The 72089-nt window shown below is 36.4% G+C and overlaps 3 protein-coding genes across 10 annotated transcripts; all 3 read right to left on the bottom strand.

Moving 5' to 3' along the window:
* Window positions 1–3249: 3249 nt before the first annotated feature.
* Window positions 3250–4999, bottom strand: FLA1 (FASCICLIN-like arabinogalactan 1). Its single transcript, XM_088955822.1, has one exon. It carries the CDS (start codon window positions 4709–4711, stop codon window positions 3485–3487), a length of 1227 nt encoding a protein of 408 aa, XP_088811948.1. The 5' UTR covers window positions 4712–4999; the 3' UTR covers window positions 3250–3484.
* A 13671-nt stretch (window positions 5000–18670) lies between these two features.
* Window positions 18671–19618, bottom strand: TIC20-V (TIC 20-v-like protein). Its single transcript, XM_088955808.1, has one exon. The coding sequence runs from the start codon at window positions 19488–19490 to the stop codon at window positions 18849–18851; it is 642 nt and encodes a 213-aa protein (XP_088811934.1). The 5' UTR covers window positions 19491–19618; the 3' UTR covers window positions 18671–18848.
* A 19530-nt stretch (window positions 19619–39148) lies between these two features.
* BAM4 (beta-amylase 4) lies at window positions 39149–63618 on the bottom strand. Of its 8 annotated transcripts, none has more exons than XR_016102508.1 (12): window positions 63229–63616; window positions 61045–61173; window positions 60534–60780; window positions 58581–58801; window positions 58428–58505; window positions 58181–58340; window positions 56698–56951; window positions 56379–56546; window positions 55367–55436; window positions 41253–41321; window positions 40179–40374; window positions 39149–40055 (listed from the first exon to the last, which is right to left on the bottom strand). XR_016102508.1 is itself a non-coding variant. In XM_088955776.1 (11 exons), exons 1-10 carry the CDS (start codon window positions 63408–63410, stop codon window positions 40222–40224), a joined length of 1563 nt encoding a protein of 520 aa, XP_088811902.1. In that variant the 5' UTR covers window positions 63411–63618; the 3' UTR covers window positions 39149–40055; window positions 40179–40221. The 8 variants fall into 8 exon arrangements, 2 of the variants coding, with proteins under 2 accessions (XP_088811902.1, XP_088811908.1); XR_016102499.1 differs by lacking the exon at window positions 56379–56546 and adding an exon at window positions 43900–44028; XR_016102502.1 differs by lacking the exon at window positions 56379–56546 and adding an exon at window positions 43900–44028 and having other exon boundaries at window positions 40179–40279.
* Between the last annotated feature and the right edge of the window lie 8471 nt (window positions 63619–72089).

Genomic DNA, 72089 nt, shown 5'->3' with positions numbered 1-72089 from the left:
AAGTTACTTACCACCATACAGTAGCTGGCTGCCCTCCCTCCGAGCTGACTTGTTGGCATGTCAGCCCACTCCACGACCTCCGCAAGAAACACGACATCTTTGCTCTTAAGAAGCCCGAGCCTTGGAGTCATTATGCTCTCCTTTGCTAAGGGGGGCTGAGGCTCAGGCACTGAAGTACCTTCGGGCTCGCGAGGTGGGGTCCCCTCATCCTGATCCTCGTCCAAGTCAACAACCAGAGGTTGGGGGTGAACCTCTTCCCCTGGGAGCTCGAAAGAAGGTGGCTCTGGTGCTGCGACCTCGGGTTTGGCAAGAACCGAAGAGGTGACCTCCTCTAGATGGGACCTCTTCGAGGCCTTTCTCTTCTTCCCCTTCTGGACACTCCTTAAAAGGTTAGCGGCATCAACACCCGTCATAGCTTCTGCAAGAGAGAAGAAAAAGAGTTAGTTGCGAACTGAAGTAAGTGCGAAAAGGAAAAATGAGAAGTAATGTGTGCGTCGAGGTGGAGTCCTACTAGGATGACTTAGCCTAACTCATACAAGCTTCTCCTCGGCCAAGAAGTCTTCCATCTCAAGGCTGAGGTCCCTTCAAGAGTGGATGACCACCCTAGTCTCTGCATCCAGCCTCACCCTGGGGTCCTTAATGGCCACTCGCTAGTGAGTCGGGAATTACCATTCTTCAGGGTTCCGAACAAAGAAATTCCTCCTCTTCCAGGCCAATACCTTGTTCGGGTTACCGAACATGACCTTGAACTCGGGGCGAGGTGAGATATAGTAGCTCTATCGGGTGTCCTCGTGCATGCAAGAAGAGTTCTTCTTAATGGAATAAATCAAGCTAAAGATGTCTAGGGTAAGAGGTTGGTTATACTCGTGGAAGAGTGAGATCGTACCAACAATGGTACGGATGAAGTTTGGGTGTAGCTGGAAAATAGTGACGTTAAAGAACTTAATGATTTCTACGATGAAGGGTGGAGCGGGAAGCGTATCCCCGCTATGAGCTGCTCCTAAAAAACCGCGAGTTCGTATTGATCGTGAACCCAAGGGAATTGACCCAAAGGAATGCTAAAGACAAGAGTGTCGGGGAGACGATAATGAGCTATCAAGGACAACAACCTATTCAAGGTCATCGTGGAAGGGTTGAAGTTGTTTGCATCCCGACCTCGAGTAGAAGACGAGACCCCCTCTCTGGAGGTTGGCCGTTCTACCTGAGGTTCGGGTTCCTCAAGCCGAGATGGCCCGACGTCACGTAAAGACATTTCTCCTAAAAGGTTTAAAGAGGAGCTCTCTAGCGAAGAGCTGGCCTCACCGACGGGAGCTGAGGACCGCACCTTGGCACTCCCGGGCTCCCTAGAATCACTAAGTAACCTATTTATGCTAGCACTAGACATATTGGACAGGAAAAGGAAAATGGAACAACTAATGAAAGAAGACGAGTTCACCCTCCAAGTTGCCTAGACTTTGTGCGAAATCCACATGGACTCGTCATGAACTTCCCGCACCGGATCAGAACCCTTGGCACGAGGAGTGGGGGACAATTAATGAAGGGTGATTTGGCATGACCTAGTAAGAAGGGGACACGTAGACGCGATCTGCTCGAGGGGTCACAACTTAGCCAAACGAACTCAATTCGCAACATTCAGAGATCGAGTATTCAGCCACCTCGGCCCGAAAACCACCTTGGCGTAGGGACACCTCGACACCCAATCTAGTTCGGGACTAAAGAACCGAAGTGCCAGTTCAGAGCTAAAGAGCCGAAACACCATGTAATCGACTCTAAAGGCCTCTCCAACGGACTCCGAATTTCTTGGGATCACAACGAGACTCATCCTAGCTCCTTCTGAACCGAAGGTAAACAATAAACCTTATCAACACATTGCTCTCCTTCAAAAACAAAACCGATCTTATCCGCACAGCCCGAAGATCCCGAAGCTCTTTCGTAAGGCCCATGACTACTCCATTATATAAGGATATGAAACCCCAAAACAAAGGTACACGTGATTATTTAGTCACTATCATTTAAGCATTCAATTATTCAGCTCACGTATAGTACTGACTTAAGCATTCCTGATCTTCCAACTAGGATTATGTAAATCGCGTACTATCAGAAGCCCAACCGGATGCAACCCATCAAAATGGGTTCGTCCCCACACCACACGTCCAACCCTTTCGGTTTTGTTGTATTATTAATACTACCTTGTAATTATCTTGGGTTTGTTGGACTACTCAAATTTCTGCTGTTATCTAATTGTATACGAAAATATAAAATAATTGTAGAATGGTTGCAGGCCAGATCAGAATTAGGGTGAGGGATTATGATCCCCAGACACAACTCAGACCGGGCTAGCCAATTGTCATCCCCAAGGAGGCAATGACCAGGATCCGGGGAAAGTAGTGCGCTTGGGCCAGAAGTCCAGAACAACGGTGCATTTATGAGAAAGCAACTAGCGTAGCGTTCCCTCCCTCTTTCTCAGAGACAGACACTACAGGATAATAGGAAGTGACTAATTAGAAAAAGGAAAAACGTCTCAAACAAACAAAAACCCTAAAAAGCAGACAGCTTTGCTTTAGAGACCAAACACTTGAATTACTCAACTCAGCCAATCGTGGTTATGGTTATTCAATATATATCTCTATCAATCAGCCAATCCTGGTCAACAACCAGGCCCTGTCTTATCGGCCCATAAAATAAAGCATTCATGAAGAACCAAACCAAACCCAAACACCGCACAACTCCATAATCACCAATTCACCACCATACCCCTTTGTTTATTGGGTTCCATCCATGGGGGCTACAGAAGGGGGTAGCCGTATCCCATTTCGATCTTTTCGCTAAACCAGCCAGAGACCTTATAAGTTATAACCAGCAGCTGAGTCAGTTGGCACTTGGCACCTTCCCATTATCAGGCAGCACAGCACGGTCGAATGATTACACCCCTTTGCTTTTCACTTTTTCAGAGGTGGGATAAAGATTCAAGTTTCATAGAGACTGGAATTCAACCCATTTACACAGCGAAGTAAATGCCGCCATTATATATCCTCGCTCGCCGACACTGCAGACCGGTGGTGCCGGCCCGCGAACGGAGGTAAAAGTAAAACCAGCTGCCTAGCATTCCACAACAAACTTTTCCGTTCACGGACCCCGAAGCTACTACTGAGGTTAGGTCATGGGACTCATCACTCATGGTAGAGAGTCTAGAGACCAGAGAGGAGTGGGAGGTAAGGTAATTAGGTAATAAAGTACAATAAGAGGATATTTTTGTAATTTTATTATTCACATTCGTATAAAAATTAAAAATGTAATAAATAAAAGAAGACAAAAAAAAAAAAAAAAATCAACCACACACTAGAAGACAATAGATACAAACAATGATAAACAAAAATAAATAAAAAAACGAACACCACGTATGGGCATCGCTTATTTGTAAGGAAAAAAACGAAAACAAAAATGAAAGGCAGGAAAAAAAATCCACACAAATGACAATACAGTCCTACAGCAGCAACAACAGTCCTAATAACCCCACACTCAAAGCTGCTGCAACCAATCTCCCACCGTCAAATCTGACTCCGGCATTCTGATCAGCGGCCACCTGATCAGCAGGTTCCCCATCCGGTGACAATGGCTCCGGCGGAGACGCCGCGTGGTGCTTGGTCTTCTTCTTCGATGCCTTGGGCGACTCCGCTTCGGGTGCGGGCGCTGGTGCCGGCGTCAGTGCAGCCTTGAATAACTCTTTGGGCAACAAGACCTTGTCGATGGTGTAAACCGCTAGGGGCTGCTCGTCCAGTAACGTCCCCGTTATCTTGGCCGTCACGATCTTCGTCTTCAAAGTAACGTCCTCCCCATCGTTCTGCACTGTGAAGTCGTATTTGTTGGCTCCGTCCGTAGCTAACGTGTTCATAAGTCCATTGTTGGACTTCAGCATCGGCATGGAGTTATAGACGGGGACGCCGTGGAACAGAAGTAACGCTGCCTTCCCTTCCTTTGTCAAGTTCTTATACTTTGGCAAGAAGTTCTTGAAAGCATCGTCGGTGGGACAGAACACTGTTAGCCCTCCGTCGACGTTATCGTAGAAGGTTTGCCCGGCTCCGGAAGCCGCTAATGTGTCGGCGAAGACCTTGCAGCCTTTCTTGGACATCAAGGACGTGAGATTCAACTCGCTGGGGCCCGGAGTGGGGGCTTCGGCCTCGCTGGACGGCAGGATCTTGCTGATCTGAATGATGGAGATGTTGTAGGGAATCTCCTGGATGGACTTGACAAAGGTGGAATCGATTTTGCCGTCGTTGGCCTCGGCGCCAAAGCCGACCTTGCCGCCCTTGAGATCGGTGATATTGACGAAGCCGGTCGATCCGGGAGCGGAACCTGTAGCTTGGAACATGGTGGCGGCCAATGCCGTACCGTTGGTGATTTGATGGAGCTTCTTGGCGCCGAAGTAGTCTAGGAGGATGTGGAGGGAGAGGACGTTCTTGATGGCGTAGATGGAGAGGTGCTTCGACAGGAGCTCTGACATGCCGGCATTGTCGACCGCGCAGACAGTGATGGTCTCACGGCGGTTGATCTCGGCGGCAAGGTGAGTGACAGTGAGGTAGTGGTTGAAGGTCGAGAATTCGGGGTGTTTTGCTAGGATACGCGTGATATTATGCGCACCTGTGGTGCAGGACAAGAGGAAGAGGAGGAAGAGAGAGAGGACCGTCCCGGTAGTCGACGGGAAGAGCTGCATATTTTCAGAGAGATACTTGGGCAGTAGGGGGAGGACGGGTTGGCTTCGCTCTGCGTGGGAGCTCTCTACCAGGCCTACACTCTACAACAGAGACGAGACAGTGGAGAGAGTGGAAGACAGTAAGTAGTGGAGATCTAGAGTGGGCGTCGACATAAATGACCAAGACATTTGGACAGAATTACGGGTGAGACCATTGTTTAGCGTGTCTGCAGGAGTGGGACCACCTTCCGTGGACATGGCAGATAGCTGTAATTAAGCAAAGTTTGGTAATCGAAGTTCAGGGTGCTTTTCGTAATTATATGCATATAATAACGACTAACGAGATGTCGTCGTGGTAAAGACGAGTTCGGCTTCGGTCAGGGCATAGCCCGTTCGAGCACCCTTTACAGCCTTGCATTGAGAATATCTCATGGGAGATATTCCCACTGGCACGGGCTTGCCCTGAATAGGAGAATTGTATGGGAAGTCGGGAACCTCTACCAGATTCCAATCTATTTTTTTAAAACAACGAACCCAGAGGGTCTGTCCGGAAACATGTGGTTGGACCAGTTTGTTATCTCTGGACTCCGGTGATGGTTATAACCTTATAATCGGTGTACTTGAAAACTGGATCCAACATAAGAATTAATTAACGAGGGACAAGGAGTCATTGGTAATTAATGGCAGCACGAGGAACAATAACGAGTAATGACGGAAGTGTCCTTTTTGCCTTGTTTTTGGTTCACGAAACCCCCACCCTACCCCACCCGGAGGACGGATCACGTGGTTCAGCATCTCTTGATGCAGTTAAAAAAAAAAAAAAAAACAGAACTCCCGAGAACGGAGGGATTTCGTTATCTTATTACTACAATCAACTGTTGCTTTTATTTACCTTTTCAAATTATGATGAAACAGGTATGGTAGATGGACTGGGCCCAACCTCAAATGTGGGTCCAACCACGATTAAGGGCCCCCCACATTTCCTTTGTTCTTGATTTTTCTCTTATTACGAGTCTATGGAATGCAATCGTAAACTTACTAGATCTTGATTGCGGGTGAAATTTAAAAGGAAGCTCTGAGCCGTTGTTAACGATGACAACGTAGAAGAGAGGATCGCGTCACGTGCATCAAGTTGAGGGGTATTTTGGTAGTTTCTTCAAACTACAAGGGTGAATAGCTGAATATGGTGGTGATCTGTGACTGAGTTAGCAAACTAGGGGTGGAAAGTAACCATGGTTAAGGGTTATGTGCGTGGGTCTGGGATGCAATCTATCCAGCTCGAGCTACGTGCTCCAAGGATCGCCAGGCTGGTGAGGAGCAATCGTATTCGATTGCCGACACGTGGGTGGCCATCGCAGTGTTACGTCAGCATATGCTTCCACCGACAAAATGCTCCTTTGGCTTTCAGGTTTTATTGGTTGGAAGCACCAATTATCATTCGACGGCTTAGATTCTTCCCCTCTTTCCAATTCCAACCCTGGCCCAAGGGGAGGAAAAAGAAAAGAAAAGAATATATAAACAAATCGGTCAAGATCAACACTCGAGTTTTATATTAATAACATACAAAAAATGATAATTTCAGATGATTTAAGCCCCAAAATCACAGGTTCAGTCACTCGACTGAACGACTCACTCCCTTTTTGTGATATTGCCACCCCTATTGAACACCGTAAGATCCGAAGTTATGTGGGCCCAAACTCGTATACCGTATTAGGTCCTTGTGCTCCCAGATCCAGCTTTAGCTTTTAATCGAATGATAAAAGATGCCTCGCCACCGCAATGGGCCCAAGCTACAGAGTGGCATCGATACTTAACTCCCAAATATGGACGAAGTATCAGAGTCATCCCAACCCACCACCATTTGGTTTATCTGCATTGCTTAAAAGTTGTTATACAAACGTCCTATGTTATACTACCCACTTCAACATTTTTCTACACCGACGTTGCCTTTCCTGCACGGTCCCCACCTCTCAGCGAGTCTTTACTGTATTCCAGTACTGGTTGTGGTTTGGACTAGTCCTGGCCAGGTCATCCGGCATTTGTTGTTGTTGATGGTTTACGATCTACAGTTGTCTGCCACGAATTTACCCATCTAGTTTGATTCAAGTAATCGGCTGGCCTCGTGCAGAAAACGTAGTAGATGTGACAAGAAATCTTCAAGTAGGGTTGTTTACGGGTTGGGTTGGGTTGGTTTATTGCTGTTTTTTCAATCGATCCAATTTGGTTGGGTTACTTGAAATCGAAACTGAAATCGATTCTGTATTAAATAAAATCGACCTGATTAGTTTGAATCGATTTTGATCAGTTTGGATCAATTTTGGCTCTACTTAGTGGTGACTTAATTGTTGTACAACCTAACTAACTAGAATAAAGACAACTTAGTTAAGAAAAAACTAAATAGATTGTAACTATTAAATCAATTCGGTTCGGATTATTTTCAATTTTCGCACATGAAAACCAAAACCGAAATAAATCATCAATTTATGATTTTTTATAATCCAAAACCAACCGATGCTAAAAAAACCAACCAACTTAAATTGGGTCTTGAACAACCCTAGCTTCAAGTGTGGGAGTCGATCTTTTCTTTTTTTTAGGAGTGGGAGTCCATCAACCATAGAACGAAAAGATGGATGTCATTTATTTACTTGTATATATAATTTCTTCCTAACTTTTCTATTTTATTTATACAGACAATTTGTCTTTGCTCATCGACCAACTGATTTATTTATTTATTATGTAATTGGGTTTGATATGAAGTGCAAGCAGTGGCAAGCTAATATTCTATATGTATAATATACATCTGTCAATAAAAGCATGTGAAATGGGTGATTTTCGGGTTTAATTTCGAGGGTATAGATAATTTGAGTGGGCGGTCCAGGAATAACCCGGACCCGGTCGACGCATTTCTTTTCTGTAATTTGCACGGCTAGTGGTACCGCTTCTTCTTCTTCTTTTTTAAGTTTATTTTATTTGTGGTCTGCAACTGCAACTTCTAGAGTTTCGAAGTCACAAGGAAAACGGAGCTGGACAGTCCGACTGTCGGCAAGATTTTGTTTAGCGTATTAAATGGTCACCTCAGATAGTCTATCTCTAATCCCAGCTGGACTCCCAATCGGTGCTGGATTTATTGACTACAATCACACTGTTAACACTTTTCATTTTCTGACTTGGGGCCGCTGACGTGTTTGTTTTTGGTTGGACGTATAGCCCGTGTACACGTCTTCGTTTCCACTAACCCGGAATTAATACTTCATTTCTTTTTAGATTATTCATTTATTCTGGTTAGAACTTAGAAGAAGAATTCGAAATCCCCAAGCATCTCTTTCTTTCTTCCTGCATTTTTGTCTTCTCCCTCCCTATCGAAAAGTAGTTGGTGACTCATGTCATGCCAGATATGACCCCCACCAATTAGATTCAATTATAAATTTATTTATTCGTTTTTTCTTTTTATTGTGGCAAATAATTCGATTATCAGTGGAACTTGAATCCGTGGGCATTGTGCATTTGATAGCCCGTTTTGTCAAGTAACCCTAGTCATCGTACAACTGAACAACTCGATACAATCAGAGCTCTGTGGGGCCAATCTGAGCTGGTCGTATGGCATCGCCAGCCCTTTTCATATGATATTGCCATGTTTGGATGCTTGTAGAAGCATTTGATAATGTGATAATCATTCTGCTAATTATTCATCGTTACATAATGTTTCTCATGAATAAGCTAAATCTTCATTATTTATTTGGTTTGGGTTGATGACCCAATTGATTGGTTTTAGGGTTTTTTTTTTGCTAGAATATATTTTATATGGTAAAATCTATGATACCGATTAATTGGTTGTAGGTTTTTCTTGATATCATACCCATTTTATTAAAAAAAAATATTACTTGTGTACATTTTTTATGGAGAATATCTATATTTTTAGATATATCGGTGTTCAGATGGCTTTGAGATAAAATCACACCAGGAGATGAATATTCACCGTTGGATTGATTGACTCACTCAAATAAAAAATAAAAAATATTTTAGACATAACAAATGATTCCAAATTATCTTTTAATACATTTTAAAGAGACTGACACCGACTAATGCATATATAAATATATTAGGGGCAACTTTTTCCTTTCACAGTAAAAATTTCTAACAAGTACAAACTTGGCATCCCAAAAATTATTTTGGCCGTCGGTTTTCAATCTGAACCATCTGGTCCCGTCCAAAAATCAAATTGTACAACTTCATTTAAATGGATTGTGGAGAAAATTCTTCTCATAGTAGAAAAGTAATTATACAAATATTGACTTTTATGATAGTATAAATATACAGAAGTAACTTCATGTGTATTCATGGGAAAAGGGAAGTGCCCAGTTCATTTCTATTCTACTTCTCATGGATTCCAGATTCCTGCCAAGTGAGATGGTACTTGGTAGTTTGTATTACAAAGGAAGTGTTGTTAGACAATATAATAGACCAAATTGGGAGGCACAACTAAGAGCCTGGAACCCATTATAGATTTAAAAACAAGGTCTTTGCATGTTGGGGTTGGGATCTTTGCCAATAAAACACGTCCCAACCCCTTACGAATTTGATCTAACACCGTATATCTCACTATAAGACTGGGATCCACCTCAGATGATTTTGATAGGTTGTTAGAATGTATTTTGTTGGCAGATGATTCAAACTCTGATGAATGCAAAGGTCACTAACATCCGGAATAACTTAAAATACTACTGACATTGGAGTTTTATTTCTGTCAGGGCAACGCCCATTTAAGCAACTTTTACAGTCTTGCATTGGGAATATCTCCCTATTCATATGTTTTATTTCAGAGGGAGATATTTTTGATGTAAGATTGCAAGAGGCTGTTGGGACGGTGTGAGCACGGGTTGCCCTAATTGAAGCCGATCTCCAGACATTATGGGATCTGTGACTGTGCTTGTTTGGTTATGACTCTATGAGCAGAGGGAGCAGCCTACCCTTTTGGCTTTTGCACTGTAAAATTATTCCTGCGGGCTACAGTTCCTTTGGAACATTGACGGAGCCATAGCCCATAGAAAATTAAAAGGGGTTCCGTCTGGTCTGTTACCGTGATAGGACGGGACAGTAAAAGTCCAAGCCTCCGAAGGTATTGTGTTGCCAACTGCCCATTGCCGACGGGCTCTACTTGATTTGGGCTGAAGGCAGCCCAATCTCGGCTTATTGGGCTCCGAGAAAATTTAAATTTGAAGTATTAAACTTTCAACCGGAAAGAACCATTTAATATTTGATGTGGACGCATGGATGATGGGCCCGATGCCTAAGAGAAAAGAGGAGACAAAATGACAGCAAAGGCGATGGGCCCATGTGATGTGAGGAGCCAGCACTTCCAACTCTAACATCTTTATTGCCTCATTTTTTTTTTCAAGCAGAAACTGCCAAAAAGATATAATATTTTTTTTTTCTTCTTTCAGTATATTGATCGGTACTCACACTGACAATTGACCCAATAGATTCATTCTGTACATGCATTTGTTAACTCAGTATATCTATTCTTTGGCTCAATTCTATACTAGCTCATTGGAGGTTGTGATCCAAGATGTTGTAACTCAATTCTGACATTTAAGGGAAAATCGCAGTTGAGCTTAGTCTCACTTTGATTCCTAAACTTTAAAATATGCTAATTTAATGTCTGAATTTTTAAAATGTGTCAATTTTAAACAATAGATTTATAATTTTAAAATATCAAAACTACCCTTAAAAAACACAGTTGATCATCTTCTATTTTGAGATTGGAATCGCACATGTCATCATGTGGGCCGTAACATGTACAAATTTTTATAAGACTGAAGAATGTAGATTTCGTTGGGTGAATCGTTGTCTTCCCAAAAACCGGCGTATGTGGTCCAAACCCGGCATCTAGTTACATTGTCATACAATGTGGCATAAACGACACTAGGGGTGCTCACGGTTCTTGGACCGAACCGATACTACTAGTTTTTGTAAAATCGGTAACTGAAACCAATCCAAAACCAGTCGGTTAATCAGTTGACCAGTTTGGTTAACCATCGATTTGGTTCATTGATTTTTTAGTTTTTAATTTTTATAATATATATTATAAAAATATTTATAAAAAATATAAATATATATATATTTATTTATATATATAATACATATTTATTAATTTATAGTATATAAAAAATATATATAATATATAGAAATATATGTATACTGATCGGTTCAGTTAACTACCGATTTTCCATATTGGTTAACCAAAACTAAACCAGTACCTAAAAACACCGATTAACCGATATTTTTTAGTTCGGTTTCGGTCAGTTCGATTTTTCGGTTTTTTTTCTCACCCCTAAGCGACACAAGTACAGTTGCACCAAGATAGCTCGTCACAGTCAACCAGTCCCATACTCGTATTTTCCACGTATCGGTATGGTGTACCGCTCACATACCCCCTCTTCCGATCGATTTGCCGCTTCTGCACTCCACCACCGTCTGGTTCACACACCCCATCAGTTTAACCTTGTTGCCGGAGGAGTTATGGGGTGGACTCTGAATTCTTAAGCTGAGATACTTATCATCCGATTCGTAGAGTTGGAATTCGCCAACTCCTTGTTACAATAGCTTACAAGGAGTTGAGAGACGAGACTATAATTAGTGGAAGCTCCACAATGCACTGCCGGAGAATTTCAATCGGTTCCGGTTTTAGTTCTTGTTTGGTTTTAGTGTGATGGATTCGTTGGACAGATCGAAGAGGAGAGTTCAGTTATGGAAGAAGGCCGTCTTCCATTTCTTCTTGTGTTTCGTTATGGGTTTTGCTCCCATTGGCAGGAATTCCAACTCCTGGGGTCGCACTGCGTCGAATTTGCAGTCACGGGAGATCAGAGAATTTTCGCCTCAGCCTGTAGAAACGTTACACCAACTGTCAAAGGTAGCGAATTTAAATAGGAGTCGCAGAAACTCCGGTGGCAGTTCTGCTGGTTCTTCTGGTGATTCACAGGGAACATCTCTACTGGAAGAAGATGAAGCAGAGTTGATCCCTAGAAAGCAATTGATCCTAATAACCTCCACTCGATCAAACGATCCTACTCAAGGCGTCTTCTAGATGAAAATGGCCAACACATTGAAACTGGTTCCTCCACCCCTTCTATGGGGATGCGTCGGTTAGCAACCCAAACCACGGTTAGGTTCTGTGGTTGATAGTAGGAAATGCCCAAGTAGCGATTGGAGGAAGAGCCCGGGCTGAAGAACCCCAACCTGAAAATTCCATTTGCGGATACCAATTGCTCCCAGTCCCTGAGCAACTGGTTCTGTGGGAGGGTGTCTATTACTGCAGCGGCAACACAGAAACAGAAGAAGACGAGAAACAAAGGTATTCCACCGTCGGTGCAGCTGCCACCGGCGCAGATGCTGGTTTTGCTGATTACAGACATTAAGCAACAACAGTGGCATAGGAATCTTAGACTGTTTATTGGATATAACAAGGGAGCTGTAACTTTATGGACAAGGTGGAGAAAGTTCAGGTGAACCAGTCCTCTCTGGATTCTTCCTTTTCCGTCAGTGTTTGAGAACGGGTGTGCCAAGGTGGGGACAAGTCATGGTCTGGGTTAGCAGAGTTCGATGGCTTTAGTTCATTCTCAGGTAATGGCGTTTGGTAATGCCACTTTGGTTCATTCTCAGGTGGATGGTTGATAAAGAAAATTGTCTCTCTATAGGCTTTTAAAATATTTGAATATTTGGATGGTTGATAAAGAAAATTAGATGCCATTCAAAGGGCATTTGCATCCTTTCACATGCCACTTAACGGCGATTATCGATTTTATACTAAATTGACACGCTTTGGAAGTTTAGATACTAGATTGGCACATTCTGACATTCAAGAATCAAAGTAAGACCAGACCCAAATATAGGATACTAATATACAATTTTCCATACAGTCAATTCCGAAAGTGTTAATTAATAGAATAAAGCCAGTCCTACATGAAAAAAATCATATAATCAGGGTGACCTCCTCCCTTTGCAGAATGATGTGGGATAACATATTGGCTGCTTATGGGATTGATTATCCACCACATAAATAAAACACATAAGAGTTGCATATATACTAGCTGAATGCTTATAAGGCTGAGAAAATCAACAAGCAACAAATGTTTTAGAACCTAAACTTTCTAAATTACTAAGGGTCTGGTTCGTAGTTGAAATCGGTATGAAAATCCTTTAGAATCGAAATCGAAATGATCTATTCTCAGTCTGTTTGTTTGAAACAAGAACGGGAATAAAAATTAGAATAAATTGAAATACAATTCATTCCCAAGGGAGAGAGAAAGAATGACCATTCCCTCAAATGAGAGAATGCTATTCTAACAGGAATGAAAATGGAATTCCAATTCTACCCAACCAAACAGTTGAAACCGAGATAACCCATTCCAATTTCGATTCCAAACCCCTTATTCCTGCAAACCAAACAGAACCTAAAATGATTCTATTTAGATTGTCCTTTTTTTAATGTTACTCTTCTGCCACCTACCAGTGCAATCTAGTGGCAGTACAAAAGAAACATCAATTCAAATCATAATAAAGCAACTAAAGCCTGCACTAAATAAAAACATCCCAAAATAAGCGAGAATATTTGAGATATCTAATGAAGCCTCTGGTATTTGTACCCATATGCCCACCAAAATCTTTTGCCTCCAGGCCCACCACTATTTGTGTCCCAAGGTAAAAGGTAAAAGAAGATGAAAAAGAGAAACTAAACTCTAAATATGAGCATTTTCATAATTTTATTCTTATCTAAACGTCAGTTCAAACGGAATTAGACTTCCGTGGTTGAAGGCTTAGGCCTTCAAGTGTCACTACCCCAGAGCAAGGTTCAAAAAATCGTTTTCCACCATGCATTATACTTGCCATCTATAATGCTTCAATTTCTACAGTCCATCCCATTCCTCAAAACACTGCATTTCTTCCTAATTGTAGATGGACATGTTCTGACAAAAAACAAAAAAATCCCCAACATAAGTAGAAATACATACATAAGAGGAATTAAAGGAAGATAATTGTTGGACAGTGGATGCATACTCAAGTCTCACTTTTATCTTGATTGCGGAACCATGCATTGTTCCAAATTCAAGGTGGAAACATAACCATTTTCGCAAATTTTATCGTTTTTTTTTTTTTTTTTTTTTTGTGGGGGGGGGGGGGGAGTAAATTTCTGAAACCTCTCGAGTTTTTGGTTGTTGCTGAAACTTTTCCCGTAGTTTGGTAATTACAATCACCTCCCCTGAACTTTCTGACATTGTTGCAAGTAGACCCCCTCCGGTGGAATTTTCTAAATAGAAGTATAAAAATATCTAAAATGCCCATGCAATTACTTTTAAGAAAAATGTTTGTTTTCCCAATTTTCTCTTCATATGAATCACTACTCCAAACCCTTCCAATCTCTTTTGTAACTGCATGGGTATTTTGGGCATTTTAATGCCTTTTTTAGAAGATTCTACCAGAGGGGGTCTACTAGCAGCTGTATCATAAAGTTCAGGGGAGGTGATTGCAATCATTAAACCTCTCCTGAAGTTTCTGGTTGTTGCTGAAACTTCCCCTGTAGTTTGGTAATTGCAATCACCTCCCCTGAATTTTCCGCCCAGTAGAATTTTCTAAATAGAGATATGAAAATATCTAAAATGCCCATGCAATTACTTTTAACAAAAATGTTTGTTTTCCAAATTTTCTCTTCATATGAATCACTATTACAAAAAAAAAAAAAAAAGAAAGAATCACTACTCCAAACTCTTCCAATCTCTTTTCTGAAATTGATTTACTTTTCAAATTTGCCTTCATATCAATCACTCAAAGGTAAAACTGCAACTTTATATTTTCCTTGTTTTTGTTGTTCATAAAGTTTGTATTGTTTTTTTTTTTTTTTTATAGAAAACAACCTCAATAGTAACTGCATGGGTATTTTGGGCACTTTCATGCCATTTTTTAGAAGATTCTACTAGAGGGGGTCTACTTGCAACTGTATCATAAAGTTCAGGGGAGGTGATTGCAATCACTAAACTTCTGGGGAGGTTTCAGCAATGGTCAGAAACTTCAGGGAAGGATTCAGCAATTTACCCTTTTTTGTCTATACTTCAGGTAAAAAAAATGCTAGGTTAAAGTCGGGTTTAAATAAGACTTACATAACAAGCTCAGAGGTGCAAGGTCAGTTTTCAGTCACTGAAAAAGCAATCAATTTATTGAGTCATAAAGAAAAGAAAAGAAAAGAAAAACTAACCATTTATTGAAGATAAAATGGTTGCAGAAGCAAGATTGGAAGCATGGCAAACAATATCTGATTTCTTAGTCAAAATTATCCCAGATTCTTAAGCGAGTAAGTGATGTTTGGCATCGATGCTGTTTCCTTAAAATTGGTGCCACGTCGCATCCACATCAGAAATTGAAGAATCAGTGATTTTTTCCTTGTTTGGTTGGTCGATTATGCAAAAAATCGATCCCTGAAATTGGCTTGGGCGAGGGATTACCACATTCAGTGATTCCCCAATTTTCAGGCGATTCTGATTTTTGTTGGGTGAGGTGACATCCTATGTGGCAAGGGCGAGGTGTTCCAGTGCTTCAATGAAAAACAATCACTCTTGAAAATCAATACCGAACAATCTCAAAAGTGATTTCTAAAAAATCGGCTGACATGGAGGAAATGATACTAAATAACAAAAAAAGAGTCATGTAATCACCAATTTTCAAATCATCACCGTTAACAAACATCACCTCTAAATCACCAACTGTGAAGTATTCTTGCTTTCAGATTCAAATTCATGATTTTGGCATCAAATCCAGATAAGAATGTCTATGGTAACCAATTATAGATGTGCATCCTATGGTAGAATGCTGATTAACTGATTTACAAGGAAATAGGAAACAGCATCTTTATTGAATCAAATTTTATTCATAAAAAAAAAGGAAATAGGAAACAGCATGGAACTTTTCCAGAGATAGAATCCCGATTTCCTACTCAGAATGCTCCTCACACTCACCTCTCAGCGCTTAGGAACAAATTTTCATAGTAAAAGGAAAAAATAAATTATTAAAACAAGAATATAAAGCTGGATACAACCACAACGCAGGTGCTAAGACAGCACCACCCGAAAAAGGAGAAACACTCCTTACAACAGAAAATGAAAACATCTCCTCATGAATGAAAACATACAAGTATGTGAGATGTTTCTGATGTGCAGCTGCAATGTGCTGTGAGGTGGGTGAGAAGAGCATTCTGTGAGGAGGAAATTCAGACTCCAGAAATACAATTCCACTGTATAACTATCTCACTTGCATGACCCACCCTTTAAGTCTGCTCATCAAATTGACTGCCACTATTTGAATTTTGTTTTTCTCTGTCCGTGACCATTCACCATTATACATAGAAATCTGATTTTTTATCCGGACAAGAAAAAAAGAATGAGCATATAGTCCAATTGAATGTTATCATCCATTGACTGGAATGTACAGATAAGTGTTTTCAGACATGGAGGCATGTCATAACCGGACTACCAGAGAAGGTATTTCAGTTGCCTAAGGTGTGATGTGCAAGCCTTAAGGTGTGGATTGTAAGCTTCATAAAGTATGCATATTTTTCTATAAATAATTCAAAAAAAATATTAATTTTTCAATAGTTTCATTACAAAGAGGAATTGTTCCCTAGGAGTCATATATTTGATCAAGTACATATAATTTTAATTTATAATTCATACTTCTTTTTAATCACTTCCTAATTATTTAATTTATTTTTAATATCTTTTTTATACCAACACTAAACTTTTACATGAATAAGTTTTATTTCTACTTCATGTTTCATTGATTTTCTATTGCTATAAGGGTAAAAATCAAAATTTTTGACAATTCTATAATATAAATATATAACTATGACAATCCCCAGGGGTACACATCTAAGGATTAACACATATGGTACGTGATGAGGGGTGATTTGGCCCGACCTATTGATACATGAACACGTAGAGGCGACCTACTGATTGGACATTGACTCAACACTTTCTGCCACCTTAGCAGGACAGGTCACCTCGGCCAAGACCAAGGTTCGAGCAGCTCGTGGTGCCCTGAACTGCCAAAGTGAAATGTAGCCAACTTCTAGAAGCTAGCCAGCTGCCTCCGAGCTTCACGGGATCACGCTACACGTCCTTGGGTCTTATACTCTCATCCCACCCGGATCGGATGGGCATAATAAGCCTTATCGGCTAGCATGAAGTCCACCTCCTGGTGCGGAATGGACTCCTAACAGCGCGGGCCGAGGATCTCGAAGGTGTTTCGTGAGACCCACAGTAGTTCATCTATATAAGGGGACCTACCCAGTGACACAAGGTACGCGTGATTTAGTGCATTCTAACTATTTTATTCTCAAGCTTTCAGCTCGCATATGATAAGATACTAACTTAAGCATCGGAGTGCCCATGACGGGTTAGCCACCCCGGGTTCTCTGAGCTCTATTTCCTTGCAATTCAACCGGCCAACTAAGCAACTGACGTCTGTGCTGCCACCTAGCTAGAAGCAATTAGATCGCGCACCATACCTGTGCTGCTACTATGCAAGAGAATTAAAACGTTAAAAAATAGCATACCTATTCCAAGATGTAATCTTGCTTTAATAATAATGGGATAAGATGAGATACAAACTTCTTAATCACTTTATGAGAGGAATTTTGATCTTACATTAAATAATAGGTGTTTTAGATTCCTCTCAAAGAGAACTACGTTTACAAACACACAAAAAGAGGACCTAACAGGACTGACCAATGAACTGCAGAATATAATGGTTAACCCATCCCCTAAATCATAGAAGCTCTAGCAACTTGCTTAGGCTAGACCATCTGCTAGAGGGTTTGCTGATCTCAAGACCCAGTTGAACAAGATGTTCATCCTGGTTCCCAATGACATTCCCTCTCTTATGCAATGTTGCAATTCCCAAGGGCCTTCTAGTGTAGATTCCTCTAGATATATATACTTTGAGTAACTGGCATCCCTTGATTCCCTTCCTTATTTGACTCTATTCCTACAAATCAGGGATTGTGACAAATTTCCCCCAAAACGGTCAGCTTCACCTTGATCTCTAAAGTATAATAAGAACGGCCAACCTCTTAGATAAATTGTGAATTTCTAAATAAAACTATGTCTCAGGCAAAGGAATCTCTGTCATGTGCTATACATATTTTTTCCTGCTAATATTCCGTGCATTACATTCAAGAGCAAAACAAATTGCTAGCCTAAATGCAGTAATTCATTCATGAGATCCTTACCAACTGAGCCAGTTGGCTCCGTTGGCAATATAGGCAATATAAATGTAGATGAGATCCTTCTTGATTTAGTCTGCTTGGATATCCACAATTTGATATTTAATTGGTCAGCATCAAATCATGGAAATCAGTTTGGTTACATGATCACTTCTGATTAAAAAAAGGATATTTTCTGGTTAACTAGGCAACTTTGTTAAGAAGCTTAGTGCATTAAACTGTTTTTTTTTTTTGCTCCAAGGGGCTACACAACATGGGGTAACCCATCCCCTAAAGCTATAACCCCCCCCCCCCCCCCTCCCAACCCAGGTGCAAGCGGGATTCAATCCCAAGTCAGGAGGGCATATTTCCTGCTATCAAAGAGACTATTTCACTATGAAGACCATCTTTTTTTATTAGAAGTCATAGCATCCTTACTTGGTAAGATTATAGTTTTCTCCTTAATGTTTAACGAGGATGTTCATTTCTTACATTGGGATAGGTACATATGGAAGTTTTTTTCCTTCTGAATTTTGTTTTTGCTCCCTTACTAGTTTGTTTGAAACATCAAAGCAGAACTATACATAGAGACAGAATTGTATTAGAAAGACAATAATCATTCTCTAACAGCATTGTCAACCGACAGAGAGGGAAAAAATCAGAATCAGTAACTAAATTTCTATTACCTCAACCATACAACCTAAAATCATATAAATAGTTGAAAGAAATGTATGGACTTCAAAATCCAGTTGGGTAATTTCAGTTGTCTCAAACATTAACAATTAAAAATTAAGTATGCCAAGGAGAAATTTGTACAACTTCCAAAGAAAGTCTTCAAAATAATAATCGTAGACAGAAACAAATAAGACCGACCTCCTGAATTTCCAGTTAATTGAATATCAAATGGGAAAATCACAGGACTCGCCTCTCAGCGGCTTCGGCGACAATCGGTAATCTGGGCACCTGACCCAGCAAACAAGAAGTTGAGCCGTAAATCAAACACACCAAGAGAAACAAGAAAACGGTACTGTCCAAGCTCATCACCAAATCCAAACCTAAACCCTCCCTCGGATTAAAGCTCCTCTCCAAAAGATCCGGGAAAATCAATAGCACGTCAAGAACTATAGCTTGCATGGTATTGAATCTAACATACCTACTAAAGTTGGGGTTTCTAACAACAACGAAGTAGAGCGCCAGAAACACCAAAAAACCATTGAAGGGGAAGCTTTTGAAGACTCGAATAGCCGGAACCAACGGCTGCAAGAGTATCTGGATGGGAGAGAACTGAGTAATGACGTATTTCCCATACTGTATTCCATCAAAGAATGGATAGAAGTAGCAGAGAGCAGATATCAAGCGATCTGGGGTATCTGCGGAGTTGCCGCCATTGGATTGAGCTGAGATGGGTCGATTGTGTCTGATTGAACCTCTGAGTTTCTTTCTGGGGTTGACTAGAGTGAGAAAACACGAGTGTCTGAGAGAAGAAAGAGATGTGGGATGGGTTCTGTGATAGACAACCCCAGGGCTACCTGAGAAAGATAGAAGGGTAGCCATGGCCGTTTTTCTTAGGAAAAAGAAAGTGCACCTCCAATTTTCCGTGAAAGACTGTTATCCAACAATAAAAGGGCAACGATCTCACACGCCACAGTGGCCACCCTGAGTAAACCGCGTGTGTCCCGAATTTCTATTCCAGTGTTTTGAAAACCGATCCTGCAAAATGGAAACGTAATTAGGTCGGGTGACATTAGGGGGTATATATATACGAATAACCTCTAAAATTTTTGCAATTTTTCTTGCCTCTTTTATTGCAAGGTAAAAAATGTAAATTGAATATTATTATTCAATACATTCAATTTCCTCATTAAATCCCACATTTAAGGTATTAACTCCCATTCACCTTCCTTGAATCATATATTTAAAGCATTTTTATTTATTATAATCACTAAATTCTACTAATTAAATCTATATAACAAATTAATAATTCCAATAAAATAAGAAACTTATATTTTTAATATCTACATGGAAAAAATAATATTTTCATCTAGGTGGTGGTAAAAAATTAAACCATTTTGGGTCAAATTAATGGGTCAACTCATGTTGCCACAATTAAATAATAAAAAATTCAAAAAAATAGAAATTAAAGAAAAATTTAGGAACGTTTTTAATATCATATATTCGACATATTAAACAATAATAAGTATTGATAAATAAGAAATATTTTTATTAATTATGGAAGTAGAATATAAAATTTAAAACCAATTAGAAATAAAACTATTTTCATATTCTCTTCTTTCTCATTAAATCCCAAATCTATGTTATATTCTCTCATTAAATCCTATATTTGATATATATTTTTCTCATCATTAAATTCTACTAACTAAATCAACAACATTAGTTTTAATAGTATAAACATAAATATTTTGAAAAGTAATTTGAAAACAAAACCATTTTCTTCCCTCTCTGTGGTGGGTAAGCAATTCAACCATTTGGTGTTAAATGAGTTAATCAATAGTGTCATAATGTAATAATAAAAAATTAAAATAAATAAAATATAAAATATAGAAAAAACAAAAATAACTGTGCATATCTCTAATATTGCATATGTCATTATACTAAACAAAATGAGTATAAAATATAAGAAGTGTTTTTATTAATAATGATGAAAATGAATGTCAAATCTAAAACCATAGAAATGAAATCATGTCATAATTAAATAATAAAATTTTAAAAATAGAAAATAAAAAGAATTATAAAAATAAAAGAAAAAACTAGAAAAGTCTAAAAACTAAACTATTTTCCATTTTGGATCGTGGGTTGGATCAAATGGATTAACTGATGATTTCATAGTTAAATAATAAATCTTTAAAAAGTAAAAAAAAAAGTATAAATAATCAAAATAATATAAAAATTATAAAAAAAATTGTACACATCTCTAATATATTAATCGTATCAAACAAAGATTAAGTGTAATAAGTAAAAATTATTTATATAATGTAGATGACATATATAATTTAAAATTGATCTAAAAGCAAAGTTATTTTCCTACCTAGGTGGTGGGTCAATTATCCAACTTTTCAAATAAACTCGTGGTGCCATAATTGAATAATAAATAATTAAAAAAGATAAAACACAAAAAATGAAAAAGTATAGAATGTTGTCTAAAACATTTGGGAACATTTCTAATGTTATATATTCATCATATTAAATAAAAATAATTTTTAAAATAAAATTTATTTTATTTATGTTAGATATAGAATGCAAAATTTAATAATAAAAATTTTTATTATAACTTAAAATTTCCACGTAAAGTCAGAATTTTTGTGTATATTTACTTTCATTTCATACATGCATACATACATACGTACATACGTACATACATACATACATAAATACATATAAATGTAAATATAGTATATTTATTTATACTATTAAAAGTACCAATAAGGGTGTAGAACTTTACTAAACTACCCCTATTTTTGAATTTAGTCCCTCTTTAAATTCTAAGAGTTAATAATGTAATATCATCTATAATTTTCACCTTATTTAATTCCCTCTCATTATGTCTTATATTTAAGGTATTAACTCACATTCTCAAACATTAAATCTTGTATTTGAGGTATTTTTATTTAATAATTCTAATAATTTGATCTTTATGAAATACAAAAATAATTTTTAACAATATGAAACCCATGTTTTTAAAGGGTATAATGCTAAAACGTCCACTGAAGTTTCTAACCATTGTTGAAAACCTCCCCTGAAGTTTGGTAATTGCAATCACCTCTCTTGAACTTTAACATAGTTGCAAGTATAACCTTTCTCTTATAATCCTCTAACAAGAGGCATGAAACTGTCCAAAATAACCATGTAGTTACTTTGGCTAAAATATTTATCTGGCTATTCGAGCTCGACTTGCTCATAAACTATTAGGCTCGAGCTTGATTCGAATTAGAAACTTGAGCTTGAGCTCAACTCGAGTCAAAAGCTCAGAAGTTCAAGCTCGGATCGGCTCGAGCTCGACTACCTTTGGTTGCAAGTCTCCCTCAATTGCTAAAGTACCGAGCTAAGGTCTTCCTAGCAGCCAAGGTCTCCCTCAACTACTAAAGTGTCAAGCTGAGGTTTCCCTAGCAGTCGAGGTGCCAATCTAAGGTCTCCCTTAGTTGTCAAGGTGCTGAGCTGAGGTCTCCCTCAGTGGCCGAGGTGCCAAGCCGAGGTCTCCCTTAGTAGCCAAGGTGCCGAGCCAAGTGACAACCTATGTACACATACTCGATTAGGCTCGCGAGCGTCACGAGCTAAGCTTGGCTCGATTAGCAAACGAGCCTATATATTAGGCTCGAGTTCAGCTCGAAGCTCAGTTTAGACCAAGCCAAGCCAAGCTCAAACAGCTTGTGAGCAGCTCAACTTGTGGCCACACCTACCCCAAACCCTTCTAATCTCTCAAAGGTAAAGTTACAAATTTAAACTTTTTTTGTTATTTAAAGTTTGTATCGTCTGTTATGCAAATACTAGCCTCAATAATAACTACATGGGTATTTTGGGAATTTGTATACCTCTTGTTAGAGGATTCTAAGAGGGGGGTCTACTTGCAATAGTATTAGAAAATTCAAGGGAGGTGATTGCAATCACCAAACTTCAGGGGAGATTTCAGCAATGATTAGAAACTTCATGGGAGGTTTCACTGATTTACCTTTTTTCAAATTAAAAAAAAAAAAACCAAAACCATTCTTCCATCCGAGTGGTGGGTAAGCCAATTCAACCATCTGGGCCAATTGGGTGAATCCATGATGTCATAGTAAAATAAAAGATGTAGAAAAAATGGGCCATTTCTCTAATATTTTATATTAATCATATTGAAGAAAAAAAGTTTCATAAACAAAGAATGTTTTTATAGATAATGCAAATGAAATAAAAATTTTAAAACCAACAAAAAAAATGAAATTGATTTCCTATTTGGTCCAGTTCAACTTTTAGGTCAAATGTGTCAATATTTGATGTCATAATTAAATAATAAAAATTCAAAACATGATAAAAATTCAAAAATTGAAAAAAATACATAAATTTTGCAAAAGAATAAAACATTTGGGTGCATCTCTAATATTGTATATTCATCAAATTAAACAAAAACAAGTGTCATAAATAAGAGTTATTTTTATACACATGGAAATATAAAAATGTAATTTGAATTTATCCCTTTTTAATTGTGAGGGTAAAAATATAATTCGAACTATTAATTTTCACTTCATTCAAATCCCTCTCATTAAGTCATATATTTAAGGTACTAACATCCATTCCCTCTCATTAAATAATATATTTAAGATATTTTCTCACCAATAAATTATGTTACTAGATCTATATCCAATACTTTTAACAATATAAATCACAATTTTATTTTTCGAAATTGAACCAAAAAAATGAAATTGTCATTTTGTCTAGGTGGTGGGTAAGATAAACCATCTGGGTCAAATGGGTCAATCTATGATGTCATAATTAAATAATAAAAATTATAGATGATGAAGATAGTAATATACATCCAAATTATTTTAAAATTTGTATATATTTCTATGTATAAAATAATTCTATATTATTCCAAATGTTTTCTACAAATATTTTGTATTTTTGTATTCTTATCTTTCTATAATTTTTATTACTTAATTATGACATCATAGATTGATCCATTTGACCCAAATGGTTTATCTTACCCACCACCTAGACAAAATGACAATTTCATTTTTTGGTTCAATTTTGAAAAAGAAAATTGTGATTTATATTGTTCAAAGTATTGGATATAGATCTAGTAACATAATTTATTGGGTAGAAAATATCTTAAATATATCATTTATACAAAATTTAAAATAATTTGGATGTATATTACTATCTTCATCATCTAAAATTGCCACGTGCAAAGCACGTGCAAATTTACTAGTATACATACATACATACATACATACATAATACATACATACATACATATATATATTAGATAGATAGATAGATAGATAGATATGCACATATGAATGTGTATAGTCAGGCCAAGCTTGGGCCGGGTTTGAACTACCTAAGAGTTAGACCTATGCCCAACCCAAAAAAATAAAAAAAAAAAGCTCAAAGTTTTGGACCCATGCTCAATGCGAGGTTTGAAAATCCAAGCTTAGCTGATGTAAAATTTTGAATTGGGTCTATCCAAGCTCAGGTTGGCCCTGCCCAAATTGCACCCCCAGGTGACACTGGTTTTTGAATCAAACTGGTTGATTCATTATGTTACTATAAATTAAATAATAATAAAAAAGATATAAGGGCGGCCCAATGCATGAGGCTCCCACTAATGCTGGATTTTGGAAGGTACATATATAGGCAATCTTATCCTTGTACACATAGAGAGGCTATTTCTAAGATTTGCAATGGAGCAACCCAACTGTTATACCAAGGGCCACCTTCAAATAATAAAAATATAAAAATAGATAAAATTATAAAAAGTTTTAAAAAATTATAGAAAAAATTGGACATATCTCTAATATTTATTAAATTAAAAAATAAATATGATAGATAAAAGTTATTATTAATATGAAAATGGATAAACTATGTTAAAATAAAACAAACATTAATATCTAATTCATGACCTATTGACTAAATCAAACAGTTTGGTGTTTCATTTGGCCGGGTCACCAAGCTTCTAGATTCAAACATCCAAAACCCTAGAAGGGGTACTTTGGTATTTTTCTCATTCTATTAAAGTCAACATGGATCGTGTTATATATATATATATATATATATAAGTTATTATTCATGGGAAGTGCTCCCAATGCACGGTGGATGTGCATGTGAGGTGTCCCATGTGCGAGGAGCAGATTCTGTTCCCTTTCATATAACCCTTCTTGCTCTCTTATGAAGCCATGTCATTAGTGTCTTCTCCTTCTCTCATCTCAACACCTCATCATGCCTAGCCCACTAAGGGTGTTCATTATATGGTTTAAACTATAAAACTGCACCGGACCAAACTGAAATTTTGGTTCTATTTATATTCAAAAAGGTTTGGTTCAGTTTCAGAAATTTTAAATATACGATTTACGATTTTGGTTTGGCTTATTAAAATTTTCAAACCAAATCAAACTGTAAATCATAAGCTGTAATATAATATATATAATTATATATATCAAATATATAAATATATATAAATTTATTTTAACATTCTCTCTCTTCTATTTGATTCCCTTCTCCCCTTTTGTTCAATATTCTTCCTAAAACTAAAAGAACCACCAAACCAAAGACATCAGTCACAACCCTCCCTCTTACACATCGTTGTTTGTTGTTGCCAGCGCCGTTGGTTATACATTGCCTTCGTCGTTCGCCATCCAAGGTTTGTCCTCTCTCTCTCTCTCTCTCTCTCTCTCTCTCTCTCTCTCATTATCTAAAAGACTAAAACAACAAAACCCTAACCCTTGTTGTCACTCCACCATTGTCGTTGACTTACCACCGACCAGTCCACCATTGCCATGCTCCCCTTTCTCTCTCATCTTGTCATCTCTTTTCCAACTTTACAAAACACCTTAGGGTAAATTTCTTAAACTACCCTTATGGTTTAGCTAATTGACTAAGTGTACCCTTACTGTTTGAAAATTGACTAACACTACCTTTACTGTTTCTGACAATTGACTAACTCTACCCCTATCGTTAGAGTCTGTTAATATTCCACCAAGACTCATAGGCACATGACATGTAAGTTTTTTAAAACCCAATTTTACGCTTCACCACCGACCTCGCCCTCTTTCATTTTATCCTCCAGCTCTGTCCTCCCCCTTTTTCACTGTAGATCTTTGATCTCTCTCATTTGCTCTCATTCTCTTCTCAAGGACTGCTAGAACTGCAGAGGTCAAATACTATAGGGGAATCGTAGTTACGACCTTCCCCCTCTTCCTTTTCCCTCTCATTCTCTTCTCCGGAATCACTGGAATTGGCGGAGCTGTAGAGGTTGGATGCTAACATTTTGTAACATTTTGCTCCTGCAAGTGTTTCTCGAGTCTCAACCATCTAAAACTCTATTCAATTATTATGCCAATGAAATAGGTGAGTACATATCCAACGAGATGTTTGTTGGGTTCTCTGCATCAAAGGACACTTTAGGAGAAGCGTAGAGGATCTTAGCATGAAGCTTTAGTAATAAAGGATTTGACTCTTTGCCTGACATAAACACAATGAAACTGCCAAGTTTTACACTGCATCTTCCACATGCACAATCGTCATATTCTGTGGGAGCTATATCAGGATCCGATGTTTCTTCTTTTGTCGTTATAATTTTTGTTGAAAAGCAAAAACGTGGGCCAGTCGGTGGCTCACCGAATTTGCAATTGGTGGCCCATCGAGTTGAGCCCACCATTTATTCGGTGGCACACCATTTGCAAACCACTGGTTATGGTTCACTTAGTCATGAAGAAAATTTTCATAAATGCCCATTACACCCCTCAACTCAAGTATAAATAGGGGTCCCTCCTATGTTATTTCTTATTCCATTCTCCATTTCATTTCAGTGTATAGTGTATACAGTGTGTTGAGAGGAGTATTGAGTTGGGTATATTGAGTGTCAGGTACGGGTGTGATTCCGATGAGGTCATTTTGTATTTTCTCCTATTTATAGTAAGAAGGAAGCTCCAAGTTTCTGCCCATGGACGTAGCCAATTTGGTCGAACCACACAAATCTGGTGTTCTCTCTTCTTTCTTTCTTTATTGCTATATGCTTTTGTCTGTTTTTGTGCACGTACAGATTACATTATTTTCGTTGTACAATTCCAATAATTGGTATTAGAGCCACACTGTTCTGTTCTGAGATTCTGCCGAAATTTGTATTTTCTATTCCGGTATTGCACGTGTTGAATATGGAAAGTTCGAACTCTACCTATTTCGATATACCGAAATTCAACTGATCCAACTATGCAATTTGGAAGCTGAAGATACATATTATGTTGGTGAAAGAAGATTGTGCAATTGCCTTAGAAGGAAAAGAGAAGAAGCCTACTGGTATGAAAGACGAAGATTTTGAGAAGAAAAAGCAGATAGCCATGGCTGATATTCTTCTTGCTTTAGAAGATGGTGCAATTCCAACTATGCAATTTGGAAGTTGAAGATGCATACTATGTTGGTGAAAGAAGATTGTGCAATTGCCTTAGAAGGAAAAGAGAAAAAACCTATTGATATGAAAGACGAAGATTTTGATAAGAAAAAGCAGATAGGCATGGCTGATATTCTTCTTGCTTTAGAAGATGGTGCAATTCCAACTATGCAATTTGGAAGTTGAAGATGCATACTGTGTTGGTGAAAGAAGATTGTGCAATTGCCTTAGAAGGAAAAGAGAAAAAACCTGCTGATATGAAAGACGAAGATTTTGATAAGAAAAAGCAGATAGGCATGGCTGATATTCTTCTTGCTTCAGAAGATTTGGTTCTATTCAACATGTCCGAGAAAACCACTGCCAAAGGTTTATGGGACAAGTTGTGGAATCTCTACGAGGGGAAATCGATGTCGAACAAAATCTATCTCCGACAACAACTCTACAATCTGATGATGAAAGACGGAGTGTCTCTGTAGGTACACTTGAATGAGTTTAACACTCTAGTAAGCAAATTAGCAGCTGTAGAGGTACGTATTGATGACGAAGAAAAGGTTGCTCTTTTGCTTTGCTCTATGCCAAACTCTTGGGATAGTTTGATAATGAATTTGAGCAATACTAAAGATCCGTCATTAGAATCTACTATTTCTATATTGCTTACAGAAGAATCTCGTAGAAAAGTTGGTGAGAATTCTTCAGGTGATGCAATGATGGTACGAGGTAGATCGAATGAGAGAAATGACTCTACCAGAAATCAAACGAGATCCAAGTCAAGAGGCAACAAGAAAGGACTCAAGTGTTGGAATTACAGTAAGAAGGGGCACCTTCGCAAAGATTGTCGACAACCCAAAATAGAGCAAAATCGGCCCAACTCTGACAAAGATCCGGCTTTAAATAATCCCCAAGGAAATATCGTAGAAGGAAGTGATTCATCAGAAGATGGTGAGGTACTGTCTGTTGATTCTTGTGAAAATTTAAAGCATAACTAGATATTAGATTTTGGTGCTTCTTTCCATATGACACCGTACAGAGATTGGTTCTATACATACCAATCATGCGATGGTGGGACTGTTTAAATGGGCGACAATAGCACATGCAAAATAGTGGGAGTTGGAGATGTTAGATGTTAAAACTGCATTCTTGCATGGTAATCTTGAAGAAGAGATTTATATGACTCAACCTGAAGGCTTTGTCGATGACAACAAAAAGGATCCAGTTTGTCAGTTGACCAAATCACTTTACGGCGTAAAATAGGCGCCGAAGTGTTGGTATAAGCGATTTGGTTCCTTCATTGTGAGCTTGGGCTTTAGCAAATGCGAAGCAGATCATTGTGCCTACACATACTTTGGTAATGATCACTTCATCATTTTGCCGTTATATGTTGATGACATGCTAGTTGCAGGTACTGATAAAGGAAGTATCCCAACACTTAAAGCTCGTTTAGCTAGGGAGTTTGACATGAAGGATCTGGGGGTGATTAATCAGATTCTTGGGATGACGGTATATAGGGACAGAAAGAACAGAAAAGTCTGAATAACTCAAAAGAGTTCTGTTGGTTGCAAGTTGTCTTCAGAACAATCACCTAGCACTGAAGCTAAGAAGATAGAGATGTCCCACATACAATATACTTGCCATGGTGTGCACTAGACCAGACATTGCACAAGCAATGGGAGCAGTCAGTAAGTTTATGGCAAATCCAAGAAGAGATCATTGGACTGCGATGAAGAGAATCCTTCATTATTTGAAAGGTATTTATGAAATATCCATTTGTTATAGTGGCAAAAGCTTAAAACTAGTTAGTTATGTGGATGCAAACTATGCAGGAGATCGTGATAATAGAAACTCAACTACTGGTTATGTGTTTTCTTTAGCTAATGGTGTAGTGAACTGGGCATTAAAATTGTAATCTGTACTGGCCTTATCTACAATAGAAGCATAATATATGTCAGCTACACAAGCATGCAAAGAAAGTATTTGGCTAAAGAGGTTGCTTGAAGAATTCCACATCAAGCAAGAAGTGGTGACTATTCATTGTGATAGTCAAAGTGCATTACACTTAGCAAGAAATCCTATCTTTCATGCACGGACTAAACACATTGATGTATAGTACCACTTTGTTCGTGAGGTAGTTGAAGATGGGCAAATCTCGTTACAGAAGATCCACACTAACAACAACATTGCTGATATGCTAACAAAGCCGGTGATGAGAGAGAAGTTCACCTGGTGCAGAACTTCTCTAGGACTTGAAGCCACATAGCAAGAGATGATCGGTAGCTATTCTTGAGAGGGTTTTTCACTATGAAAATTGTCTTCAAGTGGGAGAATGTTGAAAAGCAAAAAGGTAGGCCAGTCGGTGGCTCATCGAATTTGCAATCGGTGGCCCACCTAGCTGAGCCCACCATTTATTCGGTGGCACACCAATTAATCGGTGGCATACCATTTGCAAACCACTAGTTATGGTTCACTTAGCCATGAAAAGAAAATTCATAAATGCCCATTATACTCCTCAACTCAAGTATAAATAGGGGTCCCTCCTATGTTATTTCTTATTCCATCTCCATTTCATTTCAGTGTATAGTGTATACAGTGTGTTGAGAGGAGTATTGAGTTGGGTGTATTCAGTGTCAGGTACATGTATGATTCCGGTGAGGTCATTTTGTATTTTCTCCTGTTTATAATAAGAAGGAAGCTCCGAGTTGTTGCTCGTGGACGTAGGCAATTTGGCCAAACTACGTAAATCCAGTGTTCTCTCTTCTTTCTTTCTTTATTGCTATCTTCTTTTGTCTATTTCTGTGCACGTACAAATTACGTTATTTTTGTTGTACAATTCCAACAGCTTTAATCTTTTTTGGTTCTTATTGGTTTTGGTGAAGAAGAGGACAACATTGAAGAATGGGAGCTTGAGTACTGACCCCACTGGTTCTCCTTCTAAGAGTTTAACGAAGCAACAAATCAATTTTCAAAAGAAAATCTTCTAGGGTTCAGTGGTTTTGGCAAAGTATACAAAGGAACTATACTCAACAACACAGAGGTTGTAGTCAAATGCATCAACCCATGATCCCAAGCAGGGATTGAGAGAGTTCATGGCCGAGATCTCAAGCATGGGCAGGTTGCAACACAAGAACTTAGTCCACATGAGAGGGTGGTGGAAAGGCAACAAGTTGATGTTGGTCTATGATTACATGCCTAATAGCAGCCTTAGCAGTTGGATCTTTGACAAGCCGAACCAACTGTTGGGGTGGGAGGGACGGTGAAGGGTCTTCGTCCATGTAGCAGAGGGCTTGAATTACCTACATCATGGGTAGGACCAGGTGGTGTTGCATCGTGACATCAAGTCTAGCAATATATCATCTTCTCTGGAACCGCCGCTCTTCTCCGGAATTGTAGAGATCGGTGACTCGACGTCCCTCTCGTTTTCTTCTCCAGTACCACTACAACTATAGATGTCAGCATTTTGTTCTCTTTTTCAGAATTGCTGCAAATGCAAAGGTCGACACTCTGAATGTTCCACTGGTTACGATAGTTAAGAGGTTGGGGAGCTTTGATTTTGCCTTTGGCCTTAGTTCTACTGGTTACAACAGTTAAGAGGATGTGTACAAGGATTGGAGGCATCACCATTTGAACAATTCCACATGGATCGTGTTGTAGTGGACTAATGTCTTTGTGAAGCCATCAAGAACAATGCCCAGTTTGGTGTTACTCTAAATTAGACCAAATCCTCGTGGCTTCTTGCCGCATATGGGGTCAACCCATATCTAAGTATCTCTTAGATCTGCAAGGAACTCAGTTCCGACGAAGAAAATGAAAGGGAGAGGGAGAGATCCAAGTAATCTATAGTAGAGGGTAAAATAGTCTTTTTCATATCTCTGTTGATGAACGTTAATGCTTAAGAAGAACTAGTCAATTGTTAGAAACAGTAAGGGTACACATAGTCAATTAACTAAATCATAAGGTAGTTTAAGAAATTTACCCAACACCTTAACCCAAGAAGCAGGAAACCCTTTATTCAACCAAACCATATTTGCCCCAACAATCCCACCATTGTTGCCAACTTGCCATCGGCCACGAAGCCTCTCCGCTTGCAATTCTTCCACCCAAGATGATGATACCATCAATGGAGCTTGACTCGTCACAAACTATCCTGTACTAGTCCTAAGGGCAACCATTGGACGGAGCTAGGTCAGTTTGCTTCTATGAAAGGAAGAAGTTGAACTATTGAAAGGAAGAAGAGAGTAAGGGTAATATTGGGTTATAAAAAAATTATACATAACATATGTACGAGTTTTAATGGAATATTAATGGTAAGGGTAAAGTTAGTCAATTGTATGAAACAGTAAGAGTAATGTTAGACAATAGTGAAACATTAAGGGTGTACTAAGTCAATTAGCTAAACCATAAGGGTAGTTTAAGAAATTTACCCTTAATTAATTAACTAACAGGAGGGTTTTGACTAACATTTATTAAAAATCTAATTGGAGGTTTAAGGATTTTTTTTTCCTTTATATCGGTTTTTTCGTATGAAGTGCCTATTGACCCCAATGAAACATTTGATAAATTAGTGAGCGAGCTCTTAAGTGACATGGGAGTCTAATGTATTAATACATCTAAAGCCTGATTGGATCCTATTTCATGTTGAATGCGTTGAGTAGTCTATGTTCGAAACCTGATTTTGGAGTCTAATATTTGACACATCTAAAGCCTGATTGGATCCTATTTCATGTTGAGTAGTCTGAATCCGAAACCTGATCAAATTATTAGGTATGAGCTGTTGATCGGAATGGATAAATTCAACTCATTTATACTCCCATACATTTGTATTAGTGCAAATGAAATTGCACCGCAAACAAACATACCCTAATGTGCACAATGGACCATTGATGAGAGTCATAAGCAATGACACAATCACTTATATATATATATATATATATATATATATATATATATATATATATATATATAAAAGTGGTGAAGAAATTTTCTCCTTTTTTTGAATTTTTTATTTTTTATATTCCATGTCATTTTTCAAACAACCAATGAGATGCACTTTCTCAATAACCTGAATAATCTCTTCTCCTAAAATTTCTCCTAAACTACCTCCCCACTGTCCCCCACTTTCTCCAAAATTATCTCTAATTCCTATTTATCTTCTAAATTATCTCTAATTCCTATTTACCTCCAGAATTATCTCTAATTTAGTAGAGAGTTTCTCTCCTAAATTATCTCTAAATCCTATTTATCATCTCCCCTACTTTTTATCTATATTTGTCTAAAGAAAGTTTGGACAAAAAAATTAAGAATTATTTAAATATTCTAACAAAATAATAAAATAACTTTAAAATATTTATTAAAAACACAAAAAGAAATTTATATATTTAAATTATGTTTTTCTGGATTATCAATTTGATTTTTTTCAAATATTTAATAATATATAATAGATTCAAATAAATAAAATTCAAATAACAAAAAATTTAAATATTTTATAGATTATTTAAATAACTAAACATTTACCACAACTAGATTTTAAATAGTAAAAATAACAACATTATGTAATAAATTAAATAAAAAATCTTAAAATTAAAAAAATAATTATAACATAATATTGAAATTAATAATAATTTAATATCTTACAAAAGTAATAATGAAATTATGTAATAATAGTATAAATTATAATTTTATGGATTAATAAATTTAAATAAATAATTAATATTTTAAAATTAAATATTTTACATATTTTTTAAGTATTTAAATAACAAAATATTTAACATAACTATGTTTTAAATTAGTTAAAATATAGAAATTATGTAATAAATTTAAAAAAATCTGGAAAGCATAAAAATAATTATAACAACATATTGAAATTAATAATAATTGAATATTTTACAAAATTAATAATGAAATAAATTTAATAATAATTTCATATTTTTACATAATATTGTAAATAACTAATTTCACTTATATCAATTAATAATTTGAGAAAATAGCTTTCACAAAAATTAATATTTAATAATAATAATTTTAGAATATTAATATATATTTATTATATATTTATATATGCTAATATTAATAGTTATTGCATTTCAGTAATTATTTTTTTTTTGTGATAAATGTATTTTCAATTATTATATATAAATTTATTTTTGTTTTGTTGTTTACCAGAAAACTTTCAATAATTGTTGGGTTTAACTACTATTATTGAAGTTTTTAAATTTTGTTTATTATAATATTATATTTTTGTTATAAATTATTGATTAATATTTATTAGAGATTAAACTATTATTTGAGATTATACTATTTATTGACTGATTTAATATATCTTTAGTAATTATTGTATTTTTTCATTATCAATATATTTCTAATAATTGTGTATTTTTCTATAAATTTTCAATAATTATCGGAGATTAAACTATTGTTATTTTTTAGATATGGCACTATTGATTTAGCTGAAATTATGAGTGTTCATGAGTTGGTTCTGTTCGGTTGTAGGCTGTTTGGCCAACCAAATTGACCTGGTCAAGTTGGGGAGTTGGTCGGCTAAAACCGATTGACCATTTGTGAAAATTGACCCACTCAGGTTGTATCGGTTTGGGTTGACTTTTTGGTTTGGTTAGTCGGTTCAAAAGATTTAAAATAAAAAATTAAATTTAAATTTTAAATTATATTTAAAATATGAGAAATTTTCCACTTTTCCATATTAAAAATTATATTTAAAATATGAGAAATTTCCCACTTTTCCAGATTAAACTCTTAATCTGTATTTATTATATAATTATATATACTAAAATTAATATTTGTTGTATTTCAATAATTATTTATTGTTTTTTGTGATAAATGTATTTTCAATGATTATGTATAAATTTAGTTTTGTTTGTTATTTAATAGAAAATTTTAAATAATTATTGGAGATTAAAGTACTATTATTGAATTTTTTAAATTTATTTTATTTTTGTTATAACTTATTGATTAATTAATATTTATTAGATTAAAATATTATTTAAGATTATACTTTTTATTGACTAAGTTAATATATTTTAAGTACTTATTGTATTTTTGTATTTTTTTCATTATCAATATATTTTCAATGATTGTGTATTTTTGCTATAAATTTTCAATAATTTTCTGATAAGACTATTAATTTAGCTAAAATTATGAGTGTTCATGAGTTGGTTCGGTTTGGCCGTAAACTATTTGGCCAACCAAATTGACCTAGTCAGGTTGGGGAGTTGGTCAATTGAAACCGATTGACTTTTGTGAAAACCGATCAACTCAAGTTGTACCGGTTTAGGTCGGTTTTCACAAAAGGTCAGTCGGTTCAAAAATGGTATTTTATTTCTATTTTCTTTTGATTAAATTTATTTAAGTGAACATTAGGTTCAACACTATCATTTTCCACTATCATCTAATGGAAAATTGATTAAATCCGTTGCAAATTATAAGTGGTGTTTTAGTAAATCCATGAAACTATAAGGGTACTTTAGTAAATGACACTTTCCATTATTTATCTTTCGCTTAATAAATCGCATGCATTGCACAGGTCCCCGCTAGTTAATAATTAAAATGTTCTCCTGCTGATGGGTGAAGAGAATTGCCCCCACAAATAGGGGTGTTAATTGGACTAAATTTGGTTCAATTTAGTTTAGTTAAGTCTATTACAAATGGACCAGATCCAAACCAATCCAATGAATATTTTGGACCGATTCAATGTCTGGACTGTCAAATTTGTATCTTATATGAATGGACCAGATATTGGCTTAACACAACCCAAACCAATATAAATTTATTACGGATGGACCAGGTCCGATCCAATCTAATAAATATTTTGGACCATATTCATCCAATCCAATATGTCTTGTTGGTCAGTCCAATCCATCCAAATTGATTTTGGACTGGATGGAATCCAATCCAAAACTGGTCCATTGATACCCTTACTTATAAATGACATATTGATTAGAGAAGGAATGAATTTGCTTAAGTGTGCTATGCTACAAAGAATCAGAATAAGAATCAGAGAATTCCAACCACCATTTTATTCACTGCAAGTTTTCTACTAGAATTTGGTCACATTACCTACAAATCTAAATACATGTTTCAATTAAGACTCCTTTATAGGTGCTGATAAATCGGAACATTGGAAGCCCAAGAGCATGGCTGAGCATTAATCTTTCACTTAGGCTCAGTTTGGAAGGAGTACAAATTTGTATTTGTACAAAATATAAGGTTTTGTGCTTTACATATTTGTATTTGTACTCCTTCCAAATTGAGCCTTAAGGATGATTGTTTATCTTCTTCCTTTTTAAATGTTGACTTTTTGGGAGCAGAATATTTTTGTACAATTGAACGAACGCACATGCATTTTTTAACTATATCAATACAATTTTACCTTATCTTTTAAAAAAATAATAATAATAAAAGTGCATGACCATTTATTTGATCGCATGCATGACAGCGCACCTCTAAGCTCAAATTAAAACAAAAGAAAGAAGAAAGAAAGAAAAGGGAAGAGCAACTCTAAGCTAGTTTGGAATATCTATATTTGTACTAGTATTAAAAGTGTGAATGAGGTCTAGATTTTAGAAATCTTTTTATTAAAATACCCTTATTCTTTGAAGTTGGTATTATGAGAGCAAAAAAAATATTTTGAACTATTAATTTTATTAAATTCATTATATTCCCCATCATTAAATCCTATTCCGATTCCAACTGTTTGGTTGGATGGAATCGGAATCCCATTCCCATTGCTGCTGGAATGGCATTCGCCCATTTGAGGGAATGGCCATTCCCTGCCCCTCCCTAGGGAATGAAATCTCATTCCTGCTGATTTCAATTCTCATTCCAATTCTTGTTTGAACCAAACAGACTATGGGAATGGGCCATTCCCATTCTGATTCTGACTGCGAATATTACTTTCCACTTCATTAAATTTCCTCTTATTAAGGTACCAACTCTTATTCTCTCTCCTTAGATACTTTATTTAAAGCAATTTTGTTTTTCACCAAAAAAAAAATCCACAAAGTAATATCTAATATATTTAACAATATAAAACCTATGTTCAAAACTAACATGAAAAATAATTAAATAAACTACCTTTTTGTCTTAGTGGCAAGAAAATAGTTCAACCATTGGTGTCAAATGGTTCAACCAATGTTCTCATAGTTAAATAATAAAAATTTAAATATAAATATTACAAAGTTATAAAAAAAATTAGGCACATCTCTAATATTATCTATTTATCATATTGAACAACATTAACATGCTAAATAAAAGTATTTTTATTCGGTGGAAATTAAATACAAGATTTAAAACTAACCCAAAACAAAACCATTTTCCTATTCAAGTGGTGGGTCAATGATTCAACCTTTTATGTCAAATGGATCGATTCATGATATCATAAATAAATAATAAAAAATTAAAAACAATAAAGACAAAAAATCATTAAAAACATGGAAATATTGTAAAAAAACATTTGGGTGCATCTTTAGTATTATGTATTCATCATATTTAACAACACAAGTGTGATGGATAATAGTTATATTTATTAATGATAGAAATATAATTAAAAACTAAACTAACTTAAAAACAAATTTGTTTTTACATCTAATTAATGGTCAATGGTCCATAGGGAGGCAAATTAGGTGGGCTTAACTCAAACTCGAATCAACCTAACTTGTAATTTTAAACATGCTAGTTTCGCTTTTTGGTCATCAACTTGGGTCTAGGCCTAAGTTCAAAAGTTTGGACTTTTTTATTTTTTGGGTTAAGCCTATCCCTTAAGTAGCTAATACATATATAGCACATATTTGCATACATGGAGAATATATCATCCTTTGCATAGTATTATGCAGGGAGAGATGCTCCCAATTCACGGGGGATAGTGTCTTGTGGGTAAACGTGGGCAGGAGATCCGAACTCGGTTAACGAGTAGTAGTAGATTAGTGGGATTTGATCACAATATGTTGGGGTCTCTTGAGTTTATTGTTTCTATATGAATAAGGGTAAATGACTTAAACATACCTCAAGTTTTCATCAATTGACTTAATCCTATCCTGAGTTTTTCACAAATACTTAAATATACCTTGTAGGCTAATCCTATTGCGCTTAAACATACCCACCCTTCATGGATGAAAAGTCACATGTGAATTGAAGGTCATTTAAAATTTTAAAAATCCTATTTTTCCCTTTTGGGTAGGAAGAAGAAGAAGAAACATGGGAAGAGAGAAGAGAAAAAAAAGGATGACCAATGGTTTGGTTCAGTTAACGGAGAAAGAAAGAACATGAATGTGATTTTAACTTGGCTTGGCAAACTTGAACCCAACTATTCATCTTTAATAATGCAAAGATATTTATACAGAAATGGGTCTGGTTTAGGCTACAACTAGTGAGTCCAAGAGCCTAGAATTTCTCTTCTAAATGCATACATCAATGTTTTAAAAACTCACCCAGAACCGGAACCGCTTTGACCACCGGTTTCTGGGTCTGCGGTTCAACCATCCAATTCAAAGGGACAACCTGTTTCAATTAAAAAAAATGGCCAAAACCATTGTTAGGGTCAAACGGGTTGGCGGTTCAACCGCCCGAGTCAGCAGGTTGCTGACCAAATTTTTGGTAAATTCTCTTAAGATAACAAAAATTAGTTTTTGGTCATTTGGAAATTAATTTTGGTAAATTTTTTTGTTAGATTTCACAATTAATATTGATAAATTAGGTAATTTATTTTGGCAAATGAATTTTTGTAACTTTGGTAAATTAATAACATTTAGAAAAAATAATTTTGGTAAATTCAGTTTGCTTAACTTTGGTAAATTAATAATTTACAAAAAAAAAGTACTAATGAATCTTGATGGATTAATTTTGTCAGTTTTGTTAAATTCTCAAAAATTAATTTCACTAAATTAATTTTGATTTATTTTATTAAATTAAAGATTAACCAAAAAAATATATTTTTTCTAATTCATTAATGAATAATTTTGTTAATATTGGGGTTTATTAATTTTTGTGAATTATTAATTTAAGGAAGTGAAGTGATTAAGCTAATTTTGGTGATTAATTTTGTTACATGGAAAATTAAATTTGTGATCGATTTTGTTATATTAATTTTGGTAATTTCATACATTAGTTTTCCTAAATATTTTAATTTTTGGTAAATAAATTTTGGTAATATTGCTAATTTTTGGTAGTTTAACTATTGTAATTTTGGTTTTTTGGAAAATTAATTTATGGTAATTTAGGTAAATTAGTTTTGGAAAATTTGTTAACTTTTTGTATATTCCCAGAACTAATTTCACTAAATTAATTTTTATTTATTTTGGTAAATTAAGAATTAACCAAATATTATTATTTTTTCTAATCTATGAATAAATAATTTTGGGAATATTAATTTATTAGTTTTGGTGAACTATTACTTTCCTAATATAAAGTAATTTTGATAATTTTGGTAATTTTTGTACTTTAATTTTGTTATATGGAAAATTAAATTTATGATTCATTTTATTATTTAAAATTTGGAAATTTTGTCTGTTAATTTTCCTAAAATTTTTAATTGTTGATAAATAAAATTTCATAATGTTGTCAATTTAATTATTGTAATTTTGGTTATTTGGGAAATTGATTTTGGTAATTAAGGCAAATCACTTTTTATAATTTTGGTAACTTAGGTGAATCTAATAATTAATGAATACAACATAGTTAATTCTTAATTTACCAAAATAAATAAAAATTAATTTAGTGAAATTAGTTTTGGTGAACTATTACTTTCCTAATATAAAGTAATTTTGATAATTTTGGTAATTTTTGTACTTTAATTTTGTTATATGGAAAATTAAATTTATGATTCATTTTATTATTTAAAATTTGGAAATTTTGTCTGTTAATTTTCCTAAAAATTTTAATTGTTGATAAATAAATTTTCATAATGTTGGCAATTTAATTATTGTAATTTTGGTTATTTGGGAAATTGATTTTGGTAATTAAGGTAAATCACTTTTTATAATTTTGGTAACTTAGGTGAATCTAATAATTAATGAATACAACGTAGGATTCTCATTACAAACTTATTTTTTATTCAATCAACTACACAAAACCATGTTTCTCATACTCTTGATAAGCAAAATTTGGGCATGGAGAATTTCATTTAAAACTATAACACTTTTTTTATTATTTTGATAAGAGACCTACCACATCATCCATTTTCATCTAAAGGCATTAAAATCATCAAACTATTTATATAAAATATGTCAATGAACTAAAGATATTATATGATATGCCCATTTGGACCCTTTTACTTCAATTTTTCTTCACAATGCCCATGCATGGCATGAGGCCTGACTAGTACTAATTCATATAGCAGTTCCGAGATGAGATGTATGCAATTTGGTGGAAGTGCCAATCCCACTATCAACAGCCAACGAACACGTCTTCATTGCTTCAGATAACAATTAAACAACTCGTGCAAGGAAGAAAGTTTACACGCTTTAAACATGTAACTATTCCATCACTGCCAAATTCAGAAGGAAGTGGGAGCCAATCGGTCAATATATGAAGCCAATTTATGGGTTGGTTCCAAGTTGACAAAATTAGACAGCAATCGAACTGTTCAATTCTTTAAAAAGAGATGCATTGTTCTGGCTCCTCGTACTCTTTCCTTTTTCTCTTCTTGTGCAGATGACTTAAATTTGAAGGAGCACGGAAGGATAACAGATGGAAGAACTGGAACCGGAGGTCAGTAGGGGATGTGATGTTAATGGTGCTTCCTTTATGCATTCTGGAAAAGCAGCATGAGTACTATCAAGGCTTCAGGCATGGTTTAGTGCCCAGCTTCATGTCTAGTCATCTTTAATATCTTTGCAGGAGCTTGCAATTGTGTCAGATAGGGTTCATATGCTAGGATTCCTCACAAGGTTTTTTTTTTTCTTTTCTTTCCTTTGAAATTTTGGGAATGTCTCCACTGTTCTCTTTCCTTTTCCCCAACTTGTATAATCTCAACATCAACAGAACAGTGTGCCCTTCTGCCATCTGGTTGTCATATATCTGATCTGGCTTCCAAATATGCACAAAGAATACAAAGATTTATCACACGGAATGTTATAGTATTATACTTCAGGTATTTACCCATCAAAGAAAGGAAAATGAACAATAAATTGTTGTTTTGTACTAACCTATTAATCAAAAGGATTTACAGGTGTGCTCACGATTTTTTTTCTATTCATCTCTGCTCATTCTTCTCACAAAAGGGACGAAGTTATTCCAGTTCTCAGCCCTGAAAATTTTATCATTCATACGGAAATAAGTAAATGATCGTACAGCTTCTGCCTGGGGACGATTACAATTCGCAATTATTTGCCACAATCCAGCCTGCAAGAACAAAACACATTAAGGCTGCATTTGGCATGTTTTCAGAGAATTGATTCTGGTGAATTTTGTGGTTCTAATAATCAATTTTAAGTTTCAATGAATGAGAATTGCTGGAACCTTTTTTTGGCTCAAAACTAATTCTAAGGATTGATTCTTTTAAGCTTAAAAACTTAGCTTAAAAAAAAAGGATAATTTTTTGTTCAAAAATCAAAACTCCATTCTTCAAATAGTGATTCTTTGGAGCAGAATTTTTACCGGATGTTAGGAGAATCCAACAGAAGCTGGACAAAGCTAGGATAAGCTCAAACTAGCTTAATGGCTTTGATCATGGTTTGAACAACTATATGAAAGAGAGATCATGCAATAGGCCAATAGCCTATGTTTTTGGCAGCCCCAATAAATTTTCAGTTTAAATGGGCAAAAATAGATAACAAAAAGAAAATGTTGTTCTTGATTTTGCAAAAACATAAGTTTTGGGGGGCAAAGTTTGTTACAATGGAAAAATCCCAGGCTGACAAGTGTGAGAAGATGGGTTCAAATCTGAGAGTAGCAAGTGTGTGCAAACAGCAGTCAAGATAGGGGGTTTGTGCATCTGCTTTTACATGGTCCTCATCTTGTAATAATGTAGGACCATGTAAAAGCATTCTAAGCAATAAACAACATGAGAATATAAACTTCTTTGAAAGAACAGGTACCATTTTTCAACGGGTTGTGTCAAAACTAACAATTTAAGGAGACTTGGTCTTCACTTTTCAATTAGTAAATGATGGCAATGATGATTTGACCAGAAAATGTCCTTGTAACAAAAAATTATTCCACTTGCAAATTCAGGTAAAAGGAATTGAAGATAACTCAGGAAGTGAACAATGGTAAAATACCTTGTCAAACCTCTCGTTGGCATTTCTCCCAGTTAAGTGTATTTCCCTTTTCTTTGAAATTGATCGCATCTGGGTTAGATAAACGTAATTAAATGCAATGTTGAAGAAATATGTAAAATAGGATAAGCATACGAGCAATATAAATTATTAGCATGTAGTTTCCAATGAAACAAACTGTAAAGAATATAATCCATCTGCTTGTGAAAATCAACTAAATGAACCCCTCATTTACGTCAATCCAGAAATCATTGAATACTGTAGCAGGCTCGCTAGTAGGGGAGTTGATCGGGTTGATTTCTATTGGGAGTCTGTGCCACAGGAATAGTGCAATGAGATTTGTAATATCTTTTTCGGGGTATATGTTTTCTTTTGGGCAATTAGCTAGCTTTCTGTGACTAGCTTTGTTTGTTCTCTGCAGCTGAGTTCTATCTCTTGTACTCCTTCCTTATGGGGGTATATCTTTTCCTTTTGTCAATTAGTTAGCTTTCTGTGATTAGCTTTGTTTTGTTCTCTGCAACTGAGACTTTTCATCTCTTGTACTCCTTTCTTTAATAAAATCTTATTGATCTGCTATAGGGGCCATTGCTTGATGGTCTAAAGGTCAAATTTGGGCTGACAAGTGTGTGAACATGGGTTCAAGCCTCAGAACAGCCACTTTGTGCCAAAAAAAAATATTCCAAAAGGTTAGGTCTATATCCAATCCACCCCTCCCAAGATCCCAAATAGCTAGGGCCAACAATTGAGTAGTGGCCTTTTTTTGGATAGACTGGATACAGACCTAACCTTTGGCTTTTTGGCACAAAGTAGCTGCTATCAGCCCAAGGTTTTGCCATTACAACAAGCCATAGCCGCTATCTATCATCAACACAACTATTAAATTTTAAATCACCAGTCACTACAAAGAAAAAGTTGGTTTACAAAAAGTACCAGTTAAATTTAACTCCAAATCTTCAAAGATAAATTGTGAGGTTGGTATTCTGCTTATGGACCAAGCAGAACCAGGAACCTATTTAGACATGATTTTTACATACGGCAGCTGAACCAGAAGCTCTATATAAATCAAAATGTTTTTCCAGAACAACTATAAGCTGGGATGAACCAGACTTTCCACATTAATCCACTCAGCGGAAACCTCCATTGTTGCTGCAGAGAGAATAGAACATATTTCCACATGGACAGATTGTATATATTATGTCGCTACCCTACTTATTCTCAAAGCCTGCAGCAAAAAACAAGATACCTTTGTTTCTAAAAGGTTTTGAATACCAAGCAAGTGATCTGAGAATCCTAACTTGTGTGCAAGTCATTAATGTCTCTACAAAGAAGCTGTCCATGCCTCTCCTAAGCATTATCTTCCATTTTATTTCATTCACTTTTGGTGAAAATAAACTTGAGAAGACTAGATTCAGTGATGATTAAGGTTGTTATTTTGGATGATGGCCATGGTGGTAGCAGTTTTGGAGGTGGAGCTGGGTGCAGGTGGAGGATCAGGTGAAAGTCAAGGAGATTGAGAGGGTGGTATTGGTGGAGGGTTTCGAATAGAAATTGGTGTTGGTGTTAGAGTAGAAGTTGGTTCCAGACAGGGAGCTGGTGGGTGGATCAGGAGGAGTTCAAGGAGCTGGTGGGGGTCATGGTATCAATGGAGAGTTTGGAATAGGAATTGGTGGTGTTAGAGTAGGAGTTGGTGCCACTGCCAGCTGGGGAGCTGGTGGTGGATCTGGGGATGGTGTGTGGTAGATGCCGAAACCTGTTTTGTGTCCTAAAGTTTAATACAATATTAGTTCTTAAGTTGTAAACAGTGCAAAGTTTGTTAAACTTAACAACCAAGGACTGTTAAGAGAGCTTCATAAAAAGTATTGTTACTGTCGGTAATGGAGGAGTATCAGTCATTCTGAGTTTCCAAGACATTTGGTAGTGCTAAACTAATTAATGCTATGTTTATAAAAAAAAAAAAATTGAATACTCAAATTCAATAACTCTAATTGAAAAAATCGTGGAAAAACTGGACAGAAAATTTGTGAGGCATATGAACGGTCATGATGTCACCAACACTTGTACGTAAGTAGTATGGTGTTTTTTCCTCTTTTTCCCATTGTTTCTGATCCAGGATGAATCACCTTAATCATTGACTGATTTCCCCAGGTTTCTCTTGAAGAAGACAACAGAAGTCCGATACAAAAGATTTATATAGAATAATAATTTAAGACAAAAAGAAAAACAGTACAAAAACTACAAAGACCAGAGGAAGGTTATGAACCGATGATCTACATAATTTGATCAATGTAAATGTCTACTTATAGATCTATTGGAAAGTCTTGGCTTATTAGTATGTTTTATTAGTCAGGCCTCTGTAAATGCCAAATAAAGAACTAAAATATCAGTGTGGTAATTAGATCAAACAACGAAGGATTTTAAATAGGAAGAAAAAAAAAAGAAAAAAGAAACAAGGAACTGGATTGGCAGCCTGCTATCCTCCAACATATGGAACAATTTCGCCAAAATACAATGTGCTATATGATAAATATTAAACCAAAATGTTTAATTAATTGTATGTGAACCTGGAGGATTTACCTAAAGCAAGATGCCAACTAGAGAAAGTACTGCATAATTACTTTTAAGTGAAACTATGAGAACAATAGAACATTACCAAAGATACAGCCCAATCTATATGAGGGGGCTTCATGCAGACATGGACTGAGAAAGTCTAGGCACCACTGCACCCGAAGTGAGTTTTGTCTGATTTGAACCAACCTTCATAAGTGGAGGAGCATTGGAACTGTTTGAAGAAAATTTTAAGATGACCAATTCAAGAAGTGGTTCTAGTGTTTTTTTTTTTTCAAGGAGTTAGTATAAAATGCGTGCCAAAGTCAAGGTCTTTAAAAGACTTAAGTTGGCCTCTTTGTCAACAATAAAATAAAATTCTTGCATCATGGCCAAAATCTTTTATCCAAATAAATCCTAATGCATTCCATAGAAATTTCATGACCAAAATTTCAGATATATTGCCAATTATTTCTAGCTTTCATATACTTGTTATTCTCTTAATTATTTTTAGACCTTGAAATCTATCATATTACATAACATTCAAATAAAAAGCTCAGATGAGATTTTTTATTTTAACAAAATGAATGTATTTTATTCTTCACATATTCCCCAATGTTTTAGAGATGCCATTAAAAGTAATTCAGCACAAGTGGCTTCACTTTTCATTTCCTAATCCATAACCAAAAATAAAGTCATGTTATAGAGCCCATAATACAAATGCAGGAGTAGCCCATTCTCAGCCAGCCTAATCTTAGGTTACTTCAGAAGCAACCCAAATAAGGCCTCCTATTAAGTACATGTACACGAGTAGACCTGTTTACGGGTGTAGAGAACACTGATGTGGGCCCCACAGCTACGGTCCCACTGTGTTCGTAGGGTGGAAGGTGTTCTAGTCTTCCTAGGGTTAGCTATTGGTCATTTAGTTGTTTCAGTTGTTATTTATTTCAGTCTTCTGTTTGCTCTATTTGTTATGTAAAGACTAAGGGCAGGTCTGTCCTTTCATGTAATGGGCATAACCTATAAATATTAATTAAAGTGGCGGCGACAGAACATTAAGCTTCTGCTCCTCCTTTTCAACTCTTGTGTTCTACTGCTTCTCCTCCCTCTTCCTCCTCTTTTCTCTTTACCTTCTTATTTTCGAACCTGAAATCCATGTGAGTCTAGTCCTGAACTTCTACTTGGTATCAGAGCTAGGGTTTCTCATGTGAGTCTAGTCCAGCCGACCACATGAGAACCATCTAAGGCTGGAAGCTGAGAAAGTAGAGTTCGTCGACTGGTTCTTGGAGATCTCCAAAGGATTAGCAGCTGTTTGAAGAATTGCCACAGTTGCAGCGAGTTGGTGATCAGGAAGAACCAGAGAAGGCTAGGGTTCGGGTAACCTTGGAAGGCAGCGAACAACATCCTATTGTAGGTTTTTTCTTTTCTGAGAGAAGTATTATCAGAGAAGATAGGTTGGACCTATCTAGCAAGGGCGACCAAACCACTCTAGGGTTTATCTTTCTATTCTCTAGGGTTTTGTCTTAATCCTGCGGCAAACCCTAGTACTGGACTGAACCTTGTGATCTAATACTGCGGCAAACCCTAATAGTTATCTCCTCAACATTGATCAGTTTTAGGGTTTCATATTAACCCTACTACAAGCCTTATCCGTACGGTACTGTCTGGAGTGTACGGCTGAGAATTTGCTTTTAGGACTGATTAAAACCCCAATTCGGCTTCAGCATATCAGATTGTTCCTCAAACTGTTTTTTCAGTTTTCTTTTGGGGTTTTGAACTCTTCTAAGGGGTTGAAAACAGTTTGGACTGTTGCTGTTATGTGTGGTTACTGATTTCATATCAGTTTTATACCTGTTTCATGTACATCTACTGTGAGTACAGATTGGTTCTATACTGATTTTGTGATTGTGGTTGATAGTCCAAGTGCTGGTTTTGACTATAGTAGCCCTAATTTTGAGACTTCTAGTTCTTGACAGAAATGGAGTTTAAGAATCAGGCAGAAGGCAGTATTGGGAACAGCAGTTATGTGGTATGTGGGCATTATAAGAAACCCAAACACACAAAAGAAACATGTTGGAAGCTACATCCTTATTTGGTCCGGGCAAAGTTAAGAAGCAAGAAGGGTAACATTCATGTGGCAGTGCATACTAATTCAGCATCCTCGTCTGGCACGAGAGGCACATTCTTAGAGACCTTAGCCACAGTTCGGGCTGCTCTTATACAGTTGGAAGGGGAAGTTGGGAACTCAGCTCAGCCACTGCAGTCACCATTAGCCCCCGCTACATTTGCTTCCGCAAATTCAGGTACTCGAGCCTCAGTCTACCATGCCTCAGCTCCAGGTACCACTGAACCCTGTTGGGTAATAGATTCAAGTGCATCCGACCATATGACTAGCTTGCCTTCATTGTTTACCACTTATCATTTATCTTCAGGTAGGGATAAAGTATCTATTGTTGATGGCTCTCTTGTCCCCATTTCTGGCAAGGGTGACATCAAGCTATTGGATACCATCTCCTTGTCTTCTGTCTTACATGTCCCTAAGCTTGATACTAACCTCCTTTCAGTCAGTAGTATTACCAAACACATGAACTGCTCAGTAACCTTCTTCCCTGACCGGTGTGTTTTTCAGGACCTGAAGACGAAGAAGGTGATTAGGACTGGCCGTGAGACGAATGGGATCTATCTGCTAGGGGAGAGTTCTCGTCAGAAAGAGTCAGGGGATAAGAAGTCACTTTTTCCTAGAGTGTGAGTTCGGTTATGCTTTGGCACAACCGATTGGGTCATTTGTCTTTTCGGTCCTTAAGGAGTTTGTTTCCTAATTTGTTTGAGTCTGTTGAGTTGTCCCAGTTGCAATGTGAAAGCTGTGAGTTTGCTAAACATTGCAGACACTCTTATTCGTTGAGCAATAAAAGGAGCAATCATCCGTTTGATCTTGTGCATACGGATGTTTGGGGGCCATATCACATTCCTTCCATGGGTGGGTATAGATATTTTCTATTATTTGTTGATGACCATACCCGGTTTTCTTGGGTTTATCTTATGCGCTCATGAGATGAGGTTCCCACCCTGACCCAAAACTTTCACCAAATGATCCTAACTCAGTTTGATGCCAAGATCAAAGTTCTTAGATATGATAATGCAAAGGAATACTTTGCTAAGCCATTAGCATCTTACTTTCTTACTCATGGGGTTGTTCACCAGAGCACTTGCCCCTATACACCTCAACAGAATGGGGTTGCAGAAAGGAAGAATAGGCACATCTTGGAGGTGGCTAGAAGCATTATGTTTACCTCCAATGTCCCTATTCGCTTCTAGGGTGATGCTATCCTCATAGCAGTATATCTTATTAATTGGGTTCCTTCCTGAGTTCTTGATATGTCATCTCCTTTTTCCCTTCTATACCCAGATGAGGAGTTGTTCATTGTTCCCCTCAAAACATTTGGTTGTACCTGTTTTGTTCAGCTTTTCGGTCCCCATCACTCCAAGTTCGAACCCAAGGCCTCCAAATGCATCTTTCTTGGTTATGCACAAACTCAAAAGGGTTATTGCTGCTATGATCCTATCTCAGGGAAGAGGTTTGTATCCATGGATGTCACTTTCTTTGAGGAGACACCCTACTATTCTCGGGTCTCTCCTCAGGGGGAGAGTAGTGAGCGTGGAGATTTGGCTCTTTTTCTTCAGGGGGAGTGCAGTGAGGGCAGGGTTAATACTTTTGGGGCTGTTCCCTTACCTATTCTAGTGGGTGATGAGGGCTGCAGTAGCGAAGGTGGTCAGGGGGAACGGGAGCTGAGAGTCTATCACAGGCGATGCAAGCAGGTTGAACCCGGTCATCAGCAGTCCCGGCCAGCTCCAACCTCTTCTACGGCTCGAAGTCCAGATATTACAGTCCCAGGGCCCACAGAGACTCCTTCCATTGTTGCTACCTCACCCAGCAGATGACCTTGACCTTCCCATTGCCATCCGTAAAGGAAAACGGCATTGCACCACATCTACAGCCCACTACATCTCCCAGTTTTTGTCCTATGATCGCCTATCTCCCTCCTACAGGTCCTATCTCACTTCCGTTGCTAATGTCCCTATTCCAAGAATAGTGCAAGAAGCCCTATCAGTCCCGGAGTGGAGAGATGCAATGCAAGTTGAAATGGATGCCCTGTTGAAAAATAATACCTGGGAGCTAGTTGACCTGCCCAAAGGAAAGAAACCAGTTGGATGCAGATGGGTATTTACCGTGAAGCACAATGCGGATGGTTCCATTGAGAGGTACAAAGCTCGGCTAGTTGCAAAAGGGTTCACTCAGACTTATGGTATAGATTACTTGAAGACATTTGGCCCGGTAGCCAAGATGACCACCATTCGGGTTCTATTATCTCCTGCAGCAAGCTACACTTGGCCTTTGTACCAAATGGATGTTAAAAATGCCTTCCTGAATGGGGACTTGCAGAAAGAGGTTTACATGCAGTTGCCTCCTGAATTCTATGATACAAAGGCAAGTAAGGTATGTCGGCTCAATAAGGCATTGTATGGTTTGAAGCAGTCACCTAGAGCTTGGTTCGACAGATTTAGACTAGCCCTTGGGAAGTTCGGTTATGTACAGGCCCAGTCAGATCATACACTGTTCATCAAGAGGGTGGAGTCCTCACTAACACTACTTGCAATATATGTTGATGATATTGTGGTGACAGGAAATGACAGCCATGAGATTGAGTCCCTCAAACAGCTCCTTCATCAAGAGTTTGAGGTGAAAGATCTGGGTACACTACGGTACTTTTTGGGTATTGAGGTTGCTAGATCTAAACAGGGGATCTTTGTCTGTCAAAGGAAATATGTTCTAGATCTGTTGGCTGAAACTGGAAAGCTGGGTGTCAAACCTATAGATACACCTATTGAACAGAACCACAGGATTAGTGCAGAGAGTGGGGAGCTACTTGAAGGCAAAGTTATGTTCCAACGATTAGTGGGAAAGCTCTTATATCTATGCCTCACTCGGCCAGATATCAGCTATGCAGTTAGTGTTGTCAGTCAGTACATGCATTCTCCTAGAACCACGCACCTTCTAGCAGCAGAAAGAATACTAGCATACTTGAAGAGATGCCCGGGTAGAGGTATACTGTTCAAGAACAATGACCACATGAAGGTGGAAGTCTATACGGATGCCGATTGGGCTGGAAGTGTTGATGATAGAAGGTCTGCCTCTGGATATTGTGCTCTTGTGGGAGGTAACCTGGTCTCTTGGAGGAGTAAGAAACAGAGTGTTGTCTCCCGATCAAGTGCTGAAGCTGAGTACAGGTCAATGGTTAACGGAGTGGCTGAAATTCTTTGGCTAAGATCACTACTTGAGGAATTGGGTATTGAATATGAGAAGCCCCTGATGTTGTATTGTGATAATCAAGCGGCTATTAATATAGCACACAACCCGGTGCAGCATGACAGAACTAAACATATTTAAGTTGATCGACACTTTGTACGCGAGAGGGTCTCATCACAAGAAGTGTGTCTCCCATACATCACCTCCAACATGCAGCTGGCAGATATCCTCACCAAAGTTATACCACGGAAGAAGCTAGAGGCGGATCTATCCAAGTTGGGAATGATAAACATTTATTCCCAACTTGAGGGGGAGTGTAGAGAACACTGATGTAGGCCCCACGGCTACGGTCCCACTATGTTCGTAGGGTGGAAGGTGTTCTAGTCTTCCTAGGGTTAGCTATTGGTCATTTAGTTGTTTCAGTTGTTATTTATTTCAGTCTTCTTTTTGCTCTATTTTTATGTAAAGACTAAGGGTAGATATGTCCTTTCATGTAATGAGCATAACCTATAAATATTAATTAAAGTGGCGGCGGCAGAACATTAAGCTTCTGCTCCTCCTTTTCAACTCTTGTGTTCTACTGCTTCTCCTCCCTCTTCCTCCTCTTTTCTCTTTACCTTTCTTCTTATTTTCGAGCATGAAATCCATTAGGGTTCAAGACTGATAACAGTCCTGAACTTCTACTACGGGGTTGGGCTTTTGTCTCTATATTAAAACAACACATTCAGGCCCGAGCCCGGCCCAACCATCGGGCCTAGATCTTGAGCCCGAGACCAGCCCTCATATAAATCCCAAAGCCCCGACTAGGAAATTGGGAAAGAAATTTTTTCTTTTTTTTACTTAATAAGAAAAGTGATTTATTTAAATCAAAAGACCTCAGAATCCAAAAATCATGAAATATCCCACTATAGTTTCAGAAAAGAGAAGAGGAACGAAGAAAACCTAACATGGACTTGTTTAAGAAAATCAATTTGTCGGTAAATTAGGAAAGTTAGGATTTGATTGTTAGAGATTTGAATAAATTTAGGAAAGTCATATCCTAGGATTAAGGGAAAGAATTAATCAATCCCTGATTGTGAGATGTGAACAAATAAAATATTTTCTCCTTCCTCTCCCTCTATATTTCGCTACATGGTATCAGAGCCTTAGGATTCGATCATGAATTTTAAGGCCGCCATGATTGGCTCCGGTTCAACCTCTCCGGATGCTACCAGCGGTGTGACGTCTTCGGAGGGAGGTGTTCAGCCAGCAGCTATTTCTCTTTCTGAGAATTCTCTTCAAATTACCATTCACAAATTGAATGGAAAAAATTATCTTGAGTGGTCTTAGTCCGTGCGGTTGGTGATCGACGGCAAAGGGAAACTCGGCTATTTGAACGGCGAAGTGAAACCGCCAGCCACTGATGATCCAAAGTACAAGCAGTGGCGTTCCGAAAATTCAATGGTTACTGCCTGGTTGATCAACTCTATGGATCCGGTGGTTGGAAAACCATTCATGTTCCTGCCAACGGCTCGCGATGTGTGGGAAGCAGTTAAGGAAACCTATTCGGATTTGGACAATCATTCACAATTGTTCGAATTGAATACCCGAATGTAGAAGATGCAGCAATGTGAACGTGAAGTAACAGCTTATTATAATGAGATGATGGTTTTTGGCAGAAGTTGGATTTATTTGAAGAAGAAGAATGGGAAAGTCCGAGTGACAGTGCTTGGTACAAAAAGAAGATAGAAAGAGGCTGGGTATTTGTTTTCTTGGCTGGTTTGAATAAAGAACTCAATGAGGTTCGTGAACGTATCTTAGGGCGAAAACCGGCGGGTTGGAAGAAAAAACCAGGCAGTGAAAACAAAGCATGGGGAGATGTCCACGCGTTTCAAGTGAGCAATTCGGATCCAGGGCAGCAATCATCCTCAGAGTCTCTTCCTTTCACAAAGGAACAAATAGAGCACTTATATAAAATGTTTCAATCTCAATCTTTAGGAAATTCTAACCCATCCTGTTCTCTAGCTCAGTCAAGTAATTTTTTCACTGCAGCCATTGCTTGTACCAAGTCTAATGGCTCCTGGATATTAGATTCAGGTGCCACTGATCATATGACCAGCACTTCGCAATTCTTTTCTTCATATACACCTTGTGCAGGAAATCAAAAGGTTAAAATTGCAGATGGTTCCTTTACTACTATTGTCGGGAAAGGAACAATGTCTATCTTTCCTTCTTTAAACCTTAAAGATGTTCTGCATGTTCCTAAACTATCATACAATCTCTTGTCTGTCAGTAAACTAACCCTAAACTAAACCTTAAAGATGGTTCCTTTGCTACTATTGCTGGGAAAGGAACAGTGTCTATTTTTCCTTCTTTAAACCTTAAAGATGTTTTGCATGTTCCTAACCTATCATATAATCTCTTGTCTGTCAGTAAACTAACCCTTGATCATAATTATCGAGTTAATTTTTGGTCTTCTCGTTGTGAATTTCAGGATTTAACCTCGAGGGAGATGATTAGAAGTGTTAAACAGGATAGTGGCCTCTACCCCTTTAATAAATGATCAACCTTTGGAAGGCAAGACCGACAGACTTATTTCAATTCTATTTCTGTTTCTTGTGACAGTGAAATTTTGTTATGGCATTATCGATTAGGACATCCTAGCTTTCAATATTTAAAGCATTTATTTCCCAAGTTATTCATGAATAAAAATCATTCATTTTTCCAGTGTGAATCTTGTGAATTAGAAAAACATCATCATGCTGTTTTTCCATCTCAACCATATAAAAAATCCAAACCATTTACCATGATTCACAGTTATGTTTGGGGTCCTTCTAGAGTGACAACTCTTTCTGGAAAACGTTGATTCATTACTTTTATTGATGATCATACTAGGGTCACTTGGGTTTTCGTTTTGAAAGAGAAATCTGATGCTGAAACTGTGTTAAAAAATTTCTACAACATGGTTCAAACACAATTTCAGACTCAGATTAAAATTTTTCGAAGTGATAATGGATAGGAATTTTTTAACGATGTGTTAGGGAATTTTTTTGCTGAGAAAGGAATTGTACACCAAAGTTCGTGTAATAATACACCTCAACAAAACGGGGTAGCTGAAAGGAAAAACAAACATCTCCTTGAAGTTGTTAGAGCTCTAAGTTTTAAAACTAAGGTTCCTAATTATCTTTGGGGGGAAGTAGTTTTAACAGCCACTTATTTGATTAATAGAATGCCTACACGAATTTTGGATTTCAAAACGCCCATACAAGTTTTCACTGACTGTTTTCCAAACTCTCGACTAGTGGCAAACATTCCCTTAAAAATTTTTGGAAGTGTGGCCTTTGTTCATAACCATGATCCTAAACGTTCAAAACTTGATCCAAAAGCACATAAATGTATTTTTGTAGGCTATCCCACTAATTAGAGAGGTTACAAATGCTTTGATCTAGTTTTGAAAAAAATGCTTGTGTCTATGGATGTCACCTTCTTTGAAGGAACCTCATACTACAACAACTCCCATCTTCAGGGGGAGAACAACACTAGTGAAGATGGTTTTTTAGATGGTTCTGATTTAATGTTTGAATTTGTCCATAATGATGTTCCTCACAACCGGTCACCGAAAGAAAGTGAGGCAGAAAATACAAAATTAGTGGAAACAAATGAATTAAACATTGAAAATGTTGAGTCTACCTATGAACAACCTTTGGTAATGCCATCTCAAAATGAAAAAGCTGAAACAACAGAGATGCGTGCAAAACGGTATAAAGGTCTTGTATATTTGAAGGAATATCTAGCACAGAAAAGGAGAGGCACTATTCCGCAACATCAACAAGAATCTGATCAGAGGTTAGATCATGAAATTCATGATAATTCTTCAAAAATTCCTGAAAATATTCCTCTAGGTAATTCTGAGTCAAATTCTTCTAGTCAGCTTGATCTTCCCATTGCTCTTAGGAAAGGTGTTAGGTCTTGTACAAAACATCCTCTGTCAAATTTTGTATCTTACAAAAATATTTCACCTTCATATTGTGCCTTTATTTCACAAGTGTCTACTGTATCCATTCCTAACAGTATCCAGGAGGCTCTAAATGTTCCTGAGTGGAAAGAAGCTATTTTTGAGGAGATGAGAGCTTTGGAAAAGAATGCTACTTGGGAGAGAGTGGATTTGTCGGATGGGAAGACAGTTGTTGGTTGTAAATGGGTGTTTACTTTGAAGTACAACTCAGATGGATCCTTGGAGAGATATAAGGCTCGCCTAGTAGCTAAAGGCTTTACTCAGACATATGGAGTGGACTACTCTGAGACCTTTTCTCCAGTGGCGAAACTAAATACAGTTCGAGTACTCTTATCTGTTGTAGCTAATCTTGATTGGCCACTAAATCAGGTGGATGTGAAGAATGCCTTTTTGAATGGAGACTTGGAGGAAGAAGTATATATGGAGCCTCCACCTAGTTTCACTGAGAAGTTTGGAACTAAGGTATGCAAGCTAAAAAAGTCTCTATATGGACTTAAACAGTCTCCCAGAGCCTAGTTTGAAAGATTCACAAGGTTTGTTAAAAGTCAAGGACAATCTGATCATACTCTTTTCACAAAGAGATCCACCAAAGACAAGGTCTCGATTTTGAATGTCTACGTGGATGACATAATCTTGATTGGAGATGATATAGAAGAGAAGAGCAGACTGAAGCAGAGCTTAGCCAAGGAATTCAAGATTAAAGACTTAGGCTAGTTAAGGTACTTTCTTGGAATGGAAGTGACAAGACCAAAGAAGGGCATTGTGGTTTCGCAACGAAAGTATATTCTAGATCTCTTGAAAGAAATTGGAATGAGTGGTTGCAAACCTTCAGACACTCTGATAGAAGTTAATGCTAAGCTTGGAGAAGTTAAAGATGGGATTCCAGTAGATACGGGTAGGTACCAAAGACTGGTTGGAAGATTGATTTACTTGTCACATACACGTCCTGATATTGCCTTCGCTGTGAGCATGGTGAGTCAATTTATGCACTCCCCGTACGAAGAACATCTTGAAGTTGTGTATCGAATTCTTAGGTATCTAAAAGGCACACCAGGAAAAGGACTCTTCTTCAATATAAATGAGAAGAGAGGGGCTGAGGTGTATACAGATGCGGATTGGACAGGCTCGATTACTGATAGAAGGTCAACTTCGGGGTACTGCACGTTTCTTTGGGGCAATTTAGTTACTTGGAGGAGCAAGAAGCAAAGTGTAGTTGCTAGAAGTAGTATTGAGGCTGAATTCAAATCAATGGCTCAAGGAGTGTGTGAGGTTCTTTGGCTAAAGTTAGCAAGTTGGGCATGATAGATATCTTTGCACCAACTTGAGGGGGAGTGTCGGGAAATTAGGAAAGTTAGGATTTGATTGTTAGAGATTTGAATAAATTTAGGAAAGTCATATCCTAGGATTAAAGGAAAGAATTAATCAATCCCTGATTGTGAGAGATTCTAGGGTTAGCCTTTCCTATCTTTTCTTATTTAAGTTGTATGCTCAATGTGTTTTAGATGTGAACAAAGAAAATATTTTCTCCTTTCTCTCCCTCTATATTTCGCTACACATTTAAATCCTTAAGACCCTAACATGGATTGTTAGGATCAAGACCCTAACATGGAACAAAGATCTCTTGTTATGTGCAAGAATTAAGAATTTAAGACCCTAATATGGACTTGTTTGGGCTTGTCTTGAGGGGCTTGGTACAAATGTGGCTCATAGAATAAAAAATGCAAGATTCTTTACATAACATTAGCTATTTGAAGTAATGCAATTGAAGAAAAAAGGAGATTGTGGGTTTTACATAGTTGAAAATGCTTTATATGATTTGAATACATATTTTAAGTTGAGATAATAGTTTCTTAAAACATTTATTTTAAACTTTAATTTTATATTTTTATTAATATTATTTTATTTTTTTGCATTTTTTGGCATTTTCTGAATTTTTGTGCCTCACCTTGTGCCTTGCATTTTTAAACACTGAGATTAAGTCTGTAATTGTTTTGATAGTTCAAGTGAATAGTAGCCAAGCCTATCACCATGTTTAGAAAAGATTGGCACCAGGTAGCACCTCATAGAACACTTACCAGCATATGTTCAAGCCATCTTCTAGAACAATAAACAAGTTAATGTTACAAGTAAGGATGATGATCAAAGAACAAGGTCATTAGATGAAACCCTCATCCACTAAATCACATGCTTGAGCAAGTACATGAGCGACTAAAAATACAAACTGACCATAGTTAAACAAGAAAGCAATTTAACTAATTTAGAATGCACACTTACCTGCTGGAGCAAACCTTCAGGGCTGCAGAGATAAGCAGATGGAGTTTCACTGTCAATCATTTCTAAGCAGCTGCAAGCAAGAATTGAATAAACTGAGAATATCTGCAAAAGTTTGAGTAAATAGTACCCAATATATGAAGATTTTCTAGGGTACCTTGTCTAGATGCTAATAAAAATATATGAACAGAAATAGCACACAGGAATATCTGGTGTACATACAAGACGACTGGTCCCACCATTTGATAGAGTTCAGAAATCAGATAAGCATAGCCACCCCAATCTAATAAAATTTCTTTCAGATAGCCAACATCTTATTTTCAAATCCTGATCTCCTATATATTGCATATATTGGATGGTTTGAGATCATCTTATCAATCAAAATTTTCACTTAAATCCACTAGTCAGGTAAGGATTGAAGAGAAAGAAGAAGTAGCAATCAAGTGTATAGACAAATAAAAGTTGGGGGAGAAGAGAACAAGCTACCTAATACCATATTTCTTTCTTTTATTTCAAAAGAATGAGATATATCAACAGACCATATTGCCCTTGAAAATACAATTCGCAAACAAGGCCTTACAGTCCTAATACATCAGACAACTCTCTCCTTCAAACTGTTAAATAGATACCGATATACCACACATGTCCAACTTGCTAAGAATATTAAACAATTAAGATTTTTTTAACAGCTTTATAAATCTATGACATCTGAATACCTGTACAAGGGTGTTATATCTTGTTGGATACTTCAATTTTTAGTGTAAATTTGGTATACAATAGTACAATACCACATCCAGCAATGTCCTTGCCATATCCAGGCAACATAGTTATCAAATGCACCAGCTAGTTATTCATTTGTTTTAACAAAAGGTAAGCACATAACTTTTGAGGCAACCTTCTCATAAATGAACTGTCGATCTACTTCAATATGTTTGGTCCTATCATGTTTTACTGGATTGTGACTTGTGAGCAATACTAAGAGTTGTCTTGTTATCACAGTAAAGGTTCACAAAACCTTCTATAAGGCAATGAAGTTCCTGAAATAGTGTCTTCAACCAAATAAGTTCACAAGTCCCATGAGCCATGATTCTGCATTCAGCCTTCAGACTTGATCCAGCCACAACTGATTGGGTATGGGACTGCCATGGTGTTTTTTTATGGGCCATCTGCTTCATCTTACAACCTTACATGTTACAAATGGCAAAAGACATTGTAAAGAGCCCTTATTATGGTCTATCATAGAAGTAACTCTTCTTAGGAATTTAGACTCAAGAGTCAAATTACCAGGTATACAGCTAATATAAAGAAAAAGAACCCTGTGGAAAGAAACTTACGAAACATGCAAAGCAGCTCCATAACGAGACAGCATTGAAGCCAATGGGTCATACCCATCCCTGAGAGAAGTGTTGTAGTAACCAGCTGTAAGTTCTGCTGGGTGTGAATCCATCTGGTACCACCAGTATATGCCACCAATTTTAGCCACTAACAAAACAGAATTTGATCCATTGTTTCGATATCTCCTTAACATGTTTGCAGCCTTTGCAAGAATAGCATCTGCATGGGAGATCAACTTCCCACTGTACCATTCCTGCAATGAGATAATATCTCCATAAGAATGTTTCTTACACTTGTTGACAAAGTCAAATTCTTGCAACATGATCAAGGAAATATCCTTTTCTACTATACATAATCCTGCTCTATCAGATAATATGCAATGGATCTGTAAGCATAACATATAGTAAATTTGTGCATTTCCACAATCTGCTCTCCAAGATGCATTCTTAAATCTTACGTAGATTGCATGTGTTATGCTAAAAGCATCTAAAGGTACCATTACTTTAGTATAATGGTGAAATCACAGGCTGGCAAGTCTGAGAATGCAGGTTCGAGTCTGAGAGTGGCCACTTTGTGCAAAAAATGCCAAAGGTCAGGACTCTATCAGGTCTACCCTTCCCGAAACTCCAGATAGCTGGTCATCCTAAACATTATTCATTTAGGACTGAATATCAGGTCAGTACACTGGATACATCCCCAAAGCTATAGCAAAATGGTCATCCTAAACATTATTCATTTGTTTACTTATATAAAAAATACAGCACACACAGAGAACATCATTCGATAAAAATGATATGTGAAGTTTTTTTTTTTCTGATGAATAACTGTTAACTTCATTGAATTTAAAAGACGGTGTACAAGAGAAAGTGGGAGAGAGACAAGCCCTCTTATCTCTCCCCTTTAATTTTTTATCTCTTCCGGTTGTTTTTAGAAGTTTATTTTCTGCAGGGGAGTGTTGAGCCTATCTTAACTCTAAATATAGTTTTAAAGGAAAAATGCAATGTCTACAAGGAAATTTATGGAATTAAATATGATTAAATAATTATACTCATTCTCTAAATAAATAATAAAATCACTTTCCATCATTAATATCAGTTTTAGGGAGCCTACTCTATATAATCAAACAAAGTAATGCAAGAGTGATGTGTCCAGACACCTCCAATCATCAAGTCTTCAGGTGTTGATCAACATAGATCATACTAGACCATATATACTGAATATGGTACTGAACAGGATAGCATGGTGAAACAGGACTCGTGTAGCCAACCTCGTATAGTTGGAACGAGACCACGATGATGATGATGATGATGATGACGATGACAACGATGACAACTACATAAACCGGAATGCCCACTATATGCTCTAATACCAACATGTAGGATTGTAGAGTGTCAATTTGATGCAACGTTATTAAGCCTGGGGATGCAAAACTGCTGGTTTGGTAAATATCAAATTGCATAATTTTGAAAAAATAATACTCACCAAGAAAAAGCGACCATAATCAGAAAGAAAATTTTCTCCTCCCTCTTCAAAGAAAGGCACCTCAGATGGAAGACTATTGTAGCATCCAGCATTTTGTGGGCCATTATCTCCCCACTCTGGTTTTCCTTCCTCACATGCAGCACTCTTCAAGTCCTCCATCCTGACAAGGAAAACAAATTTCTCAAATTTAAAATACAAATATCAGGTCAGTAGCTAAAGTAGAAAGATAATTAGAATTTGGACTTACATGTACTTATCATAACACTGGAACTCACCAATTCCGGGGAATCTCCATCTATTATCACCAGATGGATGAGCAGGATACCTGGAGGTCACATTCCATCAGACAATCTTGTTAAGGCTTCAAACTTGATTAATAATTTGCTGCATAAAGGAGTACCTCAGTTCCCCAGAAGGACCAAGACCGATACTTATTTCTTCAATTACATGTCCCATAAGTGACTGAAATTTGTTTAGAAAACTGAACATAAAATCTTCATAGCATTGGAGGGCAGTCCTGCCACAAAATAGAGGTATTCTGTCCACTCCTAGTGTAAGATAATCATTATTTGAGAGCCCGTTTTGGTCTCGATAATAAATATCCCTATTTAGATAACCAATCTGAAAAGAAAAACGGCATATGAGTTGTTTTGGTTTTAGCTGAACTATTCAATAAATGAGAGGTAAAATTAAAGTCTAGATTCTCTTTCGCCCACTGATAAAAGTCATTGAGCACACCATGAACATGTGAAGGAAATCTATGGAATCTGGAGAGTATACAAGAAGGACAGGATACATAGAGCAGGATTATACAAGTAGAAGTATGGCTATCAACAGTACAATCTGAGATTTGCTTCAATTATATCATATTCATATGATCATCTACATCATAAGATTAAGTTCAGTTTCAAATGTAGGAACAAATTAAAAGTTTTCACTGTTAAATCCAATAAATATCCAAATAGAGTACTTATGTGCATGTGTAGGTAATTGTGAATATATGCTTACAAGACAGTCACATCTTTTATAATATTGTTATCCCTTAAAAGTTTTAGGATTTGAGAGGCAATTTACTTAAAAGAAAATCCAAGGTTGTAAGCATAGAGCTCATATAAGTTATTCCACCGTCCCTAAAACCTAATATAAACCTAAATTATTCGGGCCTTTTGGGGAAACCTAAATTCGAAACTTTGAAGGAAAGACTCCAACAGTCCTATCCCATAAAAATTCAAGTTACTAACGCAAGATCAAGACTCAAAGATTACAGTGATCTCAATAACTTCTTCTTGTTTATATAAATCAACCTTAATCTCACATATTAGTTCATGACCCAAAATTTACAGACAGGCGACCTTTATTTATTTCCCTAGTTTTATATCTAAATTCAAATATCTGATAGAAAGGCAACCATATTTTGTATCTTTTCCTTAGGAGTTTTTACAGTGACTAATCTGTGTTCTATCTTATCAGGGAAAGTTGGTTTGATTTTTCTGAAGCAAAGAGGTTGCTAAGTAATGCCTACCAGGAATGGTGATTTCTACCTTTTAGGACTGATTATTACTTTTGCTAAGCTTCAGCATAAGATGTATAGAGTTCCAGGTTGGACGTTTTCTGTGTTACTGGTGCTACTGTTTATGATGCAAATGTCATCTAAGATATATATATATATATATAAAATGAAGAGAAAAAATGGTATTGTGCTTGTGACATGCACTTTTTTTCTGTCTACACTTTTTTTTTTAATTTTGAAAAATTCAACTGTTAAAAGGCAGAGAATTAGCTATTTGGGTTTGATTCAGAATGTTTGAAATTCTAAGTAAATGCACACTCAGTGGTCCTAAATAAGAATTAGTCATACTTCAGTTCAAATTCAAAGATTGGATTCTGCTTATTGTATGTCAACATAACCCAATTGTATCCAAATGCTAAGCAAATGCACACTCAGTGATCCTAAACGAGAATTAGTCATCTTCAGTTCAAATTCAAAGATTGAATTCTGCTTATTGTATCTCAACATAACCCAATTGTATCCAAATGCTAAGCAAATGCACACTCAGTGGTCCTAAATAAAAATTAGTCATACTTCAGTTCAAATTCAAAGATTGGATTCTGCTTATTGTATCTCAACATAGCCCAATTGTATCCAAATGCTATCCATTTGCAGTCCTATGTACAAGTGGTGGTCATACAAAGGGGTAGAGGACCAAAAATCCACATCCCCTTCCCCAATTTCAACTGAAACTAGAAATACTGAATGTCATACATGCAATGTTACATAACACTGTATTCTTGTAAACTACAAGGAACCTTCCACTTAATCAAACAAAGAATTCTTTTTTGAGAATATCTTTACCTCCATAATCCACAGTGGAAGACTAACACCGCCTTTTCTATTGCATGATACTATGCTAGAGTGGAAAGACAAGGCAATATGTAACTTAAACCCAGAATCAGATATCAGCTTAAAAAGTTCTTCATAGAGAGACCAATTATAAGAAAAGGGGGCATAACGCTCAACAATGCCCCACCAAACTTCAACTGCAATTCCATGAACACCTGCCAACTTGAGCGCTTTTAGGGACATAGTTAAGGCCTTCATTCTGAAACAACAGAGGAACAACATATACAATGTTTCTGCGTCATAACCAAAGAAATGTACAAAGAAAAAAATCAAGAATGTTATTGTACTTTATACATCAGAACTAATGGAATAGAAGATAAGTAAGCCTGCCAGCTAGTAAACCTTATTATCCTCTATGACTTAATAACTAACAGATTGATAGAAAGGAGGAAGAGGAGGAGAGAAGAGAGAGAGAGATTAATCATGAGAAATATGATTAAGACAAAGGGATAAAGACATATACTTTCTAATCTTCGGGAGCCCAGAAGTATCAATTCCAAATACATCAACCGGCATCATCACAAAAATTGGGATCCGCTTCTGCTTAGTTGATTCCAATATTGTAGATCTAGCTTTCTCTCGGTAATCCATGCTGCAAATCATTAAGTTCACCAAATATGGGTTAAGCTCTCTTTTCTTAATTATCTTGTTTCTCACAATCAAATTCCAAATGTAGATTAAACTCTCCTTTGTTCTTCATTATACAGGAAAAAATTCAAAAGATATAATTTCTTAATTATATTGCGAATTTCAGGTGAAATCAGATGCCACATACATCAATCCTGAAGTACACCCACCACCCACACCAACTCATTTATGAGCTTAACACAGTAGAAATATATCCAATGTATAAGCACCAACTCAATAGGTATACAATTATATCCACTGTATAGGCACAAATTCTATGTATTAGTAACATGGAACCAACCAGTAGAACCATCACCAATATTTTTTTATCAATAATGATGAAAAGAATTTATTTAAAACTAAAAATAAAGTGAACAAGTGTATATAGAGAAAGAGCAGGGGGAGGGTGCCTCTTAAAAGTAAGAGGAAGCCCTAACACAAATTATCAAATAACAGTGGGATATCATCCTCCCAAATATTTACAATCCTCGTAAGGCCTGCTTTTAGTTGATCTAGGATACTAAGACAGTGTAATGTCATCCAGGAGACCAACCCCTTTAGCTAATCAAATCACGTTCAAAAGCTTCCACAGCCACCTACATAAAGCATTCAACCAATTAATGACAAGGCTTGAATCCCTCTTCCTACTAGCAATCTCTCCATAACATGGGTTTGAGCTAATATTAGCCCCTATAGCTAGCACCCAGGCCTTGGCTCTACAAGAGTCATGTCCCCAGTAAAGGATCGGAAATGAGCATAAAACATTATCATCTCAACCCTTGAGAATATTCCCTATGGTCCACTATTGCACAATGAAGACCTATCAAAGTTAAATTTAAGTACAATACTGTGGTGGAGGTGCCAATTCCTCAAAACCTGGGGCAAATAAGATCCAAGGAACACCAAATTAGGCCAGTCTCTAATAGTGAACTGCAAAGGAATTTCCCTGAAGACTTAAGACAATGAAGCTGACGCTTGAGTTTTGCTGATAAATAATTAAACGTAATGATGACAGGGAGGTTAACATTGTCAATAAAAATCTGCCTATGCTTATCTTCTCATGTGCACAAATAATGGCCAAGAAACAAAATCATTATAATAACTTAGTGCTGCTTCTAGAAGGAACACCAGACCAGTTCACATAGCATCCTGCATGCCAAACTTACTACCAAACTAACTCCATATAGACCTAAGAAATGAGACCATATAAATGGGGCTATTGGACAATAAATAAAAAACAACTTTATGATTTGAAGGAAGTGTAAATGAATACAAAAGGTTACCAGATAATGAATTAAAAAGTCATTAAGCAAACGTTAACTTTTTTTTATGAGCCACTTCCCACCAAAGGCCTTAATTTTCTGTGGGGCTAAGGATTTACAAACAATCTCAAAAGGGAATTGGAAGAAGAATTGACCAGACATAAGGAGTTTAAGGACTTGGGGGAGACTATCCTCAGTTCGAATAACCAAACTCTAACACCCTAACTAATCGCTGCAACAAAAGCATCCTTTTAAAGTTTGAACCAATCTGAGAGAAAGTCCACAGCAAGGGACAATCTACAATTTTTAAGCCAAATCAAATTATAAGAGGTTTTCCTCATTCAATTGTTGACCCCTTTGATGCCATGGAGTCAACAGCAACTCTCTATGATAATTTTCTAGGAAAACTATTCAATTTACATTACTTGTCCCTGTATTGTATGAACAAGGTGAAACTTGCATAAGACAACTCAGTGACCATATCCACCGGTTAATATTCATACCCATCAAGCATTCATAATTTATCTCATCCGAAACACTGGATCAGTGTGAACTTACTGAATGCATGTCAACTTAAGCCTTACCATCTAACTACCGTTTCCATGTTCTTCAACCACACTAACACAGACTAACCGTATATTTGAGACACTCGAACTTGATTACACAAGTTTAAAAAAAATAAATAAAGTCTAAAGATAGAAGTTAAAAGAGAGAAGCCCCAAAAAATTGAGGGAGAATGAGAGAGATTATTTATTGACCTCAAAATGCAGCAACTTCCGGCAAAGGAGCCGCATCTATAGAGACCTGTCTTGAACAAAGGAATCATAGGAAGACTTTTGAAATTTCTTCTCGTCTTTCTCGACCCGAAACGAGTTTCTCTGAAACAATAACTTCTTCTCTCAGAATAACATTTGCAGGCGACTCCACCATTCTCGGCCATTTCTATTGATCAACTGATCAAATCAATCGCATCAAATCGGGGGATCGAAATTGCGGGGGAGTATGATAAATTTCAGAATTACGAGAGACGGGTTTCCCTGGCCATAAGTTTAAATTGATTATTTTTTTATTACGAAAAAAACTTACTCTTCCTTGTTTTTCAATATTCTCCTCCTCTTGACTTAGTGCATACATACATGTATCTATACAGTTTCGCAGCTTTGCCCCTGAAAACCTTTATTACCTTCCCTTTAGGCTCAGTTCGGAACCTTTATTTACAATGTACAATATTGTAAATACATACAAAATATAAGGTTTTGCACTGTATATATTATTTGTATTTATAATTTTATACTTTATGAAACGAGTATAAATATAGACATATAAAGTGCAAAATCTTATATTTTTTATTAAGGTCTTGAAGTATTCCTTTTAAATTTTGATAAATTTACTTACTTTGTCCCTATTATTTAGAAATTGTCTTAAAATACTATCAAGTTTTATAATAATTGACTAAATTCTTCCTTGCTATTAGGTTCTATTGACGTTCTATTACAATCCATTCACATCTAACATTATTTTAAATCCAATATTACCCTTTTATGCCAACTAATTTATTCTTCAAGTTTTTAAAATAAAACTCAATATATTCGAATTTTTAACAACCCTACCAATGTCTGTCAACTTCCCACCATCAAAAGCTACAATTATAATCTATGCCAAACCACTACTTATAATGAATTGTTTATCATGATATAAGAAATAGAGGAAATTGATGGTGAAAACGCTTAACCCAAGCCATTAACATGGTTCTATATCTTTCTGAGTTTGTGATTGGCAATGTGCAGCTTTGAGGTCCCATTTCCTAAGAGCAACTTATGGAAAGGGTCAGTCGTGGGGGTGGTCAGGTATTCTGAAAGGGAGAGAAGTACTAAAAAAAATGTATGATTTGAAAAGTGGGGAATGGCACTCGAGTAAACATTTGGTCAAATTTTAGTTTGGCTTCAGTCAGGGCATAGCCCGGTGGGGAGATATTCCCAATGCAAGGTTGCAAAAGAATGCTAGAACGATATGAGCACGGGTTTGCCCTGATAGAAGCCAATCTCGTCAGAATCAACCAATGGGCCCAGCTCCAAGACTTGGACAAAATCAACTTGCCTCTTCTCTTATAAATAGTAACTCCAGATCTTGGAATAGTCTGGCTGTGAATCATTTGTTCCTTGCTAAAACAGCTGGTAAGATTATTCAAATGAGACTTCCCTTGCATGCTTTATTGATTGGGAGGATAGACCCATATGGATTGGGTCAAAAACAGGGCAGTTCACCGTGAAATCAGCCTACTTCTTAGCATTACAAGATTTGTGTGACACAAGTCCTGATGGGGGCAGGATCAATGGGGATAAAACCTTTTGGAAAAAACTTTGGCGTCTTCCTGTGTAACCAAAGATAAAAAGAAAAAATAAAAATTCTTTGGAGGTGCTGCAACAATAGCCTAGCAGTTAATGAAAACCTTTATATAAGGAAAGTTATTCAGTCCCCTTTATGCCTTTGGTGTGAAAAAGAAAACGAATCTGTAATACGTGCTCTCTTTCCTTCACAGACTGGTTTATAGGGTTTCTAAATTCTGATTTAGAGATTACTAATACGTTTATTGCTGGTCTGTGGGAGATTTTGAAGGATAGAAACAAAAGTATTTTTCAATGCTGTGAACAGGTTGACAGCAGAGACATCTCTGCTCTTGCAACAGAAGGACCCTCCCTCTTTTTGTTGGCGCCCTCCAGTAGATGGTTTTGTGAAGATCAACTTCGATGGAGATTTTTTAAATTCCAATAAAGCTTCTTATGGGTTTATAGCAAGAGACTCAGCTGGTTTTTGTTTCTGGACTGGAGGTGGTTCTCTCTCAGCTGAGTCTCCATTGATGGCAGAGGCCATGGCTCTAGTAGAAGCAGTGAAGACAGCAAAGAGGAAAGGTTTGTCTCAACAGTTCCTCTTCTTTTTGCCCAGCAGACCTGGTCTTTTTAAAGGAGGATCTTGGTAAGTTATGTAAAGGTATGGAAGTCAAGTTCAGGTGGTGCCCTCGAAGCTCGAATGCAGCTGCTTATGAAATTGCAAGGCGCGGTGCTTGTTCAGATCTATGGATGGAAGGAGTCTATCCATCATGGCTTTTATCTTTACTTTAAGTTTAGTTTGTCTTAGTTGTGTTGCTGTAGTTTGCTTTTCTTAGTTTGTTCTTGTTGCTTTCCGGGAGTTTGACAGTTTGTTAATCAAATCAGTTTATTACCAAAAAAAAGTGCAGCTTTGGACCATTACTACCAAAGCTAACGTTTTTGCTTTGGCCATTGGTAAAATTCACTATGTTAGCCCTTCTATTACTGTATTCGTATGGAGATAGACACTATTGTAGCTAGTTTCGGAGTTTGGAGAGATTAGAGAGACAAAAAATATATTTTTTATTCAAATGTTTCATGTTGAAAAGTTTAAAATATTCTGTTTCCATCATTCTATTAACAAACGCTAACAACAAGGAAAGATTTAATCAATTGTCAAAAACCTTAAAGATACTTCAAGGCAATTTCTAAGCAATAAGGGTGAGTAAGTAGATTTCCTAAAACTTAGGAGTATTTTAAAAGATTTGCCTTTTGTATTATTTTGTATACATTTGCATTTGTGCATATTTATAATTATACTCTCCAAATTGAGCATTATGTTTCTTTATTTGTTTTCCTCTCTGTAGTAGATCTTCGCTTTATCTTATTTCATAAATATTTATTTATCAAAACTCCAATTTATGATACAGCACCCCTTGTATTTTGATAGATTTATCCACTTGTCACTATTATCAATGTATATGCCAACAAAAATTTATATAGTAAAGGAATGAAAAGATTCATCTAATTGTTTTTATATAGTAGAGGAATGTCAAATGCAGCTATATATATATATATATTCATCTAACTTGAGCTGTGGAACCCCGAACCCAATCTTGTGCCAACCTGAATCCAATGTGCTCAGGAGTTGATCTCGATTAAATTTTAGCATAGTACATATACAACTACACACATACATTCATGAATGCATATTTGCCACATATGCATAAGCAAATGTTATTAACTTGTTGTAGTATTTTTTTTTTTTGTGTTGGTATTGAATGTTATTATAGCACTTATACATACAAATATGAAGCTAAGTTCGGTTCAGGATGGCAAAGGCCTCAACCCTAACCTAACCTGAAGTTAAGTTGTATGCACACTTTTCAACCTTAACCGAAATCCAATCTTCAAACTAACCGAGCTAAACGTGACATTTTAAAGCTGGGTTCATGCTAACCCGGCCTCCCAAGTTGCAGCCAGCACAAAGAGCTCAACAAGTATTCATGTTTTCCTTGCTCCTCGCCAAGTTATTGAGTTGGGATCTACTGCGAACAAAAGACATTAGGACATCCTTCCAACCACACATCTCACCATGATGCATAAGTGCCATTTGTTGGTTCCATGGAAAGATTATTTTTTAGAGAGGCTGTATTTGGAAACGATGCAATTAAGTGTGAATGCAAGTATGTAGAGTGTAAAATTGTTCATATAAATTGCAAAGTTGGGTTAGTTTTGTATTGACAAATTTACATTTTTACCAAACAGACTTTAGTTGCAATGAACACAAACACGGATTCCAATAAAGCATATGAATTTTTTTTATCAAAAGCCCACTCGAATGCAAATTTAATTGATGTATTTTACATCTTATTATCAATGTAAATATGCATTGGGAAACATGTTTTCTTGTCATTTGTCAATGCATAAATGCAATGTTGCCAAACATAGGCAAAAGTGAACCAAAGTGCAAATTACCCTGAACCTAGATTTACACTCCATTTGCATCGTTTCCAAACGCAGCCAGAGTGTCGGTTTGTGCAGTGTTGTTTACCCATCTGTTGAAAACATTAAATCTCTGGTCGAAGTCTTTACCCAAGTAAACTTTTACATAAGGATCATTTGTCCAAATAAGCATGTTACCTAAATACCGAAAAACAAAGGGTATTTGTCTAAAACTCACCATGAGTTTTTAGCATTTCTTTTAAACTCACAACTTTTCAAAATGTCTAAAACTCACCATGTCAGTAAGTTTTTATTTTCCAAAACTCACATTCCTTTAATGCACTTTTAATGCCTCTTAATAGAGGTGTCCACGTCAGCATATATAACAATTTTCATGACCAAATTACCCTTGAGAGGCAAGTTAGAGGAAAGGGGTCTTTTTCAGTTTTCAATTCTTTTTTTTTTTTTTTGCATTTTTAGTGTTTTGTTATAATTTCCAATGTTTTTTATAATTTCTGCTTTTTACATTTTCTATTTTCTATGATCTATAAATTTTCCTATATTCTTTGTTATTTATTTGCAATTTCTGTGTTTTTCTATAATTTTTGTTGTTTTTTCTACAATTTTTATTTTCTGATTTTGTTTTTCAATTTCTACAGTTTCTATAATTTGAAAATAATTTTTTATTTTGTTTTCAAATTCTATAATTTTTGTAGTTTCTGTGTTTTTATGTATTTTATATTTGAAAATATTTTTTGAACTTTTTCCTTTTTGTCATGTTGCAATATTAAAATATATGTGTATAGATTTTATATTTTTCTATGAAGGCTAAAATGATAATATATTAACACCGATAGTCTGTTTAACGTCAAGTTAGTGACATGGTAAGTTTTAGACATTTTGAAAAGTTGTGACGAGTTTAAGAGAAATGCTGAAATCTCATGATAAATTATTTCACCTATAGACTATTCCAAAAATTGATACATGTCATACAATATGGTAAAATATGTATCAATACTTTTAACCTTGCCTTGATGTTGGTTTTCATAAAATAAAACAAAGGCTTTTTTACAGTCCACTCTATCTCAGAATTTATAAATTAATTAATTTTTTAAATGTATTCATTCCCACCCCATAAATAACATCCCCTGTGTATTGGGAATCTTACCCCTGGACTGAACTCAAATTATCCCTAAAATAAAATGAGAAACAAAGTATTTTCACTCAATTGTCATAATATAGAAACAGTAATAATTATCACTCGTCTCACGTTACAGGCCTCCATGATTTTCCCACCCTTGGATGGGTCTTATGAGTATGTCAGTTGGCCTGAAACTTGGTGCCTGTAAAAGAATGTTACCATTTTATCATGATTAATTATATTCAATGTATCATTTTATGGAATGGGATTCGTTTTATCATGATAAGGCATATTCTTGAGGTTAAACAAACAAATCTGACTACATTAGCTAGCATAAGAGCATTAAACATATATCATATATGATATTTATTTTTAAATATTACGACTTGCATTGAAATCAAGACAAGAATATATTTTATATAGTATAAATGATGTAGTGATCAATGCGTCTTTCATACAGATTGTGCAAATTCTTGATACAACCATTGCTTATTTTATGACAAATCCCAAATATTGAAACATTGGATAGATGGGCAATTAACAACTGATACTGATGGTGGTTCAATCGATAAAATTCACTAACTACTTGTGCCATTGCCACCAGGGTTGGAACTCATTTCTTGCAATCGTGGTTATAAGTAGGGTGGTAATGAAACGAGCTTTTCATGAGTTGTTCAAATTCGGCTCGTGAAAAGTTCAGTTTGATTCGATTTTAATTGAGTTTGAGCTCGAGCCTAAAATACTGATTCAATTATGAAATGAGTCAAGTTCGAGCTTATAGAATTCGGCCCGTGACGCTCGCGAGTCAGTTAGAATATATATATTAAAATTATAGAAAATAATATATAATAAAAATATTATAATTATTAATTCTTATTTTTTAAATATCAAATAAAAATTATTTTTATATATAATTTTTTATTTTTATAAAATATTTTTTCTCAAAATCAAGTTCGAGCCGAACTCGAACTTATGAATTTTTGACTTGATTCAAACTCGAGTTCGAGCCTTGTAGAATAATCTCGAGCCTCGTACCATTTGGTTTGGCTGGGCTTGAATCCACCCCTAGTGGTAAGACAATCTAAAGACCCATGGTCACAGGAAATGTTCTCTCAAAGGTTGGGGTTAGGCTTATGGGTAATCCCATGAAAAAAAAAAAAAAAAAAGGAGAGACAGGTGTTAGAGGCAGGTTAAAAATATCAATACAGCCTGATTCGTGTTTCTCTTTTTTTTTTTATTTTGCGAACCTGATTCAGTGGTTAAGGCCCTTCTACCCCTTAACAAGGCTAAACCCTGAACACCCACTGTAGGTATGTATTTGGAGGTTCGCAATATGATACAGTCTGATAAGTACCGAAATTTCAAACCTTTGGAGGATAATGAAGATTACAAATGATCAAAAAATGTTAAATTTCCCAAAACTGGTGGAGGATTGGATATGACGTTATAGATGAATATGATGTGGCTGCAAATGAACATAAAAACTGGTGGATGATATATCACCTGGTAGCAATTTGCGGGACCAGGCTGAACCTGTGACTCTCACATAAGAGCCAATACATGGATAGAACAAACATTACACTTAGCTACTACCAACAATTGACACGTGGGATATGTCAAATGGGTGAATTACAAACATAGGTAGGGCAGTCCAGAGTTCTGATTGACTACCAACACACAATGCCAATAAAGTCCCAACCAGCCATTGCAGTTGTACATCGGGAACATCTCCCTTCTCATTCAGAAGGGAGATGTTCCCAATGTGAGGCTGCAGTGGCTTGTTGGTAGCAGATCTCTACCCCATTCCAACAACAGTTGCTTATCCTATGTTTTATCCCTTTAAGTTAGAACTCAAAGCGAGACACTCTTTAACAATAAAGGCATAATGACATACATACCCTAACGTTTTACATATATACTGATTGATGCTTATTTTCAAAAGCTTTGTTGCGAGAAATTGAGCTAGGAGTGTTGTGTGGTTTGTAATTAAGTTATGTTAGATTAAATGCATTTCAAGCATTCTTTATTGTGTTGTGTATTGCTTGATAAAGTTGTATTAATTTTTATTAAAATTTATTAAATTTTATTATTATTAATTAAATTTACATTATTTTATTAAATTTTTATTATTTTTAAATTACATTTAAATGAATATTATTTCTATTAGTTATTGTTTCAATGCATGAACTTTGTTAAGAAAAATTAAAAAAGATCCTTAAGACATTTTGACTTGGGGAGCGTTGGTCTAGGTCCAATGCATGTATTATTTTTGGATTATATATTAACAATAAATTTGTATTATTTTATATGGATTTTAAATTTAAAAGTAGTTTTGAAATTATTCACTTTTATTATTAATTAACTATAGAATCTAAACTATGTTTTTAAAAAATCAAAGTTAAGATAATAACTTTTTGATTTTTAATATTTTATATTATTGTAAGTGAAGTGTAGGTAGATAACTTAATTAAGTTAAGTTATTAAAATTAAATAAATCCAATCATTAAATAAGATAAGTTTATTAAGTCAATTGTACCCGTCAGGTTAAATTAATTATGTTAATTAAGTCAATTGTACTCATCAGGTTAAATTAATTATGTTAATTACTTATTAGGTCAATTAAGTGATTTGAATTAATAATTAAGTCAATTAAATAAATTAAGTTAAGTGAATTATGTCCATCTAGGAATATCAAACGGTATGGTTAAATGGTAAACTTGACTGGACCCAGCCTTACATGGTTGGGTTAGGGTCATGTTTCTTTGGGTGTAAGGTTTGCATTACGGTTTTGATGCTTAAACATTAGTCGAGTTTGGGTTTCATTAGCCTTACCAACCAAGTCATAATACCCATACATAGAGAGTATTCTTGTAATTTGGTATGACTTTTAAGTTTTAACTCTTCCCCATAAACTTGAAGTTTGTGATTTTTACGTGAAAAATGTTAAAGTTTATGATTATTTTTCATGTTTGTTTTGGTTCTTTCATCATGGAGGAAGTGACACATTGTAACCCCTAAGGCTCCGTTTGGTTTGTGGGAAGATTTGGGTGGGATGGGATGGGATGGAAAAGTGTAAAAAATTAAGTTTCCATTGTTTGGTTTTATTGGGATTGGATGGGATGGAAAAATGTAAAAAGGGTCACCTTCGTCCTCCTCTCAACCGAACAGAGCGGCAATTAGGAAGAAAAGCAACGGATTTGAACCCATCTCTAGCTTCCCTCTCTCGCTCTCTCTCTCTCTCCCTGATCTTCTTCTCTCTTCTCCTTCTTCTTCCCCTCTTCTTCCCCTCTTCCCCCATTTTCTCTCTCGCTCCATTTCGTCACCGCTACTGCAAGTTGCAGCAGCGGTAGATCTACACATCCTCTCTCTCTCTCTCTCTCTCTCTCTCTCTCTCTCTCTCTCTCTCTCTCTCTCTCTTCTTCTTCTTCTTCTTCTTCTTCTTCTTCTTCTTTGTTTTTCGTCTCCACTACTCTAGTCTACTGCCTGGTTTGCTTCACCTGTGCGTCACCGCTGCCTGATTCGCCGTAGATCTAGTGAAGACAGGAAGAAGGTGAGAGAGAAGAGAGAAGAGGAAGACAGTGGTTCTTTGACTTCATTCAGTTGTAACAGTGTTTTTCCAAAATTTTCCACCAGGGTCGCACGGTTTTGGTGCGACCCCAAATCCATGATTTTGAGATTTGACATCCCACACTTTTCTCATCCCATCCCTCTCTTTCCCTCAAAGCAA

Source organism: Nelumbo lutea, chromosome 1, assembly GCF_056320005.1.
Source record: "Nelumbo lutea isolate HS-2025 chromosome 1, American lotus-T2T, whole genome shotgun sequence".
Taxonomy (NCBI): domain Eukaryota; kingdom Viridiplantae; phylum Streptophyta; class Magnoliopsida; order Proteales; family Nelumbonaceae; genus Nelumbo; species Nelumbo lutea.
Note: the sequence above shows the minus strand (reverse complement) of the source record. Positions and strands in the feature narration are given on the sequence as shown.

What these genes read in the sequence shown, in the direction of transcription:
- BAM4 (XM_088955776.1), bottom strand. Translation starts at nt 63,410, where the DNA reads ATGGCCGAGAATGGTGGAGTCGCCTGCAAATGTTATTCTGAGAGAAGA. An exon ending in ATTATGGTCGCTTTTTCTTG is followed by an intron (nt 56,952 to 58,180) that starts GTGAGTATTATT and finishes ATCTCATTGCAG; the next exon opens with GAATGGTACAGTGGGAAGTT. An exon ending in CTGAAGGTTTGCTCCAGCAG is followed by an intron (nt 41,322 to 55,366) that starts GTAAGTGTGCAT and finishes TATCTAACCCAG; the next exon opens with ATGCGATCAATTTCAAAGAA.
- TIC20-V (XM_088955808.1), bottom strand. Translation starts at nt 19,490, where the DNA reads ATGGCTACCCTTCTATCTTTCTCAGGTAGCCCTGGGGTTGTCTATCAC.
- FLA1 (XM_088955822.1), bottom strand. Translation starts at nt 4,711, where the DNA reads ATGCAGCTCTTCCCGTCGACTACCGGGACGGTCCTCTCTCTCTTCCTC.